The 72089-nt window shown below is 38.0% G+C and overlaps 4 protein-coding genes and 1 non-coding gene across 5 annotated transcripts in view; 3 read left to right on the forward strand and 2 right to left on the reverse strand.

The window, feature by feature from the left end:
- Window positions 1-27501: 27501 nt before the first annotated feature.
- On the reverse strand, window positions 27502-43623 carry LOC763129. Its single transcript, XM_001199007.4, has 5 exons — window positions 43491-43623; window positions 32382-32592; window positions 30975-31055; window positions 29009-29272; window positions 27502-27818 (listed from the first exon to the last, which is right to left on the reverse strand). Exons 2-5 carry the CDS (start codon window positions 32556-32558, stop codon window positions 27756-27758), a joined length of 585 nt encoding a protein of 194 aa, XP_001199007.3. The 5' UTR covers window positions 32559-32592; window positions 43491-43623; the 3' UTR covers window positions 27502-27755.
- A 5179-nt stretch (window positions 43624-48802) lies between these two features.
- On the forward strand, window positions 48803-57427 carry LOC589083. Its single transcript, XM_795447.5, has 5 exons — window positions 48803-48881; window positions 53013-53192; window positions 54174-54260; window positions 55001-55216; window positions 56078-57427. Exons 2-5 carry the CDS (start codon window positions 53046-53048, stop codon window positions 56141-56143), a joined length of 516 nt encoding a protein of 171 aa, XP_800540.2. The 5' UTR covers window positions 48803-48881; window positions 53013-53045; the 3' UTR covers window positions 56144-57427.
- On the reverse strand, window positions 51891-51962 carry TRNAP-AGG. The gene has a single exon. It is a non-coding gene; the product is annotated as a tRNA-Pro (tRNA).
- A 4905-nt stretch (window positions 57428-62332) lies between the features above and the next one.
- LOC115927489 lies at window positions 62333-67499 on the forward strand. The gene is made up of 4 exons (XM_030993488.1): window positions 62333-62500; window positions 62849-62932; window positions 64459-64692; window positions 65767-67499. Exons 1-4 carry the CDS (start codon window positions 62360-62362, stop codon window positions 65929-65931), a joined length of 624 nt encoding a protein of 207 aa, XP_030849348.1. The 5' UTR covers window positions 62333-62359; the 3' UTR covers window positions 65932-67499.
- Window positions 67500-69844: 2345 nt separating this feature from the next.
- LOC115927490 overlaps window positions 69845-72089 on the forward strand; it is a 9335-nt gene continuing 7090 nt past the window's right edge. The window contains exon 1 of the mRNA XM_030993489.1: window positions 69845-70114. The gene's annotated coding sequence lies outside the window, so the exon portion shown is untranslated. The remainder of the gene's footprint in view (window positions 70115-72089) is intronic.

A 72089-nucleotide genomic window follows, 5' to 3' on the forward strand; every position in this document is an offset into this window, starting at 1 on the left:
TTGGAATTAGCCAAGCCTTGGTTATAAAGTAACAAATACCGTACATAGAAAGATGTAGCCTATATGCAACTACACAAACAAACTTTGTATAGTCCTAGAAGACAATATGCATTGCAAAGCCAGAATGTGTTATTATTGTATCTGCTCTATTAAATGTCGCTCTTTTTCCAAATCCCCCATTTTAAGATATGACTTTCATTACGACTAAGTTTGTAAGCTTCAGAATGTTGGTAGTGAAGAATCATACAATCACAGAACGTAGATAAAAACTTAAGCATATACATGTATGTTCTGTTAACCCTCTGAAGGCAGACAATGCACAATGCGATACACCAGCATCGCATCGCACTTTTTATTCTTTTTGTTTTACCGTAATGTTTTTAAAGTTAACTGTAATGTTCTCAAATATGCGTACATTCATTCTCGTCATTATCATTATCATTTTCTTTTTCGTTTGTATTTAGTACCTGTTTACTCCTGATTATGTTGTTGTTATTGCTGTTTCGTGGGGCGTTGCGTCATGGAAACAAATAGAACAAAATAAGTTAAACAGACATAATAAAAAGAAAAAGAAAAGTTAGGATTCACGATCAAATACTCTATCTAACGTACACCTTTATCGGTTATTTGGGGACTGTATATAAATATAAATAATAAACAACAGGTCAACGGCGAACTCAACAACTATAAGCATCTGTTGTCATAATACTAGTAGCTTTTTACTATACGAAGTCGCGCGCTCGGTGACTCAACACTAGTTTGATCGCTTTTGTCCGGCTTGCCAGATTCTATTGTTCTGGCACGGATTAAGGCTGCCTAACTTGAATTACCCAAAGTATCGGCATGGCATAGGCTATGTGTGTGGAGGGAGGGGTGATACTTTTTTTAATAATATTATATTTGTCTAATGTTTAATGTCTGATGAATGTTCTGTAAATATATTGAGTAAAGCATGACGTCGAAAATGTCTTAGCATGCTGACCGACACGTCCAAGGCATAGGTCGCACGCCATTAATGACATGCCTTAATTTCCCATGCCACACGCATCCGGACTTGTTTCACTCAATCAACTGATTACTTCATGCATGTCCAAATTATAATTCAAACGCCATATCTGTTTCCAACAAAACGCAACAAAACGGACGCTTCGTGTCGCAACTCTTTGTATATTAAAGGGTACTATATATGCCCCATCCCTGCAGGCCTATGGGTGCATTAAACAGTATTGCATGCATTTCACGAACAATACATGGGTCAAAGGTTCCCCTTTGGTCTTCGACACCCCCCCCCTCCTCTCTCTCTCTCTCTCTCTCTCTCTCTCTTCCTCTCCCTTTCAAACGTGCCTTCCATCATATGGCAACGTTGCGTTCACATGTTATTCGCCGTATTAAAGTGATGGTGTTAGATAAAGAGCGAAATAATTGAAAGTATATAACGAAAAATATTAAACTTGGAAAAAAGAAGAGAAAATGACAGTGCTGATTAATTGAGGAGTTGCAAATTGATCTGAAACTTAGGTGGCGGAAAATATATACATTATTGACCGGGGGCGCAAAATTTGTCTTTTACTGAGATGGCTAAAAATAGATCTGAAACTTCGGGAGGGGGGGGGGGTCGCAAAATTGATCGGAAACTAAGGGGGGCGGCATTTTTATATTTGATTGAGGTAGCGCAAAATTTATCTTAACCTTCGGGGGCGCAACATCTGTCTTAGACGAAAGAGGGGGCGCAAAATTGATCTGAAACTAAGGTGGGCGCAAAATGGATCTTTCATTGAGGGGGTGCAAAATTGAGTCTGAAACCTTCGGGGCAGGAATTTATATTTTATTGAGGCGGCGCCAAATTGATCTGAAACTAAGGGGGCGCAAATTTGATCTGAAACTTAGGGTGCAGACATTTATATTTTATTGAGGTGCCGCAACTTGTTCTGAAACTTAGGGGCGCAAAATTTATATTTTATTGAAGGGCCCGCGCCACATTGATCTGAAACTTGGGGGTGGGGGGGGGGGGGGGTAGGACGTTAATATGTTATTGAGGGGGCGCAAAAATTGAACTGAAAATAAGGGGGCGCAAATTTGATCTGAAACTTAGGGTGCAGACATTTATATTTTATTGAGGTGCCGCAACTTGTTCTGAAACTTAGGGGCGCAAAATTTATATTTTATTGAAGGGCCCGCGCCACATTGATCTGAAATTTCGGGGGGGGGGGGGGGGGGGGGTAGGACGTTAATATGTTATTGAGGGGGCGCAAAAATTGAACTGAAAATAAGGGGGCGCAAATTTGATCTGAAACTTAGGGTGCAGAAATTTATATTTTATTGAGGTGCCGCAAATTGTTCTGAAACTTAGGGGGCGCAAAATGTATAGTTTAGGTTGATCATGTAACATATACGTATTGGTGTGTACTACAAGGTTTTGGAATTAGCCAAGCCTTGGTTATAAAGTAACAAATACCGTACATAGAAAGATGTAGCCTATATGCTACTACACAAACAAACTTTGTATAGTCCTAGAAGACAATATGCATTGCAAAGCCAGAATGTGTTATTATTGTATCTGCTCTATTAAATGTCGCTCTTTTTCCAAATCCCCCATTTTAAGATATGACTTTCATTACGACTAAGTTTGTAAGCTTCAGAATGTTGGTAGTGAAGAATCATACAATCACAGAACGTAGATAAAAACTTAAGCATATACATGTATGTTCTGTTAACCCTCTGAAGGCAGACAATGCACAATGCGATACACCAGCATCGCATCGCACTTTTTATTCTTTTTGTTTTACCGTAATGTTTTTAAAGTTAACTGTAATGTTCTCAAATATGCGTACACTCATTCTCGTCATTATCATTATCATTTTCTTTTTCGTTTGTATTTAGTACCTGTTTACTCCTGATTATGTTGTTGTTATTGCTTTTTCGTGGGGCGTTGCGTCATGGAAACAAATAGAACAAAATAAGTTAAACAGACATAATAAAAAGAAAAAGAAAAGTTAGGATTCACGATCAAATACTCTATCTAACGTACACCTTTATCGGTTATTTGGGGACTGTATATAAATATAAATAATAAACAACAGGTCAACGGCGAACTCAACAACTATAAGCATCTGTTGTCATAATACTAGTAGCTTTTTACTATACGAAGTCGCGCGCTCGGTGACTCAACACTAGTTTGATCGCTTTTGTCCGGCTTGCCAGATTCTATTGTTCTGGCACGGATTAAGGCTGCCTAACTTGAATTACCCAAAGTATCGGCATGGCATAGGCTATGTGTGTGGAGGGAGGGGTGATACTTTTTTTAATAATATTATATTTGTCTAATGTTTAATGTTTGATGAATGTTCTGTAAAGCATGACGTCGAACATGTCTTAGCATGCTGCCCGACACGTCCAAGGCATAGGTCGCACGCCATTAATGGCATGCCTTAATTTTCCATGCCACACGCATCCGGACTTGTTTCACTCAATCAACTGATTACTTCATGCATGTCCAAATTATAATTCAAACGCCATATCTGTTTCCAACAAAACGCAACAAAACGGACGCTTCGTGTCGCAACTCTTTGTATATTAAAGGGTACTATATATGCCCCATCCCTGCAGGCCTATGGGTGCATTAAACAGTATTGCATGCATTTCACGAACAATACATGGGTCAAAGGTTCCCCTTTGGTCTTCGACACCCCCCCCCCTCTCTCTCTCTCTCTCTCTCTCTCTCTTCCTCTCCCTTTTAAACGTGCCTTCCATCATATGGCAACGTTGCGTTCACATGTTATTCGCCGTATTAAAGTGATGGTGTTAGATATAGAGCGAAATAATTGAAAGTATATAACGAAAAATATTAAACTTGGAAAAAAGAAGAGAAAAATGACAGTGCTGATTAATTGAGGATTTGCAAATTGATCTAAAACTTCGGGGGGGGGGGGGGGGGGTCGCAAAATTGATCTGAAACTAAGGGGGGGGGGGCTTTTTTATATTCGATTGAGGTAGCGCAAAATTTATCTTAACCTTCGGGGGCGCAACATCTATCTTAGACTAAGGAGGGGGCGCAACATTGATCTGAAACTAAGGTGGGCGCAAAATGGATCTTTCATTGAGGGGTGCAAAATTGATCTGAAACCTTTGGGGCAGGAATTTATATTTTATTGAGGCGGCGCCAAATTGATCTGAAACTAAGGGGGTAGGACGTTTATATGTACCATCCCTTTTTGTACGCAAAGCCCGGCGTGAATAGAAATGTAAACATAGCTTGAAATGACGTCACAATCGGAAAACGAGCGCCATTTTTACGGTAAGCTCAGTACGTTTCAACAAGTTGCAACTTCAAGCATCAAAGTCCAGAATCTGGCCTATTTTATTTTGATCTCCACCACACCAACGCTACCTATTCCTACTTACTTGCTACCCGCCGAAGATGGCGTGATCATTAAATTAAGACGCCCGGCGGTGCATATTTTTTTTACACAACTGTTTAGCCATTTTCGCGAAAAAATTCCAAGAAGTGCTCTGGTGAAAGAGTCTAAGTCGTCAGCGCACTATGTGCAAGCACGTACACCCAGGGAAGGGAAGATATAATAGCAAAGGGGAAAACAAAGATAGTGGAGACGGTATGGAGAAGGAAAAACAATGAAATACATAAGGAAAGAGGAGAGGATAAGTCAAAGGAAGAACATAGAAATACATAATTGAAGAGGTAAGAGGATCATAGATCTAAACTAAGGAAAAACAGGGAAATACATAAAGAAGGAAAGGGAATCTATCAGTTTAAAACAATTAAAGATAGATGACGAAGGAGAAAAGGATAGATTGAAGGAGAAACAAAGAAATACATAAAATAAAAGAGAAGAGGTTAGAATGAAGGACAAAATAAATACATACGAAGGAGAACTGGGGGATAGATTGAAGGAAAAACAAAGAAATAACGAAGAAGAAAAAGGTTATATTGAAGAAAAATGAAATACATGACAAAAGAGAAAAGGATAGATTGAAGGAGAAACAAGGAAATACATAAAATAAAAGAGAAGAGGTTAGAATGAAGGACAAAAGAAATACATACAAAGGAGAACTGGGGGATAGTATGAAGGAAACACAAAGAAATAACGAAGAAGAAAAAGGATATATTGAAGAAAAAAAGAAATACATGACAAAAGAGAAAAGGATAGATTGAAGGAGAAACAAGGAAATACATAATGAAAGAGAAGAGCGGATAGATTTAACCCGAAACAAAAAACGAGTATGTACACTGTGTAGCACTGCTAAGGGTAATGCTAGACTCTGTCTCTAGTCGTTTGCGCAGTATATTTGACTGAAGTGGCTAAACAGTTGTGTAAAAAAAATATGCGCCGCCCGGCGAAACTGAGGCTGGGCTGGTGGCGCATATTTTTTTTTACACAACTGTTTAGCCATTTTCGTGAAAAAATTCCAAGAAGTGCTCTGGTGAAAGAGTCTAAGTCGTCAGCGCACTATGTGCAAGCCAATTAGCAAGTACACCCATGACAGGGAAGGAAATTATAGAAAGGGGAAAACAAGGATAGTGAAGAGGATATGGAGAAGGAAAAACAAGGAAATACATAAGGAAAGAGAAGAGGATAAGTCAAAGGAAGAACATAGGGATGCACGATTGAAGAGCTAAGAGGATTAAAGATCAAGACTAAGGAAAAACCGTAGGGAAATACATATAAAGAAGGAGAAAGGGAATCTATCAGATTAAAACAAAAAAAATAGATGACGAAGGAGAAAAGGATAGATTGAAGGAGAAACAAAGAAATACATAAAACAAAAGAGAAAAGGTTAGAATAAAGGAGAACAAAAGAAATACAAAACGAAGGAGAACTGGGGATAGATTGAAGGAAAAACCAAATATAACGAATGAGAAAAAGGAAAGATTGAAGAAGAAAAAAAATACATGACAAAAGAGAAGAGGATAGATTGAAGAAGAACACAGAAATACATAATGAAAGAGAATAGAGGATAGATTTAACCCGACACAAATAACGAGTATACATGTACACACGTACAGCTCCAGCAATCCAACAAAACTGCTAAGGGTAATACTAGACTCTGTCTCTAGTCGTTTGCACAGTATATTTGACTGAAGTGGCTAAACAGTCGTGTAAAAAAATATACGCGGGCTGGTGAGCATAATTATGAGTCTGTTGATAACGCCATCTTCGACGGCTTGGATCAAGTGTGGGGAAATTATAAAGGACCGTGCAGATTCTGGACTACAAGCATCACCGCCTGGCTGCCGCCACTAAAACTTTAAGCATCTCCGTACGGCGACCGCCAGCTGGAAACTTTAAAGTTGCAACTTTAACAACCTATTTTTGGCGGCAGCCTGGCTGAGCCAATTATAGACGTGCCGCCAGGCGGGGGGTGGATGGGCCGATTAAAGATTCTGGGGTAAAAGTCAGATCCCAGCCTGGCGCAAGCCGGCTGGGCTAATAAGTGAAAATTAATTGCACCAGCCAGGCTTCGGGCGGAATTGCAGCCTCGATCCGCCAATACGTGAGGCGGGAGCCAGCTGGTATCGATATTTTTGACGCCTCGCCTTACATTAGCCTCATAAAATATATATATAATTTTTCAGGTAATTTGTTTTTCTTTCCCCTATTTTGTAGTTCCTTTTGTAGTTACGGATTAATTAATTTAATTACTCATTATTCCTTAGTATCATTTGAGGTGTTCACACTTGTACAAGCATTGCATTTTAGTGGACCCCTCTGTTTTCAACATGTATTTTTTACATTTATTTTAAATGCTTATAATTGATTTGTTGGAAACATGAATAAATTGAAATTTGAAAAATTTGAAATTTAATACTTTTTTGATCTGTAGATTTTTCCCTTCTTTTTCATGCAGTAGTAGGTGTCAATGTAAAATTATATATAATTATATATATATATATATATATTTACTTGTGTATTTTTTAATGATTTATTTTTAACCTTTGTATCTTTTGTTTGTTGCCCCCGTGGAAGACCAGCAGCAACCAAATACTTTTGCAGCTGATTTCGGGTTACCAACGTTTCCATTAAACCTTCTTGTATTTGATTTCGTTTTCTTTTAAATTGCAAATATTTTGTATATGTGTTTTGTTTTTAAATATACGGAAAAAACAAAAACAAACGAACATTAATTTTTCCCTAAACTGTCAAACATGAATATGTGATATTTGAATTTAATTTCTTGTTCGTTACGTAAAGAGTTCACAAATACATTTGAATGAAAAGATACATTTCGTCACCAATAATATGAAGCGACGAATCTGTATATTCATATATGTATATAAAGTTAACGGCTAAGTTATTCATACCCTTACCATTTTTTGGAATATTTAAGTATGTGGACAAAATTGTTTTTAAGAATTTTTAAAGAATGTGACATAATTATTCAAGCTTTATATCTAAAAGTAATCAGAAAAATCCCTTATTCAACACGGTTCACCTTTATTTCTTAAAAAACACAAAAACTTCAAATTTACAAGGATTAGGAATAATATAGTATATCGGCTCGCAGAGAGAATTTAAAGCCATAGGTCCAATGGTTGCTTATTTACAAGTATACTACAAGTATATGGAGTCAGGTAAACCAAACAAACCACCATTTATTACTACGTGTTCCATGGCGTACACAGATCATTACATTTAATTTATATTAATCATGCAATTAGTATTTGCTTATGCCTAGGTCACATATACACCGGGACCCTTACATTTTTCCCAACCCGGCGGCTTGCCGTGGATTTTAGAGACCGTATGGGACCCTTCCGATTTTCATTTCTACGGCATGTGTGGTCACATATTCTCGAGTGAAAATGCAAGGCGCCCGTAAGGGTGCCGGTCGGCTTCTGGCCGGGTGCCGACCGGTTAGCTTACGGGCTCCGTCCGATGAACAGGCGAACCCTATGGCTCCCGGGGACCGGCCGGGGTCCTGTAGGCGCCCGAATGGGTGCCGTGCAGTGCACTGAACTATTTGGCCTCTGACATCCGCGTCTCCATTGAGAATTGACATAAAAAAAATCGTGGGGCCGTCCGGGCACCGTCCGGAGCCCGCACGGGACCCGTACGATGCCCCCACGGGCCCTTTACGGGCTTCATACGGCATAACGGTCAGATGAAAACACCGGGAGAATTGGGAGCAGCCAACTCAGCATCCCGTATGGAGTCCGTACGGCTGGTGAAAAATGTCCCGGCGCCCACAGGGACTGAACGGGAACCGACCGAAAATTCCGAAAATTTTTGTTTTTACTCGCCGTACAGGCCCCGGAATATAAACATGTCTTCTAAAAAAATCCCATCGTAGGTCTAAGTACAATCTGCAAACATCCTATTGAAACACGTGTATTATAATCAACAATGTTGGCGAACACGACGGTTTTGTGAAACGATGCACAGCATACGGTATAAAGTGTGTTTATCATCTCCTTTTTGGCCTAGAATCAGCGTATTCAAACGTGTTTCAGGCAAATTTGCATGTTGATAAACGCAAGCCTGTCTCAAACGTCTTTGGATATGGATATATTTGAAAGCGGAAAAAAAAATGCGTTTTGAATGTGAGAGTGAGCCAGAATCAAGTTTCTGAGAGATGATAATTAAACGGAAAGCTGTTTTGAAAATACACATACAAATCGTACCTTCCAGGACTAACTTCCGGTACAAAAAAAAATAGCGCGCCATGTGCCCAGAGGTCTCAGTCATGTAGAAATAGTAAGCATGCGTGACCACAAGTTTTCCAGACCCTCCCTAACCGAGGATTTCTTCTGAAGCCAAAATTCACCCTAAATGAGGATTTAGTGTGTTTTTTTTTATACCGAATTCACACCCTAAACGGGTATTTTTAAAACGTGAACTCCTGAACAAGTATTGTAATATTATGACCCCTTGAGCATTTTGAAGTGCGATAGGACTTATCATATGAGTTGTTGACAATGTAAAATAAATCAAATTGTGCTTCCGACCGCGTCCAATCTTTAAAAAAAAAACACCACTTTATACGCAATTTCTTAGTCACGCATGCTTACTGTATTTATATTTGACTGAAACCCCCAGGGCCATGTGCTGTATCATGTTGTTGTACAAGCAGGGAATTGTAAAAGTAACTATCTGGTATCGTTCAATGTTAACGTATTATGCGATTACCATTGTACTGTCATCGCATGCATGTGCTAACATACTACTACAAGAAGATCGACAACATTTCGCCATTTGTTATCCTTAACCTCTACCTTGTACCAGGGAGACCACTCCCCTTGCTTGTACCATATAATTATGTCTGCGAGTGCGAGTTTAAGAGCAAAAGGGTCAGATTGGGATGCCGATGAACTCGGGTGTTTGCGGCTTCTATCCAGGGAGATGATAAAGAAGGAGTGGAAACTCTTGAAATTTAGTCAAACGCATGCGTGAGTACTAAAGCGTAACGATAGGATATGTAACTTTCCACTTGGCTTTAAAGTTTAATGCTCCGAGCTGCTTTTCCACTGCGGGGAAATTTGGAGGCCAGGCACCAGTATCACATTTATTACAAAATATTAAATTACAGCAAAATTTCAGTGTGAATTATAATCCTTATATGGGGATTGTATTAGAAATAGTGCATCAAACAATTTGTCAAATTTAGTACACCGCTCTTCCTACAATTTGTGAGCCAGAGCTGGTCAAAGAAAAATTAGATCCCGGCAAAACCCAATATTTTAGGATAATGCGCTTATTTTCACATGTTCTAATGTTTTAATCCATGATTAACAATCTTCGATAACTTTAAGTTTGCTAATGCGTGTTTTCACGTGTTTTTTTATTTTTGCAGTTGGAAAGAAGGATGAAATAACACAAGTTTGTGTTTGCTTGTTCTACTCATTACACATTCAACAATAATTGATGGAAAATCATTGAAAGGGATAGCGAACATTTGCTTGAATACTATTTTCTGATGTAGGAATTCTAAATCCTGATATTTCATGCGCTCTTTTATCTCACCACCTGGTCATCAGTTGCAGATTAGCGCATAACTTTTCGGCGGCTTGGAGCATGGGATCAAAGGAGAGCGGCTTTATTCCACACCATCTCTATCACCTTCCTGTTATATTGATGGGCAGAACTAGATATCTAAGAAGAACAGAAATCGAAAAGTACGAAAAAGAATGGCAATTTAAGGTGAGCACATATTATCGCCAAAGACATTTGTCAAATATGAACAAATTTACTCCCGGCATGTTAACAAATACACGCAGACAGCAACCGCATTAAAAACGAGCCAGACTTTTTAAACTTGAAAGAACTACTGGTAGTTAGATCGGAAATAAGATGAGCGTGCCCTAGTTGACATCTGAGCGCAACTCTCTGCTTCCCGCCGGGTCAAATGGCGCAAAGCAGTTGCGCAGTGAAACGGCCTTCATTTCGAATCGTGATGAGTTGATAAACGCGACATTCCGCAAATCACGTTCGTATAGTGTGATTCGATATGAATGTATAGAAGCGCTGATTCTGAGTGGCAAGAGATGACAAACTCACCCCTAGATGATGGAAGTTACAGCACAGTATAATTAAGCTGTCACTCAAAATCTATTCATTCCTCTTTGGATAATAAACATTAATGCCAACATCAATATACTTTTCAAACTTGATATTGTTAAGAAGTCACTACTATATCACAGTGCAAGCAAACCACCTGTGTTAACCGATAATTACCGAGGAGAATAACAAAAAAGAAAGAGATGAGAGCATTTAATAATGATGTCGGTTAACATTACCACGATGCCTTTTAGGAATGTATAAGCTTAGGCCTGCTGTATACATGGGGTAGCGGAATATATCTTGTGTCTTGCGATGGAATAGAGTTAGTGTAGGAAATTTAGTCAACTATTGCCACCGGAACGGAGAATGACTGTGTCGTATGGCTACAAAATTATTATTACTAAGTAGCTTATTTGGCAGATTTTTGAGAGACATTCTAATTTAGCAATCGTGTGGATGATTCAAGGAATACCACGTTTCAGGGCGGTAAATATATTAATTTCAAACCATGTAGGATTGCCGGAACTAAGACGGTTGAAAATATACGCGCGACTCTGATCCAATCTTAAAATATTACATTTTCTGGGAATTCGTTTCAATTTGAAGTACTAGTATATTTCTTGAAAATGGCTGTAACCGAAGAAGCAGGTAACATAACCAGGAGTACGAATGCTGGCATGGACGTTGAGCATTATGCTTTGAACACTCTAACACTTTTCATGTGTTTGATTACGAACACCATAGTCTTGTTCGTAGTCCGACGGCAAAAAGATCTCCAAGAGGTGATGCGAGTTCTTTACCAGATTCTTTCTGTAACTAACACCGTATTGGGTATAAGTTGGAGCTTTTGGAACATGATCTTTACTAACGCAAGGGGAGACAACACGATTTGCACCATCATCAGCATGGCGTTTCCACTTGTTTTCTACAGCTCTTTGTCGATCAAAACCTGTTGTCTCTGCGGAATCAGCGTTAACCTCTACGTCCTTATCACGAGTCCTCTACGATATTACACGATTGTAACACGAACGCGGTTTTACATCGTACTTGGAGCCAGTGCCATCACGATCTTGCTGGTCTATGGTGTATATCTGCCCATCCCAGATTCGCCCTTCATAAATCTTTTGACGCACCGTTGTACTTCCCAAAATGTAGTCGTCAGCTCTCAATGGCTATCTATAGTCCACACAACATTGGTGCTACTTCCCGTTGGCGCAACTATGTTAGTTACAACAGCTATCCATGCGCGCATACTCTTCATTGTGCGCCAACTGAAAAACGTTGGCGCCGTTCCTGGATATCCTCGCCGCGTCTACATCAATCATATCGACATCGAAAGGCGACCGACTCGCTTTGATGACTGTGGTCGTGAAGAGCCGCCTGCCAATGATGTCGTTCACGACCACGGCGTGATTCGTCATCGTCCACGTAGGAAGGGATTGAGAGGATTGGTCACGGTGGTCCTCCAAACAGGCTCTTTTTACATCCTATGGACGCCTTACGTTTTATATTTTGTGACACCTGTACGTATTCTATTTAGGGTAGCAGGATTCAACTCTTGGGTACAGCCGGCTATCTATCTGATCACAAATCCAGAAGCGAGAGGGCTGTGTTTGAAAGCTATCCGCCAATGCCGTCAGAAACTGAGATAATAATAATAATAATAATAATAATAATAATCGATCCATGTATATACCGCCGATGCTTTATCAATATAGTCCACTGCGCCTAATTCAAAGCATCATATTATTACCCAGATTTAAAGATGAAGTTGAGTTCTGGTCATGCGATTGCATTGTGAAAGAAACGGTGTGGAATCGACCAGAAAAGGTTGATCATCTTGCATATAAGAATTTGTGTGTATTGCAAGGTTCTGGAATCATCAAAATGATAAAAAAAATTGACCAAGTCTTGGTAAAGTTACAAACACTGTACACAGAAAGATGTATATGGGACTACACGAACACGTGGTGTAAAAATCCTACCCCGGATTTTTACGATGTTACATGCCATATTTTGAATATGAAGGCATTTGAAGAGCCATGCTTTTCAAGGAACATGTCTTATCTGATGTTCTTCCACACTTGCATAATAAGAATGATTACGCTCACAAATTATTTTTCACCTCTTCCCAGAACTCAACCTTCTCTTTAAGCTGAGCCGCCATGATAAAAAAGCACTGAAGCATTCAAGGAATCCTTTCCTGCCGTGGACCCATTTACTTCACCTGGATAGAGAGTGGCGGGATTCGAACAGCGAACTATGTGATTAACATGCCGTCCGGTGACATACCCACTAGACCACGATACCTTTAGATGCTAGTTGAAAGAACCCTGTTCAAATCTGGAGCGAAATACAATATCAACAACTCATTATGAAATAGCTCAATTTAGCTGTGCAAATTCACTGAAAGTAGATTAAAACCCACAGGAGGTGGAGGTGTCGTGGTTCATTCACCTGACTCTCAATCCATGGGTTGAGGGTTCGGGTCTCAGCCCGGCACTAACGTCCTTTGGCATCCACGTTTGTCACTCTCCACCCAGGTGTAAATAGGAACCGTGTAATCGCTGGGGTAATAATAATTGCAGGGCCCTCAGGAAGATCAGCATTGAAGCTGATAAGGCTTCCGTGGGTCAACAATATTATTATTATTATTATTATTATTATTATTATTATTATTATTATTATTATTATTATGGTATATATTTGAGTGGCTGGGTCAAAATGTTATTACTATGGTACTGCTTTTAACATCTTAGCTTGAGAAAGAGAAACAGCTCTTAAAAGGTAGCTTTTGGTCAGTACTTATACAGTACGAGCCTAAACAAAAATATATATAATTTTTCAAGTAAAAACGAATGTACTGTTCTTACCTGTATATTATCCTGATCGTCTTCATTAGTAAGTGTCAATATGAAATTATATATATGTTTGTTTATTTGTGTATTTTAATGATCTATTCATCATCTTTCGTATCTTTTGTCTCTTTTCTTTGTTGCCCCCGTGGGAGACAAGAATCAACCATATTTTGCTGCAGCTGATTTCGGGTTACCAGCCGTATGTTTCCATTTAAATTGTCTTGTACTTTATTTCGTTTCTGTTAAATTCCAATTTTTGGTATATGTGTTTTGTTTATCAATATACCGAGGAAAAAAACAGGCACACAAACATTAGTGCCTAGTTCCTAAACTATCAATTAGTAATATACATTTTTATGTTATTTGGATTTTAATCTCTTGTGATTTTATTTGTCGTTGAATAAAGAGTAAAACAAAAACACGTTCGAATGAAAAGATGCATTTCGACATCAATAATATGAAGCGACGAATCCGTATATAATATATATATATATATATATATACACAGTTAACGACTAAATTATTCATAACCTTAACAATTGTTTGTAATATTTAAGTGTGTAAAAAAAAAGATTTGTCCTAGTTGATATTTCTTGAGAATGTGACATATAAAGCTTACGTCTAAAAGGATTCAGAACGATCCCTAATTCAACATGGCTAGCTTTATTTCTTGAGTCCACCCTTTTTTTTGTATTGAAAACACAAAAAACTTGTACAAATGTACAAGGGTAATGAATAATATAGTTGAATTGATATATCTGCTCACAAAGAGGACTTAAAGCCATCGGTCACCTGTTGGTTATTGACAAGCATGCACATTTTGCTACGCAGTCCGGTAAACAAAACCAACCACCATTTATTACCACGTCTTCCATTGCGCATCCAGATGATTAAATTAAATTTATATTAATCATGCCGTTAGTCTTTGCTTAGGAGGGCATGGGCAGCTTCTCACAAAACCATCGTAAGTACAATCTGCAAACATCCAATTGAAACGCGTGCATTAAAATCAGCAATGTCGGCGAACTTATATTTACTACGGTTTTGTGAAACGATGCACAGGATACGATACAAAGTGTGTTTATCATCTCCTTTCGGCATAGAATCAGCGTTTTTAAACGTGTTTCAGGCAAATTTTAATGTTGGTAAACACAAGCATGTTTTCAAACGTCTTTGGGTATGGGCCCGGGGGGAGGGGGGGGGGGGGGGGTTACTCACATGTTAAGACATACGGGGCTGTGCCGCTCTAATGGGTAACTTTTTCACCAAAAAATCTCTAAAAATGGGTCCCATTTCTGAAAAAAATACCCCTAAATATGGGTCCACTTTTTCAAATTTTTGCAACCGCATTAAAAACGAGCCAGACTTTTTAAACTTGAAAGAACTACTGGTAGTTAGATCGAAAATAAGATGAGCGTGCCCTAGTTGACATCTGAGCACAATTCTCTGCTTCCCGCCGGGTCAAGTGGCGCAAAGCATGCAGTTGCGCAGTGACAAGGCCTTCATTTCGAATCGTGATGAGTTGATATTAAATAAACGCGACATTCCGCAAATCACGTTCGTATAGTGTGATTCGATTTTAATGTATAGAAGCGCTGATTCTGAGTGGCAAGAGATGACAAACGCACCCCTAGGTGATGGAAGTTACAGCACAGTATAATGAAGCTGTCACTCAAAATCTATTCATTCCTCTTTGGATAATTAACATTGATACCAACATCAATATACTTATCAAACTTGATATTATTAAGAAGTCACTACTATATCACAGTGCAAGCAAACCACCTGTGTTAACCGGTAATTACCGAGGAGAACCGGATGGGTCGTGTATAAAAAATAAAGAGATGAAATTATTTAGTAGTGATGTCGGTTAAAATGAGCACGGTGCCTTTAAGTAACTTATAAGCTTAGGCCTGATGTATACATGAGGTAGCGAAATATATCTTGTGTCCTGCGATGGAATAGAGTTAGTGTAGGAAATTTAGTCAACTATTGCCACCGGCACGGAGAATGATTGTGTCGTATGACTACAATATTATTATTACTAAATATCTTGTTTGGCACATTTCTAAGTGACAATCCTTAATAGCGATCGTGTGGAAGAGTCAAGGAACACACCGCCATTTTGGGCGATAAATTAATCCCTTTGAAACTAGGATTGCCTGTAATATACGGCGGGAAAAATACGTATACGACTAAGATCCAATCTTAAATTATTAACATTTCTGGGAATTCGTTTCAATTTGAACTACTAGTATATTTCTTGAAAATGGCTGTACCCGGAAAAGCGAGCAACATAACCAGGAACATGAATGCTGGTATGGACGTTCAGCCTGATACTCTAAACACTTTGACAATTTTCCTGTGTATGATCACGAACACCATCGTCTTTTTCGTAGTCCGACGGCAAAAAGATCTCCAAGAATTCATGCGAGTTCTTTACCAGATTCTTTTTGTATCTAACACCGTCTTGGGTATTAGTTGGAGCTTTTGGAACATGGTGTATACTAACGCAAGGGGAGACAAAACGATTTGCACCATCATCAGCATGACGTTTCCATTCGTCTACCACACGTCTTTGTTGATCAAAACCTGTTGTCTCTGCGGAATCAGCGTTAACCTCTACGTCCTTGTTACGAATCCACTACGATATTATACGATTGTGACACGAACCCGGTTTTACATCGTACTCGGAGCCTGTGCCATCACGATCATGCTAATCTATGGCGTTTATCTACCCATCCCGGATTCGCCCTTCATAAAGCTTTTGACGCACCGTTGTACTTCCCAAAATGAAGTCGTCAGCTCTCAATGGCTATCCAAAGTCTTGACAACATTGGTGGTATTTCCTGTTAGCTCAGCAATGCTAGTTACAACAGCTATCCATGCGCGCATACTCTTCATTGTGCGCCAACTGAAAAAAATTGGCGCCATTCCTGGATATCCTCGCCGCGTCTACGTCAATCATATCGACATCGAAAGGCGACCGACTCGCTTAGATGACCGTGGTCGTGAAGAGCCGCCAGCCAATGATGTCGTTAGCGACCACGGCGTGATTCGTAATCGTCCACACAATAAGGGGTTCAGAGGTTTGGTCACGGTGATCCTTCAAACAGGCTCCTTTTACATCATATGGACGCCTTACGTTATATATTTTGTAATACCTGTACCATTGAAGCATTGGCTTATTATAGATAGGGTAGTAGGATTCAACTCATGGGTACAGCCGACTATCTATCTGCTCACTAACCAGAAGCGAGAGGACTGTGTTTGAAAGCTATCCGCCAATGCCGTCAAAAACTGATATAATAATAATAATAATAATAATAGTAATACAAATAATATTAGGTCCATTTATTTAGCGCCGCTACTTTATAAATATACTCTCCTGCTCTTAAAGCCCATCTCTACTAATTTACAGGAGGGATTATTCCACCCTGCAAGGCCACTGATACGTGGTTATCTCATCAAATCAAGTCTCAATTAACATAGAAAAGAGGATCATTGGGGACCAATGGTCACCGATTAGGCATTGTTTGCTATATAGAGGGCGCAAGTAGCTTTAAGCAGTGCAATGGGGCTTTCATACAAAATATCTTATTATTACTCCGGCTGTAGCTGAGCCGCTATGAAAAGGCGCAAAAGCATTCAATGAATCCTTTCCTGCCGTGGACCGCGAACCATTGTGATCCGCAGTCCGGTGCATGATGTATCCACTAGGACACAAAACCTCAAGATGGAAGATGATGGAACTTTGATCAAATCTTGATCGAATTACATACAAATCAAATTAAGATGTTCAAACTCATTGAAAGTACCTTAAAAACCATTGGTGGTGTCGTGGTTTAGCCACTTGACTCTCAATCCATGGGTTGAGGGTTCGAATCTCACCCTCACTAATGTCCTTTCGCAAGATGTTCATCCGCATTTGTCATTCTCCATCCAGGTGTAAATGGGTACCTTGCAATCGCATGGGTAATAATTGCAGGGCCTTCAGGAAGATCAGCATTGATGCTGATGAGGCTTCCCTGGGTCAACAATATTATTATTATTATTATTATTATTAGTAGTAGTAGTAGTAGTATGTTAGAGTTTTAAAGGTAAAGACCAGTTATGGTCATGCGATTGCATTGTGAAAGAAACGTTGTGGAATCGATCAGAAAAGGTTGATCATCTAGCATCTAGCATCTGCAAGGTTCTGGAATCATCAGAATGATAAGAAATTTGGCCCATTCTTCGTAAAGTTACAAGCACTATACACAGAAAGATGTATATGGGACTACCCTATATCTCTCACAGACCATGAGAGAAACAAATTTACCAAATATATGAATTAGTAGGCGGTTTCCCGGAATTTTTTTTATCATCATGTATTAGTCAAAACATATTCTTTCACATGATTGGTAATGAGAGCTTCCATTTCATTTTTTGAAATTGGGGCGTTTCCAATACTGGTCTTTACCTTTAATGGCTGGGTCTACATAATATTACTATGGTACAATATTGAGAAAGAGAAACTTCTTTTGAAAGCTAGCTACATGACAGCACTGTAAGTACTGGCGTACCAGTTAAATAAAAACAAATGTACCGCTTTGACCTGTAGATTTGTCTACTTCTTTTTCAGTAGTATAGTCAATATAAATGCAGAACCTCTCGTTTTAAACAAAGTGCAATACCTTATTTTATTGATCTTTTGAATAATCGCTTATTGTTTTAAGTTTTTCTTTACAAACCCAACATTTTTTTGATTGTATGTTTGAACACTGAGTTGTCTTTTTAACCAGACCAGTATTTTATCTGTCATGGTTTCATTGTACGATAATGTAGATATGTTTTGTGAATGGATATTCTTTTCTATTTATATGTATCCTCGATCATTGTAAACACATACATTTCAAGTTTTTAGCTGCAGCATGTGCATCATTGTACTCTATGTTTTTCGAAATAAAACCTTGAATTGAATTGAATAGGTGTCAGTGTGAAATTACGTATAATTATAAAAAAAAATTGTGTGTGTGTATTGTTAATGATTTTCTTTTGTTTGTTGGCCAAGTGGAAGACCAGCAGCAACAATATACTCTATGTTTCCTTTTAAACTCTTTTGTATTATATTTCGTGTTCTTTTAAATTGCAATTTTTTTAATTTGTGTTTTCTTTTTAGATATGCCTAGATAAACATAATCAGAAAAACAAACATTAGTGCCTCCCTAAACTGTCGAACATGAATATGTGATATTTCAATTTAATATCTTGTTATTTTTTTTTTCGTTACGTAAAGAGTTCACAAATACATTCCTATGGAATGACACATTTCGTCATCAATAATATTAAACGACATGTCCGTATATTTATTGATATATAAAGTTTACAACTAAATTATTCATATCCATACCCTACTTTTAAAATATTTCAGTATGTGAAAAATTGATTTGTCCGGACTGATATTTCTTGAGAATGTGGCATATTAAAGCTTACCTCTAAAAGGATTCCGAAAAATCCCTAATTCAACCAGTCCACTTTATTATATTTTTAATTCAACCTTTATTTCTTGAAAATCTCAAAAAACATACAATTTTCAAGGGTTGTGAATAAAATAGTTATTTATATGACGAATTCGTCGGTTCATGGAGAGGACTTTAAGCCATCGGTCCCCTGCTTGCTTACATATTGCTCCGGTTGTCTCATTTTTGCTCGCTGGACCATTGCCAGCACAAACGTAGCTAGTTCGACGGTACTACCAAACTAGAATGTTCCACTATGTTGCAGGGTGTATGCCATTGGGTTAACCGGGTGTGCGGAAATGGTGTGTTGGGAGGGGAAGTGAGAGTATTCGTGTGTGTGGTAATTGTATGTGTGTGAACAATTAATAATGACAGGTGGCTAATCATAAATCTACAATGACGAGTAAACTGTCGATCTACATCACAATCCACAGATAAATGTGCCTTGAACGTATATAGAAGACGGCAAACGGCGTATTAGACCACACTTAGTAGTGATTTTTTTTATGTGAGATTGCTTTGCTAAATATAAAATACAAGAACATTTTCCATATCTTAAACTATCATTGATATCTGATAATTAAGTAGTTAGTAAAATAAACCTACCAAACTACATAACACAATGAATTACTTGACTGAAAGTAGGGGAGTTTGATGTGGTGCACAATTGCACCCCTCTGTAAATAATCGATGTGCTTTTCGTTTAAACAAAAAATGAACTTTTAACGATTTTCGGGGTAAAAGTCAATAGGCTTCCATAGCGCATAAACATCATCAAATTTACTTTACATTAATCATGCAATTAGTCTTCGCTTATTAGATCACGGGCAGCTTTTTACAAAACCATCTTAAGTACAATCTGCAAACATCTAAATCAAACGCGTCCATTTAAATCAACAATTAACCTATATACTTACGACGAGTTTGTGAAACGATACACATAATGCTTTCTAGATGATGCAAGTTACAGTACCGTATAATTAAGTTGTCACTCAAAATCTGTTCATCCCTCGATGGATAATTAACTTTGATGTCCAAATCGATATACCTGTCAAAGTTAGTATTGTTAAGAAGTCACTACTATATCACAGTGCAAGCAAACCACCTGTATTAACCGGTAATTACCGAGGAGAACCGGATGAGTCGTGTATGAGACTTCATGAGATGAGAGAATTTAGTAAGTGTGATGTCGGTAAAAATTACAACGAAGCCTTCTTGAATTGATAAGCCGACATCTTCTGGATACATGGAGTAGCAACATATATCTTGTGTCTTTGATGAAATATACAGTTAGTGTAAGGAACTCAGTCAGCTACTGCCATCGGAATGGAGAATGATTTGTGTCGTATGACTACAATGTTATTATTACTAAATATTTAGTTTATCAGATTTCTTGGAGGCAATCCTATATAGCGCTCGTGTGGAAGAGTCAAGGAACACATGGCCGTTTTGGGCGATAAATAAATCCCTTTGAAACCAGGATTCCTCGTAATAAACGGCTAACATCATACACATACGACCTTAATCCAATCTTGAATTACAACGCTTTCTGGGAATTCGTTTGCACTTGAATTACTAGTATATTTCTTGAAAATGGCTGTTACCGAAGAAACGATCAACATAACCAGGAACACGAATGCTGGCATGGACGTTGAGCCAGATGCTCTAAACACTTTGACCATTTTCCTGTGTGTGATCACGAACACCATCGTCTGGTTCTAGGTCCGACGGCAAAATAGTCTTCAAGAAGTGATACGAGTGCTTTACCAGATTCTTTCTGTGACTAACACCGTCTTGGGTATTAGTTGGAGCCTTTGGAACATGACCTGGATTATCACAAGGGGAGACAAAACGACGTGCACCATCATCAGCATGACGTTCCCATTCATTTACCAGGCGTCTTTGTTGATCAAAACATGTTGTCTCTGCGGAATCAGTGTTAACCTCTACGTCCTTGTCACGAATCCTCTACGATATTACACGATTGTAACACGAACGCGGTTTTACATCGTAATTGGAGCCAGTGCCATCACGATCATGCTGGTCTATGGCGTATATCTGCCTATCCCAGATTCGCCCTTCATAAATCTTTTGACTTACCGTTGTACTTCCCAAAATGTAGCCGTCAGCTCTCAATTTCTATCCATATTCCACACAACATTGGTGCTACTTCCCGTTGGCGCAACTATGTTAGTTACAACAGCTATCCATGTGCGCATACTCTTCATTGTGCGCCACCTGAAAAACATTGGCGCCGTTCCGGGATATCCTCGCCGCGTCTACGTCAATCATATCGACATCGATAGGCACCCGAATCGCTTTGATGACCGTGGTCGTGAAGAACCACCAGCCTATGATGTCGCTCGCGACCACGGCGTTATTCGTAATCGTCCACGTAAGAAGGGGTTCAGAGGTTTGGTCACGGTGATCCTTCAGACGGGCTCCTTTTACATCGTGTGGACGCCTTTAGTTGTATATTACGTGATACCCTCGGTGAAGCAGAGGATTATTCTAGAGAGAGTAGCAGGATTCAACTCCTGGATACAGCCGGCTATCTACCTGCTCACAAACCCAGAAGCGAGAGGGCTGTGTTTGAAAGCTATCCGCCAATGCCGTCAAAAACTGAGATTATGATAATTCTAAGGTTTATGCGGCCAATTTTCCTTTTTTTCAGTCAAGTTCATATTCTGAGCTTTCGAATTCGCGGTGCCTATGTACATGGTATTTAACCATACGTCAGTCCTGCCATACGCCATCGTACGCCAGCCTACGCATAACCTACACAGGGACTACGCCGAAGCAATATTTCTTTCATGAATACGCAGCTTAATTTCGGCGTACTCGGTACGCCACCCTACGCAACTATACGCAGATCCGATGTGAAAGGGGATTACGGTACCTAGGTGGTCATTCAAATTCGTGAATGAACAAGCATGTTTGAAATAAGTGCATTCAATCAAACTATATAATTTGCGTTTAGTATTTTGGGGGTCTTTGAGAAAATTGGTTTGCTTAGTTTGTGAATAATGTAGGTTTCGTTATCATGATATTTGCATTACCTTTGTTTATTCTCATTTGTAAACTCTCTCGGCTAAAATGGCAGTCCAGCGCCAACGCTACAGGTTCATTTCAAACGAAGATAGGGGTAGGGTTATTGAAGCCTTTGAGAACGAGAATCTTGACTACATCGAAATGGCAGACCCCCTCGGAATAACGCGAGGCACATCTGGCCAGGTCGATCGTTGCGACCTTCTTGAGAGATGGTCGACGTGACAAGCTTCCAAGGGGAGGGAGTAGAAATCACAGAATGGATGACGACCCCGTCCCCCACTCCGTGAACGGAGGGATACCATGCGTGTTCCCAAACTCTCCGGCTCGTAACAAAAGAAAAAGGTCTACCCGTATTGACTTTACACACCGGATTTTTGCTGAAAGGGGGGGGGGGGTGCTGAAAAAGGCTCGTATAACAAAAGAAAAAGGTCGACCCGTATTGACTTTACACACCGGATTTTTCCTGAAAGGGGGGAGGAGGTCGCTGGGAACAAGCATATGCGTACCCTAAATAACACCGAGTGGGTGGGGGGGGGGGGCGGGATGACGAGATGAGAAACCGTCTACAGCATGTTTTAGAGATCAATCCTCTCATAACTTTACAGCAGTTGCAAGCTGATCAGGCCCCTGTTTCATAAAACTTTATATTAATAACCCGTTACAATCTACTGTAATAAGCTACTGAAAACATGGCATCTAATTGGCTGAGAGCAAATTTGTAATAGAAATTTAGCATTTGTTGTAGATAACAATTTTTAGAAAACGTGCCCCTGGAGGCATCGTTGCCCGACAATCCAGCCGTCATTTTAAGCATAATTGCCAGAGCTCTAGAGCTCTAGAGCTGTAGACGGCATGTTGATAACTATAAAGTTAACTGATGACGTGTCAGACGAGCGGATTATTATTCCAGCGTGATGGACATGCGCGTCGAATACGCGCACTGGTTTTTGAACAACTGAGTGGTGGCACGCTGGCGACACTGCGGCTTCTTAGATGAGACGGGATATAATATCTTGACTCGTCGATCTTTCGGTGGAGCCCCTCGTGGCGTACTAGCAAGACGAGTTGTACATGTGCAGCGTGGGAGGGTCTACAATATGACATTCGATGATGAGGGCCTCGTCCACCACTCAGTCACCAGCGAGACCGTCAGTCACACTCACATCTATATGCCACGATGTAAGTTAGTAGTGGTGGTTAATTATCTTACCTGCCTGCTAAGAAACCATAAATGCTCGTTAGTAAGCAACCAGAGGACCGATGGCTTCAGGTCCTCTCCGGGAGACCTGGTAATGAGGATCAATGCCTAACCAAAGGGCACTAGCGCATCAACATCTTGGCCGTTAGCAGATTGAACGTTAAAAGAACAGACAGTTAAGGTCAAGGTGCATTGCTTATGAACTACAATATGTATCTTTTTTCCCGGAAAGCTTGAATCATTAGAGCAAGGCATGCCCCTTAGAAGACTTCAAGGATTAAGTTTATGTAAATTGTTACCGATCTCTAGAAGATGTTTACGCCTTTGTAAAAAAAATTCTTATTGGATCAGTCCGAATTGTTGTTTACTTCCATAAGTATACACCACAATATCATTTAACTGTAAGCATTATGGGATATATTCGGAATGTTTGATTTACTCAATTTTACAACAAAAAGTTTAACACATGATTTCATTATAACTTGCCATATTACTCATGGCACATACATAACAAAAAGCTGTAACAATATATATGAAAAATGCAAAAACTGCCTAAGAACTGTGGTCGAATTTTGTGTAAAGTGTCTTATCAATCATGCATGGTTCCAAAATAACACTATGTAACTTTTTCCCTTTCAACTCATCACATATTGTACGAAATATCACAATTTTCGTGGCATGTTCAAAATATATGAATGTACATAATATCCCTACCAAGATATGCCTAAGATAAGGCAATTAGTTCAAACGTTTCGTTTATTTTGTGGTAGACGTCGGTGTGCATAATCATCATGTCTGAGTATTGTGAAATTGTGTATGCTGATCTTAGGATAGGTGAAGTATACTTGTTCTTGTAGGGGGTGTCATCCGTGTTTAATGTTGTGTGATTTCATCAGCAAAGTGTATCTTCATAGAAAGTGTCGTTGTTCTTTGGATCCATAGGTTATTAGCAATCAGCTTATCATATCTGATTAGGCCTTCAAAAAAAGAGGTAAAAAGTATAAATATGAAGAAAAATTGGGTGGCTGGTAAAAGAGAAATGGGGAAAAAAATTGAGGGAGAGAGATTGGAGAAAGGGAGAGAGAGAGAGAGAAAGAAGGAGAGATAAAGGGTGGGAGAGGGCAAGACAGATATGAGAAAGAGAGAGAGAGACAGAGAGAGGGAGAGAATGGGGAGAGGGAAAGAGATATAGAGCGATATAGAAAGGGCGTTATAGGGAGAGAGAAAGGAACACCATATTGGTACATTTTATACATCATACAAAAGAACAATTTTATTGAAAAATTATTTTGAAATTGTTTATTTATGATCTTTCGTATCTTTTGTTTGTTGGGGTCCAGTGGAAGACAAGAAGCAACAATATACTGATGGAGCCGATTATGGGTTACCAGTCGTATGTTTCCTTTTCAACTCTCTTGTATTTTATTTCGTTTTCTTTTAAATTTTAAATGTTGTATTTGCTTTTTGTTTTTAAATAAACGGAAAGAAAATAAACAGACAGCGGACAATAGTGCCTCCCTGTCAAACATTAATATATGTTATTTTGATGTCAATCTCTTGTGATATCATATTTCGTTAAGTAAAGAATATGAGTCACGACTTTACATTTGAATGAAAGGATACATTTTGTCGTCAATACTATGAAGCGACAAATCCGTATATATAGATAACGACTAAATTATTCATACCCTTACCAATTGTTGTTATATTTAAGTATGTGAAAAATTGATATGTCCTGATTGATATTTCTTGAGAATGTTACATATTAAAGCTTACATATAAAATTATTTCGAAAATAGTTCTTCCTAAATCAATCAGTCGAAATGTATTCCTTGAAATACACACACACACACACACACACGCAAAAATGTCATGAAAAACATAGTTATTAACTTTATATATATATATATATATATATATATGATGGATTAGTCGGCTCATAAAACTGCCAGCGATTTGTGTCATATCTGAACCAATTTATTCTTGTCTGAGATGCTGTGTAAATAAACAAATATTGACAGAAATTACTGTTCCTTTTTAAGAGAGTTTTATTGTATATCTTTTTCAAAATATATATGCGTTGAATCATACATGTATTTGCCTGAGTGATAATACAGAGTAGAAGAGAGGAACAAAAAACGTCCCAGATCACTTGCGATATAAGCGTAGATTGATATCAAAAAAATATTTTTTGATTTGTGGCTCGATGTCAATAGCTTAGAATGTGGGGGAGTATGAGAAAAAAGAGAAATAATGAATTTCATGAAATATTATTTAGCCTTATGACATCTCGAATTTAATTGTGAATGGTCTTCAGGCAAAAACGCAGCATCATTTGATAATAACAATAATGAAAGAAAGTATGATTATAATAGCAAAGAAGATACCAATGATAAGGATTATACTCATAATTACAATAATAATAATAATAATGATAATAATATTAATGATAATAGATTATTATGATTATCATTATTAATAATAATGAACTATAATGATAAACATTAATAACAATACTACAACTAAAAATAATTATAATAATGAATACAATAATGATTAGAATAATAATAATATTACAATAAAAGTACAAATTAAAACTTTTCCTATTCATTTGCTCCAGATGAACGCTAATACTTCGCTATACAGACTCGAACTAAATTATAGTAAAATACAGAAATATAGTAAAATATAGAAATATACCCGATGTGCATTTTTTTTGGAATGCCCCTTACAATTTCCCATATGCATGAGCATGCATCATATTGTACCATAGGTCTGGTGTTTGAAATGACAAATGGAAAATATTTGAATATATATATATATATATATATACATATATATATATATATATATATATATAAATGAAGAGAGAGAGAGAGAAAGAGAGAAAGGGAGAGAGAGACAGAGAGAGAGGGGGAGAAAGAAAGAGAGAGAGAGAGAGTAGGAAAGACATCTAGTCACAACGCTAGAGGGACTAATTTCATCTGGTGAGAATAAATCGAAAGCGCTTATAAAGTTTAACCTAAGCCTCTTATGTATTCCATATCGCGTTGTGAATTGATATATTTTCTACTGTTTTCACTCTGCCTGTCAAGGCACATTGTTCCTCCTAGCATTTTCATATATATGTATTTATTTTCTTCTGATAGTTGGTTCTTTTGATTTAATAAAAGAGAGATCGTAAAAGTAGGAATGGTCAAAATTTTAATTTATTTCGAAGAATGTGAACAATCACATATCATGAAACATTTTGTAAAACTATCACATTAACGTATTCGAAATAATCGACAAATACTGACAACATTTCTAATTATATCCCTTCTATAAACAATCTTGAGTATTCTAAATGCATAATTGATCATTTGGTGCTCATGTGATCAAATGTAATTTCTCCAGGAAAAACAAATATCGACATTTTGCTTTGGTATGCAGACGGTTTTAAACATAACATGTGAAGATGGCTACATATTATTCTCCCCTCGGAATATGTTGTATTCAAATATCATAATTTATTTACAGTATAAGAAGTGATCATCTGCTATTAAAACCAAATCAATATGATACAGCAATAAAAGGACAGGAAGTATGAAAATCTCAACAATCACATGGACAAAAGGAAAGATTTTAAGTAATACAGTACTATATTTACACTCCTATATTTTACTTATTTGAGTTCTACAAAGCTCCCGTACACACCCAATACATGATGGTAATATATTACATGAATTGACAATGATTAAAATCGTTTTCTGTTGTTTGAAAGACTAATGGTATCAGTTTCGAATTAAGACCCTCAAATACGACGAAAGCACTTAGTCAGCTATCTGATTAAATATTAATACCTTCATTTTTACAACGACTTAATTGGCTGAGTACGCACCTGTGATTTTAGAAATATTTACAAGCATTTGCAGGAGTTCCCTTTCAAAAACTGATTAAAAACAACATTTCCATTGTTGCCACACGGATTTCAATATAATTCCTTTCGCACTATCATTTAACCAGTCTGATTAGACAAATCATGCAAATGCAGTTATATGTTCACGAAAATAAAGATAATCTAACCTTAACCAATAATATATGAAACTGCTATATTCCTATTTTCCCTCAGGAAATGAAAGTTGAGTAGGCCTAAGAATTTAATTTTAGTTTAAAATATGTGAAGATTACTATATATTCATCCATGTTATGCTTCTTTCCCTCGGTTTCCATGCCCCTCCCTTCCCCATACCCTTTTACTGCACTTTTTCTCCATGTCCCTCCCGTCCCCTATCCCCATTCCTTTATTTTCTCCGAAAAAATCCCCTTCTTTATATCCCCCCCCCCCTGCCACGCGCCCCTCCCTTCCATGCCCTTCCTTCCCAATTGCCCCTCCCTTCCCTTCCCTCTCAATTGCCCCTTCCCTTCCCTATGCACACCTCCCTCACATGAATATCATCTACGCCATGCCCCTCCCCTACTCCATACCCTCCAAATACCCCTTTCCTTATACCCCCTCCCCTTTCCCAATGGACAGATATTGCATAGAAGCACTTGCGATGAGGACCGGATCGGATAAAGGCGACACCGGTTACACCCGAGACGCTCATAAACACAGATCTCGATTCTCGAGACCGATAGTGCTAACGATCTTCTACTTGTACAGCATGGCAGGTCGACTCTGGTAAGTATCATAAGGCGATTCCCGCTGGGCATGCTGAAAAAAAGAAAAAAAACAGTATACATATTTCATCAGATTTGAACGGGATATAATGTAAAGGAAAATAAACATCAACGCCAATTTTGAACTGTTGAGTTGAAGAGATAATCGCCCTCTGTTGTTCATTTATGACATTAATAGCAACAGTGTATTTTTTTGTACAACGCACATGATATTATCCCATTAAAGCTCAGTGGATAAAAAGCAAGTCCATTTATTGCGGACAGGTTGCTATTCATTTACACGTAAACAAAACAACGGTTTTCTTTTGTTGGGTCATATCTGAACAAGCCTTGATTGAGGTATCACCCACGGAGACCACAGCACCACATCATCAGAGTCATCTATACACAGAGCTTGACAACTTGGTTTCAGTTGGACTAAACATAGGGAGTGTTTCACAAAGACTAAGATCGACTTTAAGTTGGACTTAACTATGCCAGGCCATTCACGTCACTGATTACTCTCCCTATTGGTCTTTACATTATGATCTTTAGATAATATTTTTTCCTTCACTAATGAACTATCAAAGAATGTAAATTGTGACCATGATTTGTACGTCCCTTGATAGACCAATGCCAGTAAACGGTGAGAGAGAACAGTGGCATGAATGGCCTGCCATAATTAAGTCCAACTTAAAGTCGATCTTAGTATTTGTGAAACACTCCCATGATGTAGATTTGTTTGTATTGCGTTAACCCGTATCTTATGGTTCACATTCAGGCGATATACGAAGACCACACCGCAAAATTAAATATAAAGTTGAGTTCTGGTAATGCGATTGCATTGTGAAAGAAAACGTGTGGAATGGATCAGAAGAACTTGATCATGTAGCATGTAAGTATTGGTGTGTGCTGCAAGGTTCTGGAGCCATCAAAATCATAATCAATTTGGCCCAGTCTTGGTAAAGTAACAAGCACTGTTCACAGAAAGATGTATAATTATGGAACAACACAAATGATTTCGGGCCTACTGACCTTGATTTCCTTGTCTTTCTATGCTCATTACTCAGCCAATATACATTTTCTACCAAAATTGTTTGGCGAATGACATTTATTTGTAATCTTGAACATTCAGTGTAAGTTTTGTTTGATTCTGTGAGAATTCATTTTCTTTTTTTTTGGTACCAGAACTCAAGTTTATTTGTAATCTCACGTGTTTCACATGGACAACGTTTCACGACTTACATCTCCTGGCGGCGGCATTCCTGCTAAGCCGCCAATAAACCCGTTGATGCAGCAGTCAACGAACATCGCCATGAGTGCGAAGATGAAGATGAGACAGCAAGCGACGATGATGGTGGCGTATAAACCTATGACAGCCTGTTGCCTGGTATCTTCCACCAAGGTAGGCTGGAGGTATACGCTATAGATGGCCCAGGACAACATACCCATGCATATACCGGTTACGGCAAGGGCCAGGAAGTTTACCACAAAGACCGTCATGGAGAACTGTTTGCAAGAAGAAGAAAAAGGAGGAGGAGGAGGAGGAGGAGGAGGAGGAGGAGGAGGAAAAGGAGGAGGAGGAGACGGAGGAGACGAACGAAAAAAAGGAGAAGCAGAAACAGAGAACAACGTGGAGGAGGAGGAATAGATTAAGAAGGAGATGAAGAAGGAAGAAAACAAGACAAAGAAAAGGAAAATGGAGAATGAGGTGATGGAAAAGGGGAAGTAGAAGGAGAAGGAGAAGATTTAGAAGACATAGGAAAAGAAGGATGGGGTGGTGCAGAATAAAAAAAAGAATGAGAAGAATTTAAAACAAGTAGGAGAATACAAAGAAAGAGGAAAGTAGGAAAAGAAGATGAAGAAGGACAAAAAGAGGAAGAAGAAGAAAAAGAAGTAGAAGAAGAAGAAAAAGCAAAAGGAGAAGAAGAAGGAAGAGAACAAGAAAAATAAAAGGGAAAAGGAAGATAAGGTGGTAGTTAAGAATACGAAGAAGTAGAAGAGATAGAAAAAAAGGAGAAGTAAGAGAATACGAAGGAGGAGGAGAAAAAGGAGAAGAAGAAGTATAACAAAAGTAGCCGTAGAACAAGGAGAAGAATAAGGAAATGGAGGAGGAGAAGCATAAGAACCAGAGAGAAAAGAGGAGGGGTGGTGGAGAAGAAGAAGAAGAAGAAGAAGAAGAAGAAGAAGATAACGAGAGAGAAGGGGAAAATACACTTATCATAAGTTCATTTAAAAATGTGAGTTACTAATCCAGTTTGCTGGAGAAATTTGATTGAATACTAAGAAATTGCATTGGAAATAAGTCTTGGCCAGATGTTTATAGTAGGATTTTCTGGGAAGTAACTTATACTGCGAGGTTTTAGAATGATCAAAAGAAATTGCATGTGAGTCTGTCTTGATGAGAGTTGTTGAACTGCACACATAAATGGGTAAATGGGACTATACACACGTGTGGAATTAATGTTTGGTCCAAACATATAAGAAATGTTATTTATTCCTTGTCATGCCAATTAACCAGATGTAATCAGATTTCGTGGTATAATGATAGTACTTTACTATGTAAGTAATCATAATTTTTATATTTTGTATTAGCATATCTCTTATGTGAAATGTGAACTAGGTTTAAAAAGATTAACTATTAATTTGAAAGTGTATGAACAAATTGAATATGACATTCGGAAAATGGTGAGAACATATTTTACTATAAAATTGTTATAACTGAATAATTACAACATGTATTATTTTACGATTATTTGATATTAGTTGTTTAGTGAATTAGAATTAGTAATTAATATGAAGATTGCTAAAAGTATTGACTTCTTTTATTCTTGTATGTACTTATAAACTGTAAACTGAATTCTATTAGTCTCCGGACTTTTTATTCAGCATGTTATTACTTGCAATAAACCAGAATTGAATTGAATTGAATTATGAATTGATTATATATCTCATCTTTTGCGATTTTGAGGGCACTTGAACAGCAACCCTTTTTTCAAAGGATATTTATATTGTGATATTCTTCCAAAACTGATGTGCAAAGAAGAGCAAGATGATGCCGGGTTGCTGTTATTCATATTCCTTGCAAAATTATTATCAAAGCATATTACTTAAAAAAAACATTAGCAATAACATTAATTGGCTCACAATTTAATTTCAAGCTTTACCAACATAAACAAGAGTTTTTCCATTTATAAATTTTGATACTCACGGGTAACTCATATGGTGTTGGCCCCCTCTTCTTTTTCCCGTCAAAGGCTTCTGTGATGTTAGCCATACCGCAGATGATAATCTAAGATATTGAGAGAAGGAAGAACGATATTAAAAACGGGACTTAGAGAGAGAGAGAGAGAGAGAGAGAGAGATGTGCAGAGAGCAAAGAGAGAGAGAGAGAGAGAGAGAGAGAGAAGAAGAAGAGAGACGTACATAATACAGAGAGAACGAAAGAGAAAATAATACAGCCATACAGATACATATAGAGAAATAGATGTACAGAGAGAGAGAGAGGAGGGAAAGGGAGAGAGAGAGAGAGAGAGAGAGAGAAAGACACAGACATACATACAAGTGAGTGAGAGATAAAGAGAAGAATAGGAAAAGAGATCGAAAGAAACGCAAATATACGTTTACTATACAAACTGGAGAGATATAAAAAGAAAGAGAAATACATACATTAGAATGAAAGACAAAGGGAGAGACAGAGAGCGAAATAGAGAGAGAGAGAGAGAGAGAGAGAGAGAGGGAGCAAGCGATCGATGACATACATGCATGATTTACACAAACATACACAAACATCTTACATTGTTTACGTTTGTTTGTTTCACTTTATCCTGTCATTTCTCATACAAAAAAATTAGGAAATTTTATTTATGAATGTTATGACGAACATTTGATAATAATTTGAAAATTTACAGATGCGATTCCTGTATTTCCTGCTTCTATCAAATCAAAAGATGAGGGTCTTCCTTTTAAAGCCCATCTGAATTATTTGGCCAGGAGGGATTAGACATCCCTGCATGGTCACTGACGAATTGTTATCTTATCAAATCAGCTCTCAATGAACATAAGAAAACGGGATCATGGGGGACCAACGGTCACCGATTAGGCATTATTTGTTATATAGAGAGCGCAAGTAGCTTATAAGTAGTGCAGTCGGGCTTTAATATAATTATTTCAAAATTCAGACGTGTCCACTGGCTCGTAACTTGTCTCGATAACGGCGAAAATCTGCTGTCCACCAAAAACTGCAATACGCTCCTATATCTTACACAAAGAGCTAAGTGAATACGTTAGGCGCATTTTCAATACTTGTATTCATAATTAAAAACCCAAACTAACTTAGCAAATCAAAAACAAAACAAAACCGCGGCGGGTTTTTTTTGTTGATTTTTGCGACGGTTCACCACGTCATATCTGAAAGGCCCTTAATTTTACGGCAGTACGTCACCGAACTGATAATAGGGACTTTTAGATTCTGCACGACGAGAACGTGGACTGCCCTTTTAAGGCAATGTGACGTCCTTTTAAGGCACTGACAGTGACGTCACATTGACTTAAAAAGGGCAGTCCACGTTCTCGTCGTGCAGAATCAAAAAGTCCCTATTAACAGGAGAATACTTACCAAAATCCCAGTCCACATAGGGACGCCTGCCGCTCCGTTCACGACTGGGATGCCAGCGGCTGGAGCGGCAATACCGTCATTGAGATAGGCCGTATCCTTACCGAGGATGGTTAAAACCAGACCCAAGGCTACCATAGCCCCTCCGCTGAATCCCAAGAATTTCTGTCGGAAACGCATCTTCGATGGTGTTGTTTGTCTTGCGAAGTAAAGTCTGTGATATGAAGATTGTTTGGGTAAAAATGAAAATAAACGTTATTAATCATTTTTATATTGATACCCGTCCCCCCCCCCCCCCCCACTCCGTGAACGGAGGAATACCATGCGTGTTCCCAAACTCCCTTAACAAAAGAAAAGAAAAAGGCCGACCCGTATTGACTTTACACACCGGACTTTTGCTGAAGGAGGGAGGGGGGGGGGGGGGTCGCTGGGAACACGTATATGCGTACCCTAAATAACACTGAGTGGAGGAGGGGGAATTGATACCATGCCTACTCGTTAAACGTACAATCACTACTACTACTACTACTAATACTACTACTACTACGTACAATACTACTACTACTTCTTCTTCTTCTTCTTCTTCTTCTTCTTCTTCTTCTTCTTCTTCTTCTTATCGAGTCACTACACAAGTCCCGTCCAGTGGTCCACACAGGCTTTAGCACGGCAATTAACGGCTTCCAGGTCATCTTGGGTGCATGATGGCTCTGGCAGGAGTGGGCAGACTAGCAGGTGTTCCATTGTCTGTTCCTGGCCGCATTCACATGCCGTTTGTTCGTCTCCTAGACCCCACCTCTGCATTAGGACTCTGCATCGACCGTAGCCAGTTCTTAGGCGGTTGAGGCTAAGCCAGGTAGGCCAAGTCTCACTGGAGCCGGTTGCGAGGGATTCCTTCGGGCTGAGGGAGAGTTTATGTGGAGTGGTCTGAAGGTGGTTAGACCACAAAGTCATCCTTTGGTTGTGAGGGCTAGTATTAAAAGGCTCTACCGAGTGCAGAAAGCTGTGTCTGGATTTGAGCCGCTTGCCCACTGGCTGTTGTTCGAAGAGTGGGTGGAGTGGATTGTTTTCTTGTTTGTCCTTTTCTTTCTGGGACAAGACCAACCTTCTGACGTGTGGAGGGGCAATACCGCAGAGCAGGTAGATGTCTTCTACTTTAGTTGGCCTTAGGCATCCAGTGATCGCTCTGCAAGATGAATTTAGAGCTGGGTCAATCTTGGGTGCATGGGCCGACCTACTCCATACTGGTGATGCATACTCCGCAGCAGAGAAGCAAAGCGCGAGGGCTGTCGTCCGGATTGTTCTGGCATCAGTCCCGCAGTTGGTGTTGGCTAGCTTCTTGAGGATGCTGTTGCGGGCTCCAACTTTTGCCTTTGTGTTGGCAATGTGGTTCTTGTAGGTAAGGGAGCGATCGAGTGTGACGCCTAAGTAGACTGGGTTGGGAGTGTGCTTCAGCCTTTTCCCATACCAGCTGATCCTTAGTTGATGGTTGGCATCCCTGTTCTTGAGGTGGAATGCGCTTATCTGAGTTTTATCAGGGTTAGCTCTCAGGTGGTTGGTCGCATAGTATGGGATGAGACCGGCCAGGGCATCACTGAGGGACTCCTCCAACTTCACAAAAGACTGGTTCTGGGTGGCGATGCAGAGATCATCGGCGTAGAGGAAGCTCCTGGTGTTTGGGTGGATCAGTTGGTCATTCGTGTACACGTTAAAGAGTAACGGTGCGAGCACACTTCCTTGTGGTAGGCCATTTTTCTGTCTGCGCCATCTGCTGCGATTCCCATTGAGAACCACAAAATATCGCCGATTGGACAGCAACGTCTGGATGAGTCCAGTCAGTCTCACGTCCTTTGTCAGCTCAAAGATCTTCCTGGTAAGGATTCTGTGGTTCACGGTGTCGTAGGCAGCAGAGAGATCAACGAAAGCAGCTCCAGTGATTAGCTTACTCTCATACCCGTCCTCGATGAACTGAGTGAGGTTTAGGAGTTGGCCAGTGCATGATTTTCCTGGCCTAAACCCTGCTTGTTCTGGAATGAGATGTTCATCCACGAATGGGGCGATGCGGTTAAGGATAAGCCGCTCGAACAGCTTATATGTATGGCACAGTAGGGAGATAGGCCTGTAGCTCTTTGGACTGGCTGCGTCTTTACCAGGCTTCAATAGGGCAATAACTTTGGATTTCCTCCAGAGCTTTGGGATGTTGTTGGTGCCCAAACATTCGTTGAACATTTTGAGAAGCCAGTTGAGGGCGCCTGGTCTAAGCTGTTTGATCTGCTCGCAGAGGATGTCATCAAGTCCAGCAGCTTTGTTGTTTTTCATTGCTTTGATGGCAGCAAGCAGGTCGTCCATGGTGAACGGTCTAGTGAAGCCTTGGTCATCTTGAGAGCTTAGAGCGTCTGGGACCTTAGGGAGTCTGGCTCTTCTGGGGTGATGGTCAGGGTTTCCCCGACCATTCAATAGGAGTTGATGGGCAACTTGGTCAGCAGTGACTTCAGATCTTGGTTGGGCCTTTGTATAGTCATTGCCCAGTATCCGGATCGTTTTCCATGCCTTCCTGCTGCTATGTGTCATGTCAGTGGATTGAATGAATTCCTGCCACTTCCTCCTTCTAGATTCACCAATTTCCTTGGTCAGATTTTCTCCAGATTCCAGTGTCTCCTCACTAAAGGGGTCCATCTGGAAGTGTTCGATGTAGTCTTCATACATCACCTTGGAGTGGTCCGTCAAGCCTTGAATGTAGCTTGTGCGACATCCTCGGGGGATGTTACGCCTTGACGATTTCTTCATCAACTCTACAAAGGTGTCGTAGTTTTGGGGGTGGCAGGTAGGTCCTGGATGTAGGAGTCAAAGTCCTTAGCAAACTTTTCCCAGTTTGCCTTCCTCAGGTTGAAACGACGTCGGAAGGGTACTGCTCGTGGAGTAATGACTGCATTAACCTTAAGCCCTATCGGTCGGTGCTGGGAGTGAGGGATTGGGTCGAGAATGACTTTCTCGCACTGGTTAGCAATCCTGGTAGATGTAAATATCAGGTCAGGGTTGTAGCCACGTCTCCACCTTGCACTGTTGAAAGAGGCAGGAAGCTTAGCGTCATGAATTAGGGACAGCTGGTTAGCATCTGCCCATGTCTCAACGAGTTCACCATCTTCGTTCATTTCTCTATATCCCCAGGAAATACTATGGCTGTTGAAATCACCAATGACCACATTCATCCTGCCGTCAGTAGCTCTGCCGGGCAGGTCGAAAGGCTCTTGAGGTGGCTTGTACACGGAGCTTACGGTGATTCCCATTAGGTCAATAGAAAGGACTTCAATGTTATTGATGTCTGATAGGTAAGATTTGTCCACAGCAAGACCATTACGGGCAAAGATTGCACTTCCGTATTGGTCATGTGGTCTCTCTGCGATGAGGGTCATTCCGGAGATACGAGGGCGAACTCGTGTAGGCCCGCGATGGGTCTCCTGGAGGCAGAGAATGTCACAGTTGGTTGTTATGCATAGGTCAGCCAAGAGTTCTTGTTTGGCGCCTGAAAGACCTTCAATGTTGGATGAGATGATACTCAGGGCCGGTCCTGACAAGGACCCATGAGTTCGACCCTGGGCCTCAGCAACAAATTGGTCATCATTGTCATTGGTAGCCATGGTGTTGGTTGTGGTAGTTACTAAAAGAAACTTGAGTAGTGTGGTTGAAGGATTCGCAGATTTTCATCTGACGGACCGCGACGTGAACGCTCCTTCAATGGCCCCACTGTTTTTACTGTTCTCCTACACTAATTAACTATACTCTAGATACAGTACAGGTGATTGATCTGCAGTAACCTCTAAGTAAGCTATATGGTAATGCAGCAGAATTAATGATAGTCTATCGTATATATTTTGAGGAGGTATCAGCAAGGTAGACTAAACTATAAAAAATATTTAAAGAAAAACAAAAAAAGGATACTCTCTAAATTTGAAAGTCTTATTTTTAAATCTTAAAGTCTTACTTTTAAATCTAACAGAGACTGATATTAGTGACGAACCCTACTACTACTACTACTACTACTACTACAACTACTACCACTACGTACACTGTTGCTCATAACGGTGGAATATTTTTTTTTTATCCCAATTTATGGAATTATTTTAAAAATAATTTAAAAATACTAGATCTAGATAATAGTATACAGTCTCAGATTTTATTGAATAATAATTTGCCAATATGTGTTTTGCGTGACTGCTAAAGCATGTATATTATGCTACTATGTTTATTAACTAGGGGACCTATGCCCTTAAGTCATAAATGACAGTAATGAGGATTAATGCCTCACAAAAGGGCACTAATATAGCACATCGACACGGTGTTGATCCTGGGGCCTCACAGTTACGAGGCCATTGCTTTGTCACTGAACCATGACTGTACGCAGCGGGGGCTATGGTAGGGGGCAGTTTCCATAAATAAAAAAAAAAACAGAAAATGCAATAAATTTTCAATAATTTATTGCATTCTACCCCGGTCCCCAACATTAAAAAATCTTCTGTGTGTCCCATGCCTTGAGCCATAATGCATGGCCGTCCAGAGGATTTTTTTATGTTGGGGACCGGGGTAGAATGCAATAAATTATTGAATATTTATTGCATTTTCTGTTTTTTTTTAATTTATGGAAACTGCCCCCTACCCTAGCCCCCGCTGCGTACAGTCATGGTTCAGTGACAAAGCAATGGCCTCGTAACTGTGAGGCCCCAGGATCAACACCGTGTCGATGTGCTATATCAGAGCCCTTTTGTGAGGCATTAATCCTCATTACTGTCATTTATGACTTAAGAGCATAGGTCCCCTAGTTAATAAACATAGTAGCATAATATACATGCTTTAACAGTCACGCAAAACACATATTGGCAAATTATTATTCAATAAAATCTGAGACTGTATACTATGATATAGATCTAGTATTTTTAAATTATTTTTAAAATAATTCCATAAATTGGGATAAAAAAAAATATTCCACCGTTATGAGCAACAGTGTACAATACTACTACTACTACTACTACTACTACTACTACTACTACTACTACTACTACTACAACTACTACAGCAACTACTACTTCTACTACTAACACTACTACTACTACATCTAATTCAATATGGTAACAATGTTGATAGTAGTAGTAGTAGTAGTAGTAGTAGTAGTAGTAGGAGTATTAGTATTATTAGTAATAGTATTAGTAGTAGTAGTAGTAGTAGGAGTATTAGTATTATTAGTAATAGTATTAGTAGTAATACTAGTAGTAGGGGGATAATACCCCTCACTCTCTATCTGCCTAAACCCTGTTGCAATGGAGTGACTTGCTCATAACGAACAAATAGCACAGCAACATTACTAGTTTATCGCATAACCATTACATATTACATTACGTTTCAGTCTTTATTTCATCATTGAAAGGCTGGAAATGCAAAATATGTAAATCCTATCGTAAACAAAAACATATTACTAATTAAAAACTCCACTTAAAAGATTAGAACTGGTAATTGCCTCTATATAATATGTGGAATTATATCGACCATTAACATTTTTCAAAACGCGTTGCGAAAAATAAACCAAGAAATTAGTCCGATTTTGAGACCGTCGTACGTTTTGCGCTGAGTAAAGACTCGATATGTTTAATCTTGATCATTATAAGAAGCGGGTCATTGATGTGTACAAATGATAATGTATACAGCTAATGTTGTCTATGTTGTTAACAACATAGAGCCACTCATCCTCTCCAAGCGCTATAGTTCTCCTTAGAACTATAAGCTAAGAAAGCTAACAAACAGTCCTTTTCAGGACTACACACCCCCAAGAAAGATTACCGAGTCAGAGTCCTTTTCAGGACTCCTCAATCCTCTCTCTCTCTCTCTCACACACATGGTGCACCCGCAAGCTTACTGTATAAAGTAAAACAAGTCAGTCAGTCACTGTACAGTGTCTGACAGTGAAGTCTAGAGAGTAAATGGTTCCCCTTACATTACTAGGTCATTACTAATGTTTAAATTATACAGACATGAGTCACATGACATACGTGACATATTCATGATTCCTGCATAGATCTACAGAATTCGATGTTGGCTGCAAAAGAGATACACTACCTTTAAAGACATATTCAGTTGTAAAGTGTAAGGTAAATTTAAGGAATTCATGAAAACAAAGAAGAAAAAATGGACCAACATCTTTACAGGTTGATGGTCCTAGCAATATCTTGAAAATGGTAAGCATTTAATATGTTAATACTTTTCAACTCAAGAGGTGACTGATGGTGTGCAAACATTTTAGTACATTATACAATGGGTTCAAGAATGTAACCAATGGAAAGCGTCGAAATGGATCACGTGTGTGTGCATTAATTTATTACCATATGCATGGGAGTGCATTTCTGTGATAACAATTGTCAGTTTCTTGACTTGATACTCATATTGTCGACCCATCTTATGAAATAAATAATACATGTTTTTAGCTCGTGTATTAGTGATATGCACTCGCAACACGCATTGTGTGTATACTAACCTAACCGCGACCACTATTCTCACCGCCAAATGTACATACTAATGAACAACAACCTAGCGTAGAGATATAGTTGTAGAGATCACTCAAATAACAGAACTCAAAGGTCAATATGCTACAATGATTTTTCTATGAGTGTCTCGATCTCTTGTGGGATAGCAAGAAACAGTACAATAGTTCGTACGCCCCAAATATGGACCTATAATAAAAGGAAACTATTTGCTCCGCGCGTTGAACCATATCATAAGAAAATGGAAATATATCGTCAAGAGAGAGAGAGAGAGAGATAGGGAGAGGAAGAGGGAGAGGGAGAGAGAGAGAGAGAGTGAGAGAGGTGTGGGGTGGATAGATATATAGAAAGAGTGAGAGAGGGAAAAATAGGGGATTACAAGATTAAATTATGTGTGTGTGTGTGTGTGTGTGACAGAGAGAGGGAGAGAGAGAGAGGCGTTGGGGTGGATAGAAAGAACTAGAATGAGAGAGGGGAAAGATATGGGACTACAATATTTAATTTTGTGTGTGTGTGTGTGTGTGTGTGTTAGAGAGAACGAATAAGAGAAAGAATTTAGTAAAAGAAATGCACAGAGGTAGGAGGAAGATAGTCTGATGAACAGAAATATGAATCGATAGACTGAGAGAGAGAGAGAGAGAGAGAGAGAGGAGGGGGTAAGTGAGAGTTGGAGTGAAGACAGAGAGATTGAAATAAATAATCAGGAAAAAGGTTTAAAGGGACAGACATGCCATGGAAGAAATAGGGGCAATATAACAATATGGAACTTACTTAATGATGGGGGGGGGGGGAAAGAGAGAAAGTAAAACATGTGTGAGATAACGACGAGGGAGAGGATGCACAAACAGAGATATATATTTTTTTCTTTCAATTCCAAACTGCCCATTCGTTGTGTCCGTACAGGTCATGCATGCTCACAGAAATACGTCGAAACGGCTACGCCTACAAATAATTACAAGTTCGAGTTTTTGTTTATTTAAGTTTTACCTGTGTCATTCACGGGTGAACGCCTAAGATCACAATTATACGTGTACTGAAAACTATGCTGTACAATAGTACGTCATAATACACTAATGGGGCGTGGACGGTTTGAAATAAAGCGAACTGCCATAATATATTACAGGTTGTAAGACACAGGCGCTACTAATAGCCTAATAGCCGTAGCTTAATATTTAACACCTAAAAACCCCATTGAGACCCTATATATCAACTTAACTCTAACCTAGCACCTCACGTAACACCCAATTAAGACCTTATACATAAACATAACCCTTACCTAACACCTTACCTTTAACCCAATTAAGACCCTATACCTTAACCCTAACCCTAACCTAACACAGTACCTTAAACCCAATCAAGACCTTATACCTTACCCTAACCCTGATCTAACACCGTACCTTAAACCCAATTAAGACCATATACATAAACTTAACCCTAACCTAACACCTTACCTAAAACTCAATTAAGACCCTTTACCTAAAATTAACCTTAACCTAACACCTTACCTAAAACTCAATTAAGACCCTAAACCTTAACCCTAACCTTACACCTTTAATACCTAAAACCCAATCAATACCCTATACATTACCTTACCTAAAATTTAATTAAGACCCTATAACTAAAATTAACCTTGACCTTACACATTCTCTAACACCTCATTGAGACCCGAATTCACGTTGTAAGAATTCATACCCTGCTTAACAGGGTTTCGTTACTTCATTTTCACATATATACGAGGACAAAATTTGCCACGGAATTTGAATATTATTCAATACTGTTCCACCTGAGAATGTTCTAGATTCAATTCCTGGAACAGAATCTGTATATTAATTGTGAAGTTAACTCTTATGGAAAGAGATGATAATTCAATGTCTCCCTCTTTCCCACGTTTCCTTTTCTTTTCTTTTATTCATATTTTCATATTGAAAGTAAAAAATAATCCATGTGATATTCCTTGTAGGATATGATGGGTTAACTGTCCATATTCGTTTAACATTCTTTTCAAAAATGTTTCACACATAATGTATTAATTATATTTATTCGGAAAGTATTTGAAACGAGACAAATATAGTTGTATTCGTATAGTATCCAATATTATATATGTTTTGGTGCTAAAAGAAATAAAGCAAACCGCAATGAATCAAACAATTTAAAGTTAAAGTTGAGTTTTGGTCATGCTATTGCATTGTGAAAGAAACGTTGTGGAATTGATCAGAAAAGGTTGATCATCTAGCATAAAAGTATCGGTGTGTACTGCAAGGTTCTGGAATCATCAAAATGATAAGAAATAAGTCTTGGTATAGTTACAAGCATTGTACACAGACAGATGTATATGGGACTACACAAACACGTGGCGTAAAAATCCGTCCCGATTTTTACGATGTTACATGACATATTTAGAATATGAAGGCATTTGTAGCGCCATGATTTTCAGGGAACTTTTTTTTGTTATCCCATGTTCTTTCACACATGCATAATACGATGATAACGCTCACAAACTGTTTTCACCTCTTCCCGAACTCGACCTTCTCTTTAAATCTAAATCACAACGAATCAAAGTAAAATTCGAAAAGGAAAGAGAATAATCGATGGATTCAGATGAAAACCTTTTTTTTTAATTTGTCCCGAAAAAACAACGAAATATCTTTGGATATACACCCGGGCCTTAATAGTGGAACAGGGAAGAGAAGAAAAACGGGGATAAAATAATTTGAATAAAACATGTTTACAAACCATGTCGAAGTGTGAATAGAAACAACTATATGACATCATAATGAATCAAATTCCATACATTCCTCGCTCGGTCATATTTCTTTCAAATATGACCGAGCGAGGAATGTATGGAATTTGATTCATTATGATGTCATATAGTTGTTTCTGATCATAATTGTGGTTTTAGTTGAGGAATTCCAATCTTTTTTTTCTCTTTGAAGTTCAGTCACTATTATGGCATGCAAAATGCCCACTTCACAGGTATTGCGCACAAAGAGTTAATTTTTCTGAATTCCTTTTATACAAACGGTATCAAATGAATCTCGCATCTACCCCCTTGATGGTGTATACATGTTTAACCCTATTTCTACAGCACCCCCAGCCATAGAACATGAACGTTACATGGCCAGAGTATGGCTGGGGGTGCTGTAGAAATAGGGTTAAATTATATAGACTGAGTATATAAACAAATTTATAAAAAAAAATACTTCTTTAGAACTCGTGGGTATTAAAAGTAAGTAATATACTTAAAGATAGTATTACTTCACAACTTATGCATGTGGCCATGATAGCATTTCTAGCTGGCAGATAAATTAAGCCTTTAAGCAAGTTATCCAATAAACTCTATTTCTGCTACGACGACCACGATTTCTACTCCATACGTCCACGACTGCTATTTACTACTGCAACTGCTTTTCCTACTGCTATAAGTACTATTACTACTTATATTACTACTACTACTCAAACTACTACTACTACTCCTACTACTACTACTACTACTACTTCTACTATTATTATTACTTCTACTACTTTTACTGTTACTATTACTCCTATTACTTCTACCATCACTACAACTATTACTACTACTACCACCACCACTACTACTACTACTACTACTACTACAACTACTACTACTACTACTACTACTACTACTACTATCACTACTTCTACTAATACTACTTCTACTATTTCTACTACTACTACTACTACTACTACTACTACTTCTACTGTTTTTACTATTACAACTACTACTACTACAACTACTTTTTCTGCTTCTACAACTACTACCACTACTTCTACTACTACTACTACTACTACTACTACTACTACTACTACTACTACTACTACATACTACTACTACTACAACTACTACTACTACAACTGCTACTCCTAGTACTACCACATCTTCTATTTCTACTACTACATACTGTACTATCAATTCTACCACTTTTGCTATTAATACTTCTATTTCTTCTACTACAATATTCACATTGCTTTATACTGTTCTGTATTAAAGCACTAGTAACGTTCTCCGTTTCCATCTACACTAATAGAAACATGCATATTCACGATGTGTTATTAACCAATATTTCACTTTCTCACTGTTATTCGTATGGATGGTGCCAATATGCGGTCATGGATACTGCATCCATATACAAGTAGGCAGTACATATATATTGCGTTCAACGCATGTTTTGATTTACCAAGAAATGAACAAAAATGACTGCATACGAATACCATAAAACAGGAGGAAGTCAATATCAAGCATTATACAACTATCAATGATTTATCCGTACAATTGAAATGGTCCCAACTCCCAACACATCCATACTTAAATTGTCATAGAGATTAAATCGATAATGACACCACACCAGAAAGTTCACGTTTATTTTACTAACGAATATGAACACTCTAATGCTTTTTTTTACAGACCACCTCTTTTCCACGTTTTCAATGTCTTTATAACTTGCTTGTTATTGTTCATGAATTAATTGTTGTTGACGATGAACTTGTTGTCACTTTTCATGAATGTATTGTTTTCATGCACGTGGAAAGAAATAAATAAATCTTGAATCTTGAAAGAAAGTCAACTTACCGAAATATGTCTAGCGCAGATCTGTAACTAAAAGTGGCGTTGGGGATAGACCGACACTACACAGCGTTCCGCAGTTTGTACTTTAACCAAATGGCGTACTGACTCAGTACGTGTGCATGCATGCGCTGTCTTTACAGACGTAATAGCAAGGCCAGGTTTTTCCGTGGGAAGCGTAGATTGTGGGTGGCAGTGCGGGGCGAGTTGAAAATGGGTGTGTCCACAGTGGGAGCCTTCGTAAATCGGAACGGTTAGCATGAGGCCTTTTTTTGTTTGTTCTTGCATTGGATATGGTTTGTTTTTGTTATTTTTCAATCAAACCTTGGGAGTTTGAATACATTGTTGCTCTAAAAGTTTGAATATATATATTTATATATTTTGTTTACATCTGTCCATGTAATGACAGTGGCACTATGATCTATTCTTGGTAGATGATATTTTCTCAAAACTGTATTTATCAATCTAGAGAGTCATTGAGATTAATCAATAAAGTTCTGAAATGTATAAAATATCTTTATCAGGAATAAACCATACTGTCAAAATCAATCATGAAAACTGGTATGAAACGAATAAAGCTACAATATAGGCATCAGCTTATAATCACAGAAGAATTATGAATGAAAACGTATCGCGTAAACTGAGATCCTCTCATATGTATAAATTACTTTGGATTTCTGGAATAGAAAAGTAAACGTCATTGGAAACATTGAGTCTCGGGTCCCTTCTTATAAAGCGGACCCTAAGACAAAAAAATTAAATCATATAACGGTTCCACCTATGTATCTTAACTTTCACCAAGAAACATCCCACCATCTTCTAGTTTTAATGTCATTCTCCTGTGTTTAGGCAGGCCCTCGCCTGGAGGTGTCCGGTAAAATAACCGGGTTTTCATATGTCAGTATAAATCTGGTGTGCCTGTTGAACCAAATCAGCCCCCGAGGGAGTTTTCGGATCACTTCCGCTTTGCAATAGTCGCTTACTAAGTAGGCCTACATGAAATTAATTTTGACATAGAATTATCAATATAATCATATTATAGATTCAGCATGCAACACGTAGTCATTTTGGATGTTGTCATTTTACAGGTATTTGAAGAATTAAAAGAACTATTCGAATAGAATAAATAAAATCAACGAATAAATGATGTCTGGTTCCATGTTATCTAAACTTTTCCTTTTCTCTAGTCTGTCCAGTATTGAATTGATGTGTGTGGGTGTGTGTGTTCGTGTGTGTGTGTGTGTGTGTTCGTGTGTGTGTTTGGGATTTGATGCCAGTAAATTGTAAAAGTGATCCATTTGTATAGGCCTAATGCAACACGTCGTTATTTGCGGAAGTTCATTTTTACGAAAACTCATGAATTCGAAGGTTCGTATTTTTGAAAATGTGAGAGGGTTCAACAATTTGAAAATTTGTTGATTTATTCTGAAGGGTCATTTCATCTAAAGGTTTATAACGCCCAAAACGAAATAAAGTTTATAATTCATAACAAATGTCTATCGGCCTACATAATTCAAACGGAAGCTGAAATTTGTAAGCTATTCTTCTAACTCCGTACCGCAATTTCTTGTCTTAAATCAAATCAATAGTAGGCCGATGAATGGAAAATATTTGGAGCAATTCATCACGGGATAACGGAACGGAGATCATACCTACCGTGTAGCAACCTGGACGAAACCACCAACTATTAGAGGACCCAGAGCGCTGTATACACATTCATCAATTAGTACACAGATGCATTCGTTCTGACAAAATGTCCTCTCTTTCACAAGTGGTGGGCTAGTGTACACCATCTATTATGATTCATAAATTCCATATTTAATTTCTTTTCAAAAGAGAGAGATTCCTTCTTTTGTATCTCTCATTTGGGGCTACACCTATCCTTTGTTGGTGTTCACCGAGCCTTGATTTCGTTGAACCTCTGGTGACTATATCCCGGTCCTGTTATTCCTGCATTGGGAGTTCGCACGGCACATTAATACCTGGGGGTGTTTCACAAAGATCCCAAGTCGAACTTAACTCTAAAGTTGGATTTAGATATTATGGAGAGCCATTGGTAGCCTTAAAATAAAATATATTCAAAAGCGAAAATTCAAGCATTTTAGACTTTTTATAAATTCCACATCAAGAACATGAAATCTCCTTGATAATAGAAAATATGAATGATTCGAATCAACATTTTATGCCTTTTAAAATAACTTTTACAAAATACTTTCATAGATGATAATGGCTTTCCATAAATTTTGAGTTCAATTCAGAGATAAGTTCAACTTAGGATCTTTGTGAAACACCCCCCTGGTTCGTTATTGTTGGTCTTAACGACCGATGTGAGTAGACAAACACTACCTTGTGAGGAATATTCCCAAGATAGAGATAGTGATACAAAGTTTCAGACAGTGCTTTGAAAGAGAAAACACACATGAGACGTTTCTGTACTCCCGCGCGCAATGACATAATAGACCAGTTCGTAGTTAGCACATGGTGGTTCAGATGACCCCAAAAAGCCACAGTTCTTTTAAACATAGATAAATCCTACGTTGTGCCTTTTGGAATAATCACAGCTAAAGTCATGGAGGTGATTTTTTTGTGCCCCCTTAAAAGTATTACTTCCACCTGTGTTCAATAGAATGTATCACAGGTGCATGCATGAATAATTATTACATAACTTTCTTGAGCATGTACCTAGTATTAGTCTCAGTGGGTTTTACACTTTGGTTCAAGTAACCTTGATCTGCGCATGCTCAGATTGTATCTACGAACTGGTCTATTAAAACACGGCTAGAGAGCACAACATGACACCGACAGTGTTGTACTATATAGCTAATCTGCTGAATAGTTGTCAGAAGGCCTATGAGACCGACACAAGACCGACAGACTTCTGACATCTTCTTTAGGGTTCACTAAAATGACAATAGGGACTTTTAGATTTGCACGACGGAGAACGTGGACTGCCCTTTTAAGGCAATGTGACGTCACGGCCAGTGCCTTAAAATGACGTCACATTGCCTTAAAAGGGCAGTCCACGTTCTCCGTCGTGCAAATGACATGCATCCTATTGGTACATGTACGTCAACCCATTTGACCTAAGACACATCGGTACAAGCTCCATTCGTTATCATCCATCTCTTTTTTTTTAGGGGGGGGGGATACAGGAAAGGCCTTTTTAAAATCAGACGTGGAACCTTTGCAACATTTTAACTGGCTTTTGCTGGGGGGGGGGGGTAATACCACTTGCAAGGTCCTTGGGAAGAACAGCATTGAAGCTGATAAGGCATCCCCTGGTAAACAAAATTATTGATATTAGTTCTCCGGGGATTATTATCTGTAGGGGTAGCTTTCCGGTGATGTTAGAGTAGGAAGGTAATTGTCAGACAATAGTCTAGACAAATATTATTTCGTCTATCTTCCCTTATTATGCCTTAATCGGTCTCATGGGCGTTAGTCTCATAGGCTGTAGGTCTCGTTCACCATTTTGAACTTTCTTCTGTTCTTTGTGTTTTATGTATTGTCTTTATTTTGTCGGTGAACCTATCGTCAATAAAACCGTTTCAGTCTCCTGGGTCGTCGGGCTCGTTTACCTTTCGAACTTTCTTCTTTTCTATGTTACCAAGTGTATCTTCTCTGTCACATCTTGTTTTGTTTGCCAAGTTAACCGTGCGTCATAATCGGTCTCCCGGTCTTTCGGTCTATTGGGATGACCCCTTAAAAATATGACATTTCGAATTGGTTTCGTCAACTAAATACTATCTCATGCACTTCATTAAACAACCTTGACCGCGGGAGTAAAATAATTTACGAACCCAATTCACCACGCCCCTCGATTTAAAGAGAAATGTGAGTCATTGGCCCTGTTTCATAAAACTAGTTATCGATGGCAAGTTACAATAGTTATTATAAGATACTGAAATAACAGCATTTGATTGGCTTAGAGCAGATTTGTCATTAAATTTTGAAATTTGTATCTATATCACGTTTTATGAAACAGTGCCCTGATCGTGCGATTGCATAGAGAATGAAACTATCTATAATTTGGGAAAGTTAGAATCATTAGAATGATATTAAAATGACTATAGTTATACATGCTTGAAGTCGTATAAAGTTGATAAGCGCACTGCACACAGATTTGAGTATGTGGGGCTCTACATCCACTTGGCATCGAAATCTGGTCCAAATATTTCTACAATTTCTAGCTTTCGACTTATTGTATCGTATTGTATTGGTTTAATGAGATGAAAATCATCGAGCATGCAGCTGATAGCTGAAATTGTTCAATTTACAAAGTAAAAAGTACATGGTATAATATTAAATTGACAACACGTAGAAAGGTAAAGAGAACTAAGAATATATTGTGTATATTTAAATATGATTTACAAGTCTCATTGATAATAACAAATTGGCATTTGTTTTGAATGAAATAGAAATTTGATAATTAAAAGTTTACAGGTTAATTGCACAATTGACACGCAGGTGAAATATAGATTAGATTTTTACACAGATAAAGTACAATAACAGATAAAAGATTAAAGCTAAGTTTCAATATTGGTTAAACAAGGTGATGTTCCCGAACTCAAAGAAATTGGCAAATGAATCTTACCTCAGAAATCACAAAGTGAAGAAACCTTGAATGCAATCAATATATTGATGATAACGTTGTAATGATAACATGGACAAGATGTTTTAATTTCATTTGAGATTTTTATACGTACTCTTCCACATGCATCGAGATTTTAAAAAAAAGAAAAAAGAAAGCGTGTAAATTATTTTTCACTTTTACCACGCCTTAACCTTCTCTATAAACGATAACCAAAAGCGAGAGGAGTGACATATAAAAAGCGTCATTGAATATTGAATAGAAGTTATACAATGTACGATACGTCATGGAGTTTGTACTTCAATAGTGTTTAACTTTTGGGCGGGCATGCTGCAGATCTATTTTTAGCATCGGCAGCAACTTACAGTCCCACAAGTTGTATTTACATTAGGAAGTTTGCATTGTAATATTTCATTTGAGGTCGCATCAATTGACAATGTCACCGTTTCGTCATTCTTTGACGTACGAGGTTGCCAATTTGATAACCATTCATAATAGCGATTTATGAAAAAGTACTTCGCAAAAAATCCTTAACTATGCCTTTTGGGGTCAAACTTTGATAATCCTATGTGTGATTCGGCAGTCAATTTAATGACGCAAGTATGCTACAATGTCTGACTACTTGTAGTTTTTATTCTTGATGAAAAGTACATCTCTGAAAATACTGTCATCGTCAAACTGGCAACTTATGAATATTTAATATCCAGTATGAATTCGTACTTCCTCGAGTTGATCATATCCTTCTTCTCTGTGACGCCGTATGCACTGAACATCTCACGCTGCTGGAGCATACCAACTTATTCTTTGTAAGTATTTCAAAAGTTGTTTTCTGTGTTTAGATATGTTTGAAATCTGTTTTCCCCATGTGTTCAAGTTGATGTCATGTACATTGATATTCAGTCGCTTTATTTAAAGTTTTATTATAATGCAATCATGAATTGAACTGGTGGCAGATTAAAAAATACATGCATATGCCATACAATTTATCTCAAAAGAGTCAGGAAAATGAAATCAAACCGAGTGGAAATAAGCAGAGGGCCAAAGTTTAATATCATGCTTTTTTAGTTGCCCACTACTCCCACACAAACTAAGCACACCTTGTTAATTCGAAACAATGCTATTTTTGATGACTTTGATAACTTTGATGATCCTATATGTGTTTGATTCTTCAGTCAATTTATACCTGCTTACGTGTATATATATATATATATATATATATATATGAGTAGGGGACTGACTTGCACCAGTCACAACTGACTGGTCCCCGAATTATACACTCCCCTCCTCCCTGTGTGATTGGTTTTATACGTGGATGTGTGTGGTGATTTATCAGTGTTGTACAATGTGTAACCTTAGAATGCTTGTCTTACTTTTCATTCATGTACACAGTTTAGTTATAATAATGTACTGAGGGAACTTTTCAACCCACAAGCTTCTGCTTTGTTTAGTTTCCCCTTTTCCCTTATCTATTATGTTACTGTCTGTACCTGATTTGCACTTGTAATTGTATTTGATGTAAAACTTTTGATGATTTGGAAAAGATAAAACAATCGAATTGAATTGGAATTGAAAGATTTTTTCATAATTCACAATATTTCAGAGGTGCTTTTTATAATTGTTGCGGTCACTCCGAGATCGTAGGAGTGGTCCAAAAAAGCGGCCCTTTTGATGAAAAGTAGTATTTTGTAAATAATATTTTTTGAAAACCTCAAACCACTATTAGTTTGGTGTCTTATGAAAGAAAATTAAATCATCTACATGTTTATACAATTTTTTTGTTTTCTTGGGGCAACTGCCAATGCCCGCATTTACTGAAACATCACAGAGTATAGAATTATTTACCAATTGTACTCAACACTTCTTATCCCTTGAACTGTCTGCACTACTAAATGTCCAATCACTATCGTCCAGTAACTATACCAACAAATTGGCTAAAATTAGGGGGAATCCCACATTTTCGGCTAAAAAATAATGTTTTATACACTTCATAACTCAATGAAATCGATATTAGCTTGAATGTATATTGATTATCCATCATATGACACCAGACTCATTGTGATAAGAGGTTTTAGTCTAAAGTTTTCTATAAAACTTAAACATACAAAACACGTCCTATATGCACTAATAACCGTTACTATATGCATACACATGTGGGCAAAAATTTCGTTTTTGTAGAAGTCAGTAACTTTGGGTTGCTATAACTTTTCAGTGAACAGAGATATAAATCTGGTTTCCTTTGCACAATATATTGTCCTTGTATGTAGGCAAATTCTTGGAAATCTACAACTAAAGACACCCCTCCGAAATTGATATCAATTTCATCGATTTATTTAGTGTTTAGAATAAAGGAGGTAATGAATAAACAGTGGAATCATAGAGACGAAGACTTTGAAAAACCTATTATTTGGCGAACTGTCTTGACTCCGTACTCGGCAGAGGAATTGAAATCCACTCTTTGTAGGAGTCATCTTTAATTGATCACTCTCTTGGGGGTTGAATCTGCTCCAAACAAGTGACTAAATAAATCCTTCAAGAGTAGTTTCCACGATTTCTCGAGTGAATTTTAGTCCAGTTCAATTCAGTTTAGTCTTTATTCATTCTCCAATAAATTGCAAAAAAGTCAAAAATACATGTACAATAAATTAACAACTAAATTATTCATACCCTTACCAAGTTTTTCTAATTTTCTAAGAATGTGAAATTTTGATTTGTCCTAATTTATGTTTCTTTAGAATGTGACTTATTGAAGGTTACATCTAAAAGTAATCAACAAAGATCCGTATTCAACCAATCCATCTTTCTTTCTTCAGTTACAAAAAAACATTACGAAATGTACACAAAATTTCAAGCAATACGATAATTGGTACATTCCATAAATTCATACAACCAGGAAGGTCAACATGGACATTAATAAAGAGGCTTATGAGGCTTGACAAATTGAAGAATTTTAAATTGATAACAAACTAAAATACCATTATTAAAAAGACAGGCGTTATGCACATAAATGTAATCATTCAAACATCTGGCGAACGATAACAAACTATTGTTAAGAAAGTAATGAGTATAACTTGATCATTTTCTTGATTGAATGCAGAAATTGGAATTCTCTTAAAGGACAAGTCCACTCCAAAAATAACTTACTTTCAATAGAAGCACAAACTGATAACCAAATTGGCAATTTGTTTAGTGATTTTCATTGTTCCTTAGTTTTACGTACTTTTTTTCAAAAAATCATTACTTTCTTATAAATTATCCGATTTTGCTCAATTTTTTTTTGATTGGTTTGTCTGATTTTTCTTCTTCTATTGAAAGTAAGTCATTTGTGGAGTGGACTTGTAATTTTATTCGGGAGGACAAAGAATTGCATACTAGGTTATCCCAAATACTACTCCCGAAGTATTGGTTTCAATGTATGGACATACAGAAAGCATCTCTTCGAATGGAGCAGCGTTAGCATTCTAGGAGTGGCCCTCAAAAGTTACCGAACAAACAATAATCATTGCAAAGTCAATAATAGGTAGGAATGCTGCTTGAATTGAGTTTGCATTTGCTCAAGTGGTTTGTTCATCTTTTGTCGTCTGAAAGCCGTGACCTTTTCGTTATTAAGAATATCGTAATTTTTTTAGAAAGGGAAGGAATAATACGACATGACAATGGGAGGCCAGTCAATACTATCGTGCGGAGATATTTTAGAGTTTTCTTTTAACCTGATGGAGATAATTGTACATTTATTACCATATGTTGTTGTTGTTTTTTGATTGGGTTTTTAAACCAAATCAGTAACAATTTACTATTTATGCAAAAAGAATTACGTGGGGCTCGTCCGGGAGTCGAACCCGGGACCTCTCGCACCCTAAGCGAGAATCATGCCACTAGACCAACGAACCTTGACTCATGATATATCTCCATAGTAAGATAATATGAATGTGTTTACATATTTCAACAGTAATGTTTATCTCAGGAATTGCTTTACCTCGAGAATGCATACATTAATTACTGCCATCTCGGTTAAATCCCTAATACGCCTATTAGATGTAAAAAGAAAATTTTGTTCCAATAATGTGCATAAAGATAGTAAACAGGGGGGGTGTTTCACAAAGATCCTAAGTTAAACTCATCTCTAAGTTGGACTTAACAATTATTATGGAAAGCCGTTAGAATCTTTGAAAATATTGTTATAACAGTTATTTTAAAAGGAATAAAATGTTGATTCAAATCATTCAGATTTTCTATCATGAAGGAGATGTCATGTTCTTGATGTGGAATTTATAAAAGTCTAAAATACTTGAATTTTTGCTTTGGAATATATTTTATTTTAAAGTTAAAAATGGCTCTCCATGATGTTTGGTCTAACTTAGTGTTAATTTTGACTTAGAATCTTTGTGAAACACCCCCAGGTCTATTACAGCCCAACTTCTAACTCTATATCTTGGAGGAAATTAAACTCTTTCAGACAATTGCCGCCGTACCATGATCGGACAACAGAAACGTATTACAGTTATTTCAGTTTCAGTTTCAGTTTCAGTTTCAGTTTTATATTTCATTTCCAACAGAACAGTAATTTTGACAAGAAACCAGAGATACAATTCAGTATTCAAGATTATAATACAGTTTAATGTTATAAAATAGAAAGTATCCATAAATGTCCAGTATAATAGTTTAAAAAAAAAATTGTTTTAAGATAAACCTGTGGAAATGGAGGGGTCCACTAAAAAGCAGAGCTTGTAAAATGTGGATCCCTCAAAATAATGACAAAGTAACATAATTTTTGTAACATGTAAATATATTGACTTGAAAAAAATAAAAACATAATCATAACAGTTGACTGAACGGGGGGGGGGGGGTCCATAACCCTCATGTATAATGGCTATATTTGTGGGGACTAATATGTTGTTTAATTAACGTGATGTATCTTTTTATCTATCCGTCATCCTCAGATTCTTTCCTGAAAATACAAGACGCCACCAACGATGGGATTTCGCAGACGATTCATCGGCTTCACCGGGGCCGTTCAGATATTGCTCACTCTCGCCATGCTCATTATGGCGTCTTACATATCGTTCCTCGCCACCGTCATTAACAACGCTGTTGGTTCCCCACTGTGGGGAGGAATCATTGTGAGTGTTATGAATGAAAGAGAAAGTTCAGTTCTAGCTGGGGAATCAAATATTCATGAGCTTTCTCATATGCCTCGTGTTGGCAAAATATCGTGATAGAAATTACCCCTGGAAAAGTTTACTCTTATGACGCCATTATTTTAAAAATATGACAAAAGATAAATGAACAAATTTGAGTGAAAATTTGTGTATAGTCTCATTTACTAATTTCTGTGTGCAGTGCATCCTTGTCAAGATGGAGTCAATTTTATTTTCATTATGATCATTCCAAAACTCCACTGTATTGATACACATCAATACTTCATATTATCAGGTGTCGTGGTATATTACAAAACACGAGCAGGTTTGTCATGGCAGTGCCAATTTAGAACCGATAGGACTCGGTAACCTGGCATGCTCCTATTTTATCTTTAAAACAAAATATATAATTATTTATAGTTTTTTAAAAAAATACCCCAAAACAAGAAAGAAGTCACTTGTATTATAACACATGTAACATTTTTTTTTTCTTCAATTGTTGTTGATAAAAGTCAAATTTGACTGATTGCCATAACACACTAATCAACAAGAAAAACAAGTGATTTATTCACTTGACTCTTAAACCCATGGATTGAGGTTTTGGGATTCCGTGATATAATGTTTAAATCCCGTCTTTTATCATTATATTCAATCTCAAAATTAAATGACGTAACGATCAGTAAATGCATTTTTTAATAAATTTCCCCTCCCCTTCCCTTTTCCTTTCCATTTTTCCTTTTGTATTGGGGTTCAGGTTTTCTCTGCTTTTCTTTTCCTTTCTTTTCTCTCAACAATACAGTGTATACTTTTTAGGGGGTTGACGTTCATAAGGCTAATCGCCCTTTTTGTTAACCCCACATTCCCATTGAAAAAAAGATATATATATATATATACAATGTTACACGGGGAGATTACTTATTTGGCATAAACACATCTAATTGTTGTAATTTTTCTGTCTGATAGATATTGATGTGCGGTGCTGGTAACATTATAGATGCACTGGAGTCACCTTCGAAAAAGAGGTCAACACAAGAATACCACATGTTACCCGTAAGTATACCAACAGTTTTTAGGCTTTGATCATGTAAAGGGGAGGAGGGGGAAGAGAGAGGTCAGTGTGTGTGTGTTAGGGGGGGGGGGGGGGTAGAGGGGTACTTGGCCCTCAATGGGTCATACTGCACTGTTGGTCATAAAAATGGAATATGTGGTTTTACCCTAATTTATGGAATGATTTTGACAATGTTTTATTACTAATAGATCTAGATAATAGTATACATTCTCAGATTTTATTGTATAATAATTTGCGAGTGTTTGTTTTGCCTGACTGCTAAAACATGTATATGCTACTATGCTTATAAACTACTAAGTCATAACTAACAGTTATGAGGATCAATGCCTCACAAATGAGCACTAATATAGCAAATCGACACTGGCTTTTTTTTTCATGGGGCCTTACAGCTAAAAATAATAATAATAAAAACGTTACTTATGAAGCGCTTACCACCGAAGTCTCTAAGCGCTAGTTACGAGGCAATTTCTTTGCCATTGAATCGTGACTGTACGCAGCGGGAGCTAGGGTAGGGGGCACCCCCACAAATACAAATATACAAAGAAAATGCAATAAATTATCAATAATTCAGTGCATTCTTCCTGGTCCGCAACAGAAAAAAAAAATGTGTGGCCATGCCTTGAGCCATAATGCGTCATAGTACCCTTAAATCCATTAGTGAAAAAAAAAACAGTCAAATCAAAGCAAAAACAGAAAACGATTACAAATTCTCTTCTCGCAGCTCAACTTCGGTACGCTCCTCGCCAACCTGATTGCTTTTTTCGTCTCCGCCACCATCATCGGTCTCTTCTCGTGGTCGGTGAGCACGGTTATCAATGCATTGGTCGTCCCTTCCTCCGCCATCATCCTCGCCGCCAGCTTCATCTGTATCTTCTCCTTCTTTGCTCTATGTGCTGACTGCTGCCAATTCTGCTTCACACCCCCTCCGCATCAACAGGTAAATAACCCATTGCCTATTGGAACCTGGTGGCGTATGTATTAAGCCTATGGTAATGAATGAGGTCAGGAGTCAACGGGTTAAGACACAATCGAACTGACTTTCGAGAAATCATAGGCAACAAAAGGTCAACTTTCATTATGTAATCAAATTTGTATGCGTTAATCTAAACGTAACATTTTTTTTTAATACAGATAAGTGTATTTTAAAGCCTCACTGCACTACTTGTAGCTACTTGCGCCCTAGTTCTATATAGAAAACAATGCCTAACCGGTGCCTATTGGTCCCCCATAATCCCCCTTTTCTTATGTTAATTGAGAGCTGAGTTGATGAGATAACCATCTGCCAGTGACCACGCAGGGAGGTCTAATCCCCTTGGTCAAACTAGTGCAGAAGGGATTTAAGACAATATCGAATAGATTTTCGAGAAATCAAAGGACAACAGATCCATTTTCATTGTGTAATCAATTTCAACGCGTGAATCTTAATGTTATAAATTATTTCCTTCACAAGTTACAAATATATAACTCTATTTTAATAGTCAGAATGCGATTTGCATATATTATATGTTGCTATGTAGGACAAGCCATAGTATTTTTCTTACCTAGCAACATTGTTGTACAGCGGGTCTTTATGGTGACTTAAAGTGCAATACACTTCATCGTTATATGGGCGAAACACCTTAACCAAGGATGTATATAAAGCAGGGTCAGGATTGAACCCAGAACATTTCGTATGAGAGTCTTCACTATTATACCACAGTAATCCAGCAATTTGCAATAAGCCTTATTCTTTTGTTTTAATTTCGTAAAATATCTAGTAACCACTTCTTTTTCATTTTCTTTTCCCGCATCTTTACAGAGACCTTACTATGTGGACTATGATGGGCCTCCTCGTGGTATCCCAAACCAGGTGTTCAAGGCCTAATCTTACATCAAATTGGCAACGTCAACATGCAGAGACCCAGAAGGGTCGTGCTAGCTGTATTCAGTTCATTGACAATATAGCTAACTCTTAATATGATTTGTGTATATGTGCTCCCGTTATCATTTATCAGTCCCCCGTTATCTATTCGAAATACAAGGCAGAAGAGGGTATAAAGGGACTCACCCCATTTAGACAAACAGCCTGTGAGATCTACAATACAAAGAAATATATCAGGGAAGCGGGAAAACATTAATAACAATTACATATAACATATTTTACACTGACATAAAATATGCTTTCATAATACGGCTAGAAAATAAGGTATTTAAAAAAAAAACGATCTAAACTCATCCAAACTCTCTCATTTGTTCTATTTTTCTTGTGCGCCTCGGAATAGAATTTTGTAGATAGACGGCGATATATTAATGCCTATTATTATTATCATCTAGACTTTGATTTTATGTGTTATGAAAACCATGCCAAAATGTCGCAGAGCATTATATAGGAATTATGACTGTCATAGCACAGTTAGGACATCGTAGCAGTGCAAATATAAATATCGCATGCCTTATCAACCTAGGAAAAGTATTACGAAACTTGTACAGAAAATGAAAATAACCTATTTATTATATTTTAGTAAGTTGGAATGTAGATGCGCTATTAATTGTTGCTTTAATATTTTAGTTACTTTATGTCTATTTACATGGTAAGCCCCTTCAGACTATGGTAAACAAAACTAAATAATGTTGCGATGTTACAAATATCGCGATGGTGTAAATGAGCCTGACGAAGAATTTCTCGTGTTATTTTTCCTCGTATTTACACATAATGGGGGCATTTTCTGAATACTATACCACCGGAATAAGACAGAAACAGCCGATAGAAAAAAGTTATACGACATGTTGTACAAATTAGGTATTTTTTTTATTGGCTTTAATGCTGATCTTTTCAGAACCCTATTTTGTTGTGTTAAAACTGGTGGGGGCCGTTCTCAAAAGAAAAATATTAGAAAAGAAAGACAATATACGTTCAATTTCTCAAAGTGTTTAAATCTTGTAAATATTCTAAAGAAAGTTTCAAACAAAATTGCTTATGTACTTTGACTCGTATAATTTTTAATACAATGATAAGTACTTGTTTATTTTGTAGTCGATACAAATTATATCGTACATTATCCACAGCAGAGTGTACCTATAGTTTATATTTAGTTATAACTTATAAAAAGTATTACAATTTGATTTTTTTTTAATGGTACATGCTAATGAAAAATTAAATAAAATTCCATATGTGTCCCATTATAAAATGTGTAATACATTTCAAACAGTTTATCAATGAGTTATTATATAAGCCGAAGAAAGAGATTTTGATAGAGAAAGGCAAAGGGAAATAACAGCGAGAGAGAGAGAGAGAGAGAGAGAAGGTGAGAGAAAGAGGGAGACACAAAGAGAGATAAAGGAGCGGGAAATAGAGAAAAGATAGAGAAAGATAGGCAGAGGTACGAGCAGATAGAGGGAGACAGACATAGACAGAGACAGAGAACCTGCATGATAGAGAGAGAGAGAGAGAGAGAGAGAGAGAGGGGGGGTATTTATATATATGAGATAGAGAAGATAAGATATATAAATACTTGTACATTTATTATAATGAGAGCGAGAGTCAGAAAATACGAGAGCGAGAGAGAGAGAGAGAGGAATATTAAAGAGGGAGGGAGAGAAAGAGAGAAATAGGGGAGATATATATTTATATATAATGAGAAAGAGAAGATAAGATATATTTATAATAATAATAATAATATTTAGCTTTTATATAGCGCTTAATATAAATGTCTCTAAGCGCTTTACACATTTACTATTACCCCGGTCATTGGATTCAGTGCTTGCCCGCATACACTGTGTGCACAATCTCCACTCCCTGGGGAGCATTATATATAATGGCAGAGAGAGAGAAAGAGAAAGTGAAGAGTGAGGGAAAAAGAGTAAAAGGATGCAGTCACTGATGAGAATATAATTGTATATAAATACAAGATGTTGTACATTTTGTATTTATTGTTGAATTAACTAGGCTGGTAAGCATGCCAAAAAGTTCCATAGATACTTTTCCCTCAATCGCAGAATACAGGTCTGGAAACTTATTTTTATAAACACCCTTGTACTACCTCATTTCAAATCCCTCTAATACTTTTATGAAGTCGCTTAATCATTGATCAAATAGAACTTGTTGAAATCAATGTGACAAGATGGACTGGTTCCTTGGCATGTCGCGTGTTGAGCGTGGATTATTCAGTGGTGGTGCACCGACACCCCCCCCCCCCCCCCCGCGACGATAGACCGCTTTAAGTCGCGTCCACACCAGCGAAGGTAGGTCTATTTACACCCGGTCGTAACTTCCATCCGACGTAAGGCCGGAGGTAAGTGGCGGTGTGAACGTGTATCGGAGGTAAGTTTCACCCGGTCCAATCGGAGGTAAGTCCGACTATTTATGCAGGCGAAAAGGCATGAGTATGTTTAGTTACAAAAATGGTAAACCCTCCCTCTCCAATTTTCTTATAGCCCCATAATTTCGTGACTTCATGATTTCATGATTTCAGGTATTTCTTGATTGAAGCGAGGAACATGTAACAAAACAAAAGCAAGAACCTCAAAGCCTCAGCCCCAGCCTCAGCCCCAGCCCCAGCCCCAGCCCCAGCCCCAGCCCCAACCCCACAATAAATTGTATTGTTGACCTACCTCTGCCCACATCTATCATCAGGGTGTGGTCTTATGTTCTAGTAATTGTTTGTTTGATTGATTTTATTTCTGCGTTAAAATAAAAAGTTCTAGTAATAGATACCTCAACGCAATCTTGTGTTCATGAATAGGTCGGTCCTTGAGGGCTAATGAGCCGTCAAAAGTGCTACCTGGCGTCAAAGTATCTTTCAGAACAGTTTGAATTGTAATATTTCATCCAAGGTCACATTCATCAGGCGCGTAGCCAGGGGGGGCGGTGGGGGCGGTCGCCCCCCCCCAAAACGCCGGCCAAAAAAAAAAGAGAGAGAAAGAGAAGAAAAAAAAGAAAGAGGACGTAGGAAGAAAAAGGGAAAAGGAGTCGAGAACGGTACGATGAATCGTCAAAGCTTCCGCGCTTCGCGCGGGAAGGGGGAAATTAAGAAATATGAGTCGGGAAAGGTAAAACGAATCGTCTTCTTTCTCTAATAATTTAATGAAACGTCAAAGCTTCGCGCGAGAGGGGGGGGGGGGAACAGAATTCAGACAAGGATTAAGAGTCGAGAGAGGTACAACGAATCGTCTTCTTTCTCTAATAATTTAATGAAACGTCAAAGCTTCGCGCGAAAGATGGGAGGGACTGAATTCAGACAAGGATTCATGAGTCGAGAAAGGTACAACGAATCGTCTTCTTTCAAAGCTTCCGCGCTTCGCGCGGGAGGGGGGAAACTCCCCCCTCCCTGCACCCACCCCCCTAGGGAGTGCGCTTCGCGCGCTCTTTAAGTGATTCGCACGCTTCGCGTGCTCACTACCGCCCCCCCTAAAATGAAATCCTGGCTACGCGCTTGACATTCATGTCAATGTCACCTTTTCTTTGACGTATGAGGTTGCCAATTTGATAACCATTCATTTCTACCTTTAACGATTTATGTAAAATTACTTCAAAAAGAAATTCTTTAACAATTCTTTTGGGTCAAACTTTGATAATCCTATGTGTGAATCGGCAGTCAATCTCATGAGGTAAGCTTGCTACAATGTATGACTACTTGTAGTTTTAATTTTGATGGAAAGTACATCTCTGAAAATACTACCATCGTAAAATTGGCACGTTGTGAATATTAACTATCCAGTTTACATTTGTACTTCCTCGAGTCGGTCATATCTTTCTTTTCTGTGACGCCGTATGCACTGAACATCTCACGCTGCTGGAGCATATCAAATTATTCTCTGTAAGTATTTCAAAATAATTTTTCTTGTTTAGATCTGTTTAAAATCTGTTTCTACTCAGATATTCATTCAGGCTAATCTCATGCACACTGATATTTAGTCTCTTTATGCAAAGTTTGATTATTATGCAATCATGAATTGAATAGGTGACATAATAAAATTGCATTTGTCATAAAATGTATTAAGAAAATAGAAAAGAAATTGAAATCAAACCGAGAAGAACAATTCAGTATATCCTGTAGACAGACTGCTATGAGGCAAGATACAGTTACATTTTATTAATGTCCCACACGTATACATAACTTCAGCTGATTGTAAAGGTACTGTGACTAGTGGATAAGTCACTGACTACGGATCACAAGATACGAGGTTCGAATCCCTGCCACAGAACGTCCTTATTATGTCGCCTACATATACAGTGAAACCTGTATATAAAGACCAACCAAGGGAGACAAGAAAAGTTGTCTTTATATGCAGGTGGTCTTTATGTACAGGTTTCTTTAGTACATGTTTCAATGCGAAAATATTTTCGAGGGAAACAAAAAATGTGATCTTTGTAGACAGGTGCTGTTTCTTTACATGTTGTCACTAAAACAGGTTTGACTATATATATATATATATATATATATAAGTTTGCCCAATTATTGTCATTATTCTTGTTATTATTATCATTATAATAATTGTTATAATCATAGATGACTTTGATTTGACATTGGTTTGTCCTCACTGAGTACCTTATTGTCTGTTTTTATATAATAGCCCATTGAAACCGGTCTTCTTTCCATGGTGTTGCTTGGGGATTTCTGATATAGCAACTGCTTAAAATCTTAATGAATCTTGTGAGTGGGCATTGTACAAAAATATGCAATGCTATTGTGAACAGGTGGTCAGTTGATGGGAAGGGACATACCAATGTCTTTTGTTCATCTAGCTGACTGATGAATGAATGGCATGATGATGTCACAGAAGTCATTTGCTTTTGGTGGGTTATTTTTTAGGGATGGAGCGTAGCAGATAGAAAAAAAGTAATATAAGAAATTATGTAAAATATAAATCATATATCAAAAAGTCAAAAGATATGTGATGTATACATTATTACAGATCAACGAAATTCAACATGAATTTGTAATTTAGTCACCCTTCAAGTAGAATGTGAGGAATCTATTGAAAAGCAGTGCTTGTATATTATAGGTTCAAGCCGATACTTTTAAGCAGCATCTATTATAGGTTCCTTTCAATAGGCATTAGAGACTTCTAGATTACATGGACTTCTACGTGTGCCTTAAAAGGACGTCACACGTAGCAGTCCACGTTCTAAATCTTGATTATTTCTTGTTTGTTTTAAATATGTCATTTGATGTACCATTATCATTTGTATGTTCATTCGATGTATTTACATTGTTTCACACGGCCCCAATGGAAATCAGTCTTGTAACTGTTTGGGCTTTTTTTTAACCGTGTATGAATAAAGATATCAATTCAATTCAATTCACGTTAATGTCGTCTTGCAAATTTAAAAGTCCCTATAAGTGTAGATGTAAAGACTGTACCAGTAGAGAAAGACGTAGTTTAGAGGGACGATTTAAAGCACAGTGAAATAAGGACATTTGTATACAAGTGCATTAGGATCATGTACGTACAAAAAGCAATCAGTCAAATGAAGCAGTGTTAGTATTCTAAGAAGTGGCCTTCGGAAGTTTCAGAACAAACACTAATCCTTACAAAGTCAAAATTGAATTTGCATTCGCTCAAGCATTTCGTTCATCTTTTGTCGTCTGGCGGTAGCCGTGACGTTTCGTTCAGAATAACGATATTATTAGAATGTGATGGAATGGAAAGACATGACAATGAAAATCCAGTCGATACTATTGTGCGGAGGTATTTTAGAGTTTTCTTTTAACCCTTTCCCTCCTGGAGCCGTGTGAACCATGTATTAAGCCTACAGGAAGGAGAGAAAAATTTAGTCGTCAACAAGTTAATTAGCTCTTTTTTTTTATAAAGTGTTATGTACATTCATTTCTTTATGGAAAAATTAAAGTTATTACAGTGGACTGGAGGGGAGGGGCGGGGGGGGGGGGGGAGGGGGTCAATAACCCTCTTCTATGATGGCCATAATTATTATGGGGGGTGGGGGGGAGTAATATACGCCGTACAAACGTACAGGGAGATTCGTACGAATGATGCATTCGTTCGAACCTTTGTGACCGTAGCTTAACGTGATGTATCTTTTTGTTTATCCGTCCGTCATCCTCAGTTTCTTTCCTGAAAATACAAGACGCCACCAACGATGGGATTTCGCAGACGGTTCATCGCCTTCACCGGGGCCGTTCAGATATTGCTCACTCTCGCCATGTTCACCATGACGTCATCCCTATTGAACAACTTCGGCAACGCCGCCGTTGGGACCCCAATGTGGGGTGCACTAATTGTGAGTGTTTTGTCTGGAAGAGAAGGTTCAGTTTCTATTTTTATTTTATTTCGGTTTAAAAAGACATATAAATATATATGATTCAAAGCTCCAAGTACCAAAACTGATCATGTTTACAAGTAATACAAAAAAGTTATATATACAGTAAATATACAATAGTTTCTAGCTGAGAAAAAATAATTCATGAGCTTTCTCATATTCCTCGTATTCGAAAAATATTAATAGATTAATCTTGAATTAAAAACATTTAACAAATCCTGAAACCTTTAGTACACATCTTTCTATCCTGTGATATATACAATGTTGCATAAGGAGAGATCTAATCGTTGTCTTATTTCTGTCTGGTAGATATTGATGTGCGGTGCTGCTAATATCATACTAGCCCTGGAGACACCTTCGACAAAGAGGAATACAGAAGATAGCATTTTAGCCGTAAGTATACCAATAAGGGAGTTTACAGATAGCACATGGTACAAATGACCCCAAATATCCACAGATCTTTTACACATGGAGAAGTTCCACTTTGAGCATCTTAGAATAATAACTGCCAAAGTGCTTCATGAATACCTTTTGTTTGACTTCTTGAAAAGAATACTTCCACCTGCGTATCATAGAATGTACCGTTGGAGCATAAATGAATAATGTTACATAATTTTCATGAGCGCATATCCAGTATTCATCTCTGTGGGTTTTACAATTTTGGTACAAATGACCTTTATCTGCCCATGCGCAGATTGTATCTGTAAACTCCCTTATAGTTTACCATCACTAAGGATCGCGCCACTCGGCTTAACGCTTATAGTCGGCGAATAAAAAAAGTCAAAAGGGACTTTTAGATTCTGCACGACGAGAACGTGGACTGCCCTTTTGAGGCAATGTTACGTCCTTTTAAGGCATTGGCAGTGACGTCACATTGCCTTAAAAGGGCAGTCCGCCTTCTCGTCCTGCAGAATCTATAAGTCCCTAATAACGGGTCCAGAACTAGACTAGTTAAGTGGAGGAGGTGCATGGGTGGGAGTCGGTATGTGTGTGGGTGTGTGTGTGTGTGTGGATGTGTTTGGGGGGGGGGGGGTGGGGGTGCCCGGAGGGGTACCTAGCCCTCTATGGGTCATACTATGGGATAATACATTTGTCAACTGCGATGAATTTTCTGATAAACTCCGGAAGAGGAGGAGAAGACGAAGAAAAAAAGAAAAAGAAAAAAAAAGAAGAATAACAATAAGAAGCAGTTTTAGTAGTAGAAAAATAAAAATAAAAAAGCGAAGAAGAAAAAAAAGAGGAAGATGAAGGAGAAAAGAAGAAGTAGAAGAAGAGGAGAAAAGGAAGAAGAAGAAGAAGAAGAAGAAGAAGAAGAAGAGCGATGCGTTTTTGGTTGAAAAACTGTAGGGAGCATTATATGCGGGTATTCACGTTACTGTGTGTGTGTGTGTGTGTGTGTGTGGGTATGCATGTTTGCGTGTAGTTCAGAAGTGATAAATGACACCTGGGACAGACTTTTAACGTCACCATCCGAAAAACGTGGCTTGGTTTCGAAGCTGGTCTGTTCAGAGTCTGTTTGCAGGCAAAGACAGAAAGTTGACGTATACCGATTTCACCTTTCATTTGCCACCAGTGCCAATGTGCACTGTTGCTCGTTTACCACGTTTGCAATTCGGCTCAAAACAATAGGCTCCTGACTTGAGGATAGCTTTGTGCAAGACAATGGATTTTTTAAATTGTCTGATTAGCTACATTACGACCCTTTAACACGTAACACCTCTTGCATTGGAAACAAGTTTTATCTATCCTATGATAATTATATTCAGTATTGCACATGGAAATTGTTTGTAAAGTATGGGAGAAAAATATTAAGGGATTTGGAGGATTTGGTCTCTTTTTAAATCCTCAAGTGAGAAGAAAAAAAATCAACAAATTTCTACCAAACAAATAATTCAAATGTTATTATCGCTTTCTCACAGACAAACTTCAACTTGGGTACTGTCTTCGCAAACCTGACTGCCTTTATCGTGTCTGCCACCATCCTGGCCCTCTTCTCATGGGCGCTGTCGCTGAGCACCTCTTTTGATGCATTGGTCGTTCCCTTCTCGACCATCGTCCTCGCCGCCACCCTCATCTGTCTCTTCTCCCTCTTCGCCCTCTTTGCTGACTGCTTCTCCGCGTTTTGTGCGAGTTCCCCGAAACAGCATCACCAGGTAAATTAAAGCCCATCTGTACTAGTTTGGCCAGGGGGATTAGACCTCCCTGCAAGGTCACTGACAGGTGGTTATCTCATCAAATCAGCTCTCAATTGACATAAGAAAAAGGGGATCATGGGGACCAACAGGCACCGAGTAGGCATTGTTTGCTATATAGAGGGCGCAAGTTCCCATACGTAGTGCAGTGGGGCTTTAAAGGACAATCGAAAAGACTTTCGAGAAATCAAAAGTCAGCACGTTCATTTTCATTGTGTAATATAATTTCATGCGCAACTTTTTGTTAAGTGCCATGTTACAAATTATTTCGTTCACTCATTACGAATTATTGTATTTCAATAGCCAGAAGGCGATTTTACATATATTACGTGTTGTAAGGAAGGACAAGCCCTAATGTATGTCCTATGTAGCAACAAGTAATGTATGCAAATCTCATTCTCACTATTGAAGTACAATTATTTGTAACATGTGAATGAAATAATATGTTTTGTAAGATGGTGACGTGGATCCTAATCAAATGATTGATTGAGAGCGTACACGTGACCAGGCATTTATTTTGCCTGACACTCAATTTTGATAATGACCGGTCATTAGAAGAACCATGTTATAAAACAAATAATACACATCAGTGAGGGCATTAGTAAAAATTACCCACGCTCGGGACCTTCATAACAGTCCAAACACCAACGGCTATCGCCTCGGGCGTGTTAGACTGTTCCAACCTCGTATGGGTAATCTTACTAATGCCCTCACGGCTGTATTATTTGTATAACAGGGCAATTAATAAAGATTTATTCATTTAAAACATTACGAAAATTGTGTATTTCAATGCGGTCCCTAAAGCAATGTTGGATATGCGACGTTAAACCGCAGTGCGTTTTTTTAATGATGACGTAAAGTGTAATACACTTCATCTTTATGTGGGAGAAACACCTTGTCCGAAGATCCTCTTGTATGAGAGCCTTCACTATTATACCACAGTAATCCAGCAATTTGCAATGAGCCTTATCTTTCTATTTTGTTTTCGTAAAATATTAAGTAACCCCTTTTTTCTTCTTTTTCTTTTCTCACCAGTCGTCTCCACAGGGACCGTACGTTATGGACTATGAGGGGCCTCCTCCTCGTGGTATTCCAAACCCCGCCTTACAAAGAGTTATGATTGATCAACATCAATCCCAGTTCCTCACATCGAGCGCAGGTTTGCGTTCTCCTATGGCGCAGGTACCTAATTACTATTGATATCAATGGCAAATAAGTTGCAATTGATCCAAATCAATCGCAAGTCCGCGCATCAATCGCAAGTTTGCGTTCTCCCATCTCTTATGCACCTAATTACTATTGATATATATCGCAAATAAGTTGCGATTGATATCACCTCTTCGTAAGACGGACCCCTATGGCCTTATAATGCATCAAATTGGCAACGTCAACATACAGAGACCCAAGATGGTACTGCTAGCTGTATTCAGTTAATTAACAATACAGATAACTCTTAATATGATTTTGGTATATGGGCGGTCTCCAGTTTTCTATTCGAAATGCAAGGCGGGATAGGGGGGGGGGGGGGGGAGTGCTTATCCCTTTATACAGTCAGCCCATGAGACCGACTGATGATAAATAATTTTTTTTTTTTTTTTAAAGAGAAGGCAGAAAACATTAACAACAACAATCATACTTTACACTGACATAAAATATGCTTTCATAATACGGCTGGAAAATAGGGTATTAATAAAATAAACCATAATATCTAGACATTCATTTTATATGTTCTGAAAACTGTTATTTCAAAATGTCGCAGAGCGTTATTCGGAAATGATTCTGTAAAAATAGCGCTGTTAGGAATCTTAGCAGTGTAAATTTAAAGATTACATGCGTTATATACCTATACAAAAAGAATATTATTAAGAAACCTGTACAGAAAGAATAGAAATAAATTACTTATTTTGTTTTAGTAAGTTGGAATGTAGATGCAATACTAATGGCTGCTTTCGAGATTTAGTTAATTCTTTTCCTAGTACATGTACATGGTAAACTCCTTTACAATAGTGAAAAAACTTTTGACAATGTATTGTTACGGTAGAAATGGCTACGCAACATCGACGTATAATTATAACGATATTAAAAAAATCGCCTTTTGTAGTGTAAATAGGTCTTAGTAAGAATTTCTCTTGATATTTTTCCTCGTATCTACACATAATTAATAGGTTTTTTTTTCTCAATATATAATGACTTCATTAGTATCTAAATATCCACCGGAATAAGACTTAAACAGCATTAGAAAAAACACCAGACGTCATGATGAATAACTTGGCATTCATTCATTGCCTTTATTGCTGCTTTTTGGAACCATGTTTTATTGTGTTAAAATGGGGGACTGGTTGTTTTCAAAACACAAAGTTTAGACAAGTTTTTAATCTTGTAAATGTTTTAAAGAAATTTCCAAAAAAATGGCGCGTGTACTTTGACTTGTATACTTCTTAAGAGTATATATTCATATTTTTAGAAGATAATCATTTGTTAACTCGGTAGTCGATACGTATTATATAGTACATTATCCAAAGCAGATTGTTGTTATAGTTTGTATTCAGTTATATTTTATGAAAAGCATTACAATTTGATTATTTTTTTTAATGGTGCATGATAATGGAAGATTAAATAAAATTATATATGTGTCTTATTATGAATCGTGGTAAACTTCACGTAATAAATTTCAAACAATTTATCATTGATTTATCATATATACCGAAGAGAGAAGTTTTGATAGAGAAAGGCAAATGGAAATAGCAGCGAGAGAGAGAGAAAGAGAGAGAGAGAGAGAGGGGAGAGAGAGAAAGAGAGAGAGAGAGGGGAGAGAGAGAAAGAGAGAGAGAGAGGGGAGAGAGAGAAAGAGAGAGAGAGAGAGAGAGAGGGGGGAGAGAGAAAGAGAGTGAGAAACAAACAGATAGAGGAGCGGGAAAGTGAAACAAGATAGAGAAAGATATAAAGAGGGGTGGAGAGAGAGAGAGAGAGAAGAGAGGATGTATATATATATATATATATATATATATATATATATATATATATATATAATACGTATTTACTACAGAGAAAGAGAGGGAGAGAGAGAGAACAGTGAAGGAGAAAGAGTAGAAGGGTGCAGTCGATCACGAAGATAATATTGTTCAGTAAACACAAGATGTTGTACATGATGTATGTATTCTTAAACTAACTAGGCTAGTAAGCATGCCAAAAAGCTCCGTAAATACCTTACCCCTCTTTTGCAACATACAGGTCTGGAAAACTGTTTTCATAAACATCCTGGTACTTTAAAAGCAATCGATACCTCCAATTACTTTCCTCGTATACTTTCATGAATCCACTGATATAATTCAGATAAGTTGATTGTTCATTGAACAAATAGGAGTTGCTGAAATCAATGTTACAAGCATGACTGAATCCCTGGTATGTTTGTGGACAGTGGGTTCAATCCGTTTGTTAGTTCTTTTTAGATTCGCGACAATTATTGCTCCGTGCTTCATTTCAGCAAAGGTACAAGGGTAGGTTATTGTTACAGCTCGGTGTTAGGTTAGGACCCTGGTTAGGAGTAGGGTAAGGATTGTGGTAAGTATTGGGTCCATTAGTGGTGGAAATTTCCGCCGATATAAGTACCGGCGCATTATGTGTCGTACATAATCTGAGGGTCATATTATACGATTTTTTTTTTGACAAGTAGCTATCTAGTCTATTTTTGAAGAAGTTCACTGCTCAAAGAGGACCGTCCACTACCTTTTCCGGTAGCCTAGCCGGAGCCACCGCTGTCTCTGAAAACTTACACCCCTGCAGTAGCGGTTCTAGAGAGTGCTTGAACGGGGGGGGGGGGGGGCTTTAATGTTAAACCCTCCCGATAAAACGTTCTTATAGCCCCATTATTTCTTGATTATAAATGGATTTAAGTGAGAACATGTAGTCAAACCCGAGACCCTCTAAAACCCCGCCCCATTCCACAGTCAATAGGGACCTTTAGATTTGCACGACGAGAACGTGGACTGCTACGTGTGACGTCCTTCAAAGGCACTGTGACATCTTTTTAAGGCACTGTTTTAATTCCACTATGTCGACGTGCAAATCACTGCCAGTGCCTCATAAAAGGACGTCACACGTTGTAGTCCACTATGTCGACGTGCAAATCTAAAAGTCCCTAATATCGTTCTAGAACCCTTCTTGTCCACACCTCTAATCAGGGTGTGGTCTCATGTTCTAGTAGTACATATCCCAAACGCAATTTCTTTTGTTAATGAATAGAGCAGACTTTGAGAGGGGTCTGATGAGCCCTCAAAAGTGCTTCTCGGCGTCAAAGTATCTTTAGAAAAGAATCGGTCATTCATCCAATCGCCTTTGTTCGGCATGACCCACGCATTTTTAAAGAAAATATCGAGTTCCGGTAAGGGTCAGAAATAATTTGTGAGCTTTCTTATTCATTTGGTGATAGTTTGTCCTCGTATTCGAAATACATGTAGCTGGAAAGTTTTGACCCAAGATTCACGTCTTCATAAGTGTGTAGTCCGAAATTCACACGTCTGTGTACAGTGCATATGACTTCCAGAAAGTATAAGTCAATTTAACAATTTGATGATGCAATAACTTCACATGAGGTTATATGCACCAATTCGTTTGCACTACAAAATCAATCTTTCCCTATAATTATTGCTAAAAGACATTTGCTTTCTGTTCGTTTGTTTGTTTGTTTGATTTTATTTCTGCGTTCAAAAAGATACAAATTCAAATTCAAAGTACAAATATTCGAGCAATAACAAAATAATACAGTGAATAAAATGTTTACAAAATAAATTAACTAGAAAATCATGTACAAGTTTATCATATAATAAACATGTACGAAGCATACAAATAAAATAAGAAATATACAGTAAATGTATTGACTGCTTGACGAGAACTCCACTTTATCTTTAACCGAACGTCCCATCTTGACCAACAAAAGACATTTCGATCTGGTTCGCGCATTTTAACAAAAGCCTCAAAGAAAGGGCGTCAACTAATCTCTCAGCTCGAGTAACGTTTTCATTCTTTACACTAATCTCGACTCTCGTAAGAATGTATAGATAAATACGATGGTGTCTTGCGGCGTCTTCGTATACTTTCGTTATCTATCATATACACAATCGTACACACCACACACACACACAAAGACACAACACTCACACACGTACGCACAGGAGCTATTTACTTAGTACTACGTAAGAAAGCCATCTGGAAATGGTGTATGGATGAAAGCGAAGTTTGTGGAGAAACTTTCCAGATTTCATTTCGTTTCTATTAATGTCTGCATTGTCTGAAGGCGTAGCCGGCTGACCAAAGGAAAATATTCGGAAATACACCAACAGAAAAGACTTTCATCGCCGTGGAACCTATTTTCTTGACATATTTGGTAAGACATTGAATTTCTTAATTTTGATACGTACACTGCTCGCCTATATGATGTCATGGTGTGTTGCAATGCAGCACACTCCGTTATACCTTTTTCTTTTGGAAATCACATTTCATATTTTTTCCCTCAATAACGGTTAATAAACCTATATGTATTCAAGAACGTACATTACACTGTACATACAATGTGTAGCCGCTGACCTCCGGCAGAAGTGGAGGAGGAGGAGAAGAAGAATGTTAAAGAAGGGGTTAAATAGGAGGATCAGATATATTAGATCTTCTACAGCACTGTACATATATATCTGCACAACCTCAAAGTACGAAGATACACCAACAACATGGTGGCCTGTACTTCAACAGAAGAAGGAGTAGAAAGAGCTGAAGAAAAAGAACAAATAGTATGGTGGCCCTGAAGGGACATCGCGAATAGACTAAATCGTGAAAAATATGCGATAAAATTCACGATATCGTCAATTTTATCGCATATTTTTCACGAAGAAATTCACGAAATTGACGATATCGTGAACTTTATCGTGAACTTTTCACGATGAAATTGACGATATCGTGAATTTTATCGTGAAAAGTTCACGATATAAAGTTCACGATATCGTCAATTTTATCGTGTACTCTATCGTGTACTCTATCTCTCTCTCTGTTGTTGTCCCTCCGCTTTTCGTGTACTCTCCTGACGGGCGCTTCGTAAACAAAACCAGCCCTAGCTGGGGGAGACAGAGAGAAGGAAAAAAGGGAAAGGGAAAGAGAAGATAAAAGGAAAGAAAGAATAATAAGAAGAAAAGAGGGAAACGGGGGGGGGGGGCGAAGGGCTCTTGCCTCCTCCTCACTCCCCCCCCCCCCTCCCCGCCAAAAAATAAATCAGAGAGAGAGAGAGAAGGGAAAGGGAAAGGGAAAGGGAAAGAGAAGATAAAAGGAAAGAAAGAAGAGGAAGAAGAAGAAAAGAGGAAAACGGGGGAAGGGCGAAGGACTCTTGCCCCCCCCCCCCTCCCCCCCCCCCCCGTGAACTTTTCACGATAAAATTCACGATATCGTCAATTTCATCGTGAAAAGTTCACGATAAAGTTCACGATATCGTCAATTTCGTGAATTTCTTCGTGAAAAATATGCGATAAAATTGACGATATCGTGAATTTTATCGCATATTTTTCACGATTTAGTCTATTCGCGATGTCCCTTCAGGGCCACCATAAAATAGTCATAGTAATACTACATGTATATATACACCTGCACAGCACCTACAACAGTACGAGAATACACCCGACGGTGGCCTGTACTTATAGCGAAGAAGAAGAAAATGAAGAATGATAAAAATAAAAAAGGGAATAAAGAGAAAACTAGATCAAGGACAAGAAGAAGAGAAATCAAGAAGAAGGAGAAGAGTCCCTCCTTTTTTTTCCAAGATGATAGAAGGTATTATTCACATTTATTTAGAGTAGGAAAGACAAACAAATCAAAAGGGTTTCTCTTATGGGAGCCTAGGTGGTATAAAAATACTTGACATACCAAGCAATTGTTCAGCTTCCGACTGATTAATGGCTGGGTAGATTTTTTTCAATGAGATTTATGGAGCGTGGAAAACACTGTTTTCGTATTGGTTCAACTTGTTGGGAGGCATCAATTTACTGTTGAACTGATGGTATTGCTCTTATGATATTCTAGTTCAAAAGAAAATTCCATTATTTCTACATAGAAATTGGCATGGGAAATGATTAGATACTGCACTTAACAGTGAACGATGTTTGTATATAGCCAATGAATCGGTGAAAGTTTCAGATCAGATTATTTGGCACAACAAACATGAAGTATATGATAATCAGTTATTCTTTTATAAAGGCTGGTATGACAGTGATCTAGTCTATTTAGGGAACCTTTTTTTTATGAGAGATGGCTTTCGGGCAACAGGTAGGCTCAATCAATCCTAATGATATACACGAGCATCATACAAGGCAAATAGACAGTGG

The sequence above is a fragment of the Strongylocentrotus purpuratus genome, unplaced genomic scaffold (genome assembly GCF_000002235.5).
Source record: "Strongylocentrotus purpuratus isolate Spur 01 unplaced genomic scaffold, Spur_5.0 spur5_scaffold_20, whole genome shotgun sequence".
Lineage (NCBI taxonomy): Eukaryota > Metazoa > Echinodermata > Echinoidea > Camarodonta > Strongylocentrotidae > Strongylocentrotus > Strongylocentrotus purpuratus.

What these genes read in the sequence shown, in the direction of transcription:
- LOC763129 (XM_001199007.4), bottom strand. Translation starts at nt 32,558, where the DNA reads ATGCGTTTCCGACAGAAATTCTTGGGATTCAGCGGAGGGGCTATGGTA. An exon ending in CAACACCATATGAGTTACCC is followed by an intron (nt 29,273 to 30,974) that starts GTGAGTATCAAA and finishes TCTTGCAAACAG; the next exon opens with TTCTCCATGACGGTCTTTGT. An exon ending in GAATGCCGCCGCCAGGAGAT is followed by an intron (nt 27,819 to 29,008) that starts GTAAGTCGTGAA and finishes TCTTTTTTTCAG; the next exon opens with CATGCCCAGCGGGAATCGCC.
- LOC115927489 (XM_030993488.1), top strand. Translation starts at nt 62,360, where the DNA reads ATGGGATTTCGCAGACGGTTCATCGCCTTCACCGGGGCCGTTCAGATA. An exon ending in CAATGTGGGGTGCACTAATT is followed by an intron (nt 62,501 to 62,848) that starts GTGAGTGTTTTG and finishes TCTGTCTGGTAG; the next exon opens with ATATTGATGTGCGGTGCTGC. An exon ending in CAGAAGATAGCATTTTAGCC is followed by an intron (nt 62,933 to 64,458) that starts GTAAGTATACCA and finishes GCTTTCTCACAG; the next exon opens with ACAAACTTCAACTTGGGTAC.
- LOC589083 (XM_795447.5), top strand. Translation starts at nt 53,046, where the DNA reads ATGGGATTTCGCAGACGATTCATCGGCTTCACCGGGGCCGTTCAGATA. An exon ending in CACTGTGGGGAGGAATCATT is followed by an intron (nt 53,193 to 54,173) that starts GTGAGTGTTATG and finishes TCTGTCTGATAG; the next exon opens with ATATTGATGTGCGGTGCTGG. An exon ending in AAGAATACCACATGTTACCC is followed by an intron (nt 54,261 to 55,000) that starts GTAAGTATACCA and finishes CTCTTCTCGCAG; the next exon opens with CTCAACTTCGGTACGCTCCT.